At 36.9% G+C, this 72,089-nt stretch overlaps 2 protein-coding genes and 1 pseudogene across 4 annotated transcripts; 1 reads left to right on the top strand and 2 right to left on the bottom strand.

The window, feature by feature from the left end:
• Nucleotides 1–24,246: 24,246 nt before the first annotated feature.
• LOC120090204 (plastid-lipid-associated protein, chloroplastic-like) lies at nt 24,247–36,279 on the top strand (annotated as a pseudogene).
• Nucleotides 36,280–48,929: 12,650 nt separating this feature from the next.
• On the bottom strand, nt 48,930–50,831 carry LOC120092015 (small heat shock protein, chloroplastic-like). Of its 2 annotated transcripts, none has more exons than XM_039050205.2 (2): nt 50,395–50,831; nt 48,930–49,621 (listed from the first exon to the last, which is right to left on the bottom strand). In XM_039050205.2, the coding sequence occupies exons 1-2, from the start codon at nt 50,612–50,614 to the stop codon at nt 49,203–49,205; spliced, it is 639 nt and encodes a 212-aa protein (XP_038906133.1). In that variant the 5' UTR covers nt 50,615–50,831; the 3' UTR covers nt 48,930–49,202. The 2 variants fall into 2 exon arrangements, with proteins under 2 accessions (XP_038906133.1, XP_090163480.1); XM_090307354.1 differs by having other exon boundaries at nt 50,392–50,707.
• A 13,962-nt stretch (nt 50,832–64,793) lies between these two features.
• LOC120089894 (small heat shock protein, chloroplastic-like) lies at nt 64,794–66,434 on the bottom strand. Of its 2 annotated transcripts, none has more exons than XM_039047327.2 (2): nt 66,083–66,434; nt 64,794–65,436 (listed from the first exon to the last, which is right to left on the bottom strand). In XM_039047327.2, exons 1-2 carry the CDS (start codon nt 66,300–66,302, stop codon nt 65,018–65,020), a joined length of 639 nt encoding a protein of 212 aa, XP_038903255.1. In that variant the 5' UTR covers nt 66,303–66,434; the 3' UTR covers nt 64,794–65,017. The 2 variants fall into 2 exon arrangements, with proteins under 2 accessions (XP_038903255.1, XP_038903254.1); XM_039047326.2 differs by having other exon boundaries at nt 66,080–66,396.
• Nucleotides 66,435–72,089: the final 5,655 nt, after the last annotated feature.

The raw sequence follows: 72,089 nt of genomic DNA, 5'->3' as shown, positions 1-72,089 counted from the left end.
TCATATGTTTCCAACTCGAATAGTTGTCGCCAGTTAGTTTTTCAACTCTTAGCAATGCAATAGTGGTTGTAGCCATTTTTAAAACCGTTGGAAAACGAACAAACTTTTATAAGACTTTGAAAAACCACATTTTAACCAATTAGTTTTAGCAAAACAGTTACCAAGTACCCTAAGTGATTAAGACTTTTATTTTGCAATGATGCCGCAGTGAGACAGAACAAACATCATCGGTGGGGTGATAAGATATCCCTTTACTGGGATGAGACATTCTCAACCATTAGGCAGAACCAACTCTTGGAACTGAACCTAACAGCCACTATGTTTTCGGTCCAAAATTGTTAACCCGTAACAATTCCGCATAAGTGTAACCCCTCGTTTTCAGCCTCAGAGTCCCTCCCTAATGCGCCCATCATAGGGAAGAAGTAGATTAGGATAAGAGACTAAGTAACCTTATCCTATATAGGAGATCAAACAAAGAAACGTGCAAAACTGCCATCCTATAAGGGGAAACTCCCAGGGTGCCTCGAGGCGATGCGCATAAACTTTATTCAACCTAACGAGAGAGACCGTGGGATATGCTGTCACACTTCCCACTCCCACTTACTACGAAAATTCTCTCCATCCACCTTAATATTGACCTACCCAAACACCATCCTTTAGGAGGATACTCCCAGGGTGCCACGAGGCCGAGGATAGGTCTCACGGTGTGGACAATTAAAGGGAGAAACGCGAGAGGTTTAAATGAAGCATCAACCTAGACAATCTGGCTACTGATTTTAGTGTACGTCATTTTTTAATCCACTTTTGTCTTTGATATAAAACAAGTTCAAGTAGTCCCATTAAACTCTTTAATGAACTATCCTTAATCTTGCATGCATGCATCAAATCTATCTAATTCACCTTTCCAGATAGGTTCCTAGGTATGGGTGTTCCGTTTCTATCACCTTAAATACCCCAGCATAGACAGAACCCACCTTAGACAAAAGGTCCCTTATAGATATATTTGTTACACTTTAACCCTTTATTTTTCAATTTAATCCTATTAAACTGATTAAAAGATTAAAGCCTAAGGTTGTTAATCATATTAGAATCGTGATCTTAAGTCTATTTCATCCAAGTTTTAAAAAAAATTTAAAACCATGACACGAGAGTTTAAGGCATCATTCCCAACAACATAACCTTTACGTCGCCCTGGTCTGCAACACTTAGTGAATTTCTTTGATTCCTGCATTAAGATGCGTTATTGAAGCAAATTTTTAATAAAAGGATACTTTTGTATGAGTTAATTGCATGCATGGAATTTAATGCGTTTTTCTTCATAATGAATGTGTTTATATCACTAAAGATCCTAATTGTTCCAACTTTAAGATAACAATCTTGCATAGGATGCCCCCACTCGCATGTCTCCCCATGAACGATTCATGATCATATGGTTTGTATCAAATACAAAGTGGGACGCATTTATAGATTCCCCAGGTTAAGTTACCCAACCTTATCCCTATACTATAGACCGTTTTGCCTATAGACTCAAACTTGATCCACTTTTATGTCTCCACATATAGTCCAAGTATTCATGCTATAGCCAAGGGTTCTTTAGTTTATTGGATTTAGGATTAAAAATGTGCAACTCACATATTAAATAACATTGTTATTGAAGAACCTCAATAAGAACTTTATTGTAAAATAAAATATGTTTAATATTTACAAACCAAGAGTTTTAGAAAATACAACCCAACAAGGATTTAGGTTGTTACGATTTTGGAGGGATTTTGGAAGAGGGGGATTAAGAAGGCTTTGATGGTGTGGCTTTGAACGAATTTGAATGGACGCCAACTGTTTGGGTTTTGAGAGGGCTTTCTCGGTAGTGGTGGTGGTGGCTTTTCCTTTTAGCTTGCTCACAACGGTGGACTTGTTGGCTAGAGTTAATGGAGGAGATAAAGAAGGAGAAGAGGAATGGACAGATGAATAAGAGCTTAGAAGGATATCGTACGGAAGTTCATTGTTGCATTCTACGAATTTGAGGCATTCGGCATGATTTTCGACAAGGTTGATTTAGAATTGCGTGAAAGTGGATCACCGGAGCAAGAGTTTGCACAATCGAAGCTAGAGTTTTAAAACAAAAGAGGACTGACGCATGAGGAAAAGGGAGAGAGAGACGAGTATCAAATCACAGACGCCCCCAAGTCTATGAAATAAATGCATAGATGAAGGGACGAACATGGGACAACATACCACTCGAGTGGTTCATCCCCCCACACAATGGCTACAAATTGCTCCAACACATAGTCATGCGTTGTTTCGCAACGCTTTAGAGTTAGCCATAGTTAGGTTGTGTTATAGGTGCAAGCAAATATAAAATTCATTCTCAAAATTACAAAAAACAAATTAATCACAAAGTAATCAAAGGAGCGAATAAAAAGAAAAAAAAAAGAAAGCAAAATAAATAAAGTATGAGAAGCATCCCTATAATATGGTCTCATGTTTTTAACGTAGGGACGACACCGATGCAAGCATCAGATTGGCCCACATAAGTTAATGGACATTTTGTTGTTTTTAGTGTCTCCTTCATAGTAAGGCTTCAATCTCTGTCCATTAACATTGAAGGCGTTAGATCCATCTTCGCGAGTTAATTCCGCCACGCCATAAGGAAAGACTTATTTCACAATGAGGAGTCCAGACCATCGAGATTTTAATTTGCCTGGAAATAAATGCAAAAGAGAGTTAAAAAGCAAAACCTTTTGCCTAGAAAACAATACTTCTTATTGAGGCATTGATCATGCCAACACTTTTCATTATAACGACTGTTTACTATTAAAACTAAGTATTTCAAACTAAAATGACCTAGGATAATGCGGTCTTAATCTTAAGCTAACTATGAACTCTTGTTTATTTCGGGATTATCCTTTGATCTGCATAGGTGAGAGTAGTCCAATAACACTACTAAAAAAGCCTTCCATTTTGGGGATAAGACTAGATAGATAGCTGGGGAAATAGCTATGAAAGATGGAATTCACTCCTACCCGACTTAGGGTTAGCAGATAGATTGTTCTCTTAAGTACTGATGCCTAGTCTTGAACAACGGGGCCCCGCTCTCTCTTGGTAGAGAGGGATATGATTTATAAATGGTATTACAAATCAGTTGTTCAATAGAGGGTCAGTGGGAACTTGTATTTTCAAGGGTAAAATGGTAATTTTGACCCAGCTGTAAATACGAACGACCTGTGAAGGATCGACTTACTAATTAGGATCGAAATGGACAGAAATATGTCTATAGTGAGGAGAGTGCAACTATCGAGCTATAATGGTGTGCCTTGATAGTTAAGGAATAGTAATTAATTCGGTTTAAAGAGTTTAACTGATTAATTACAAATCGTTGGAGCTCATGATTTGTAAGTCCATTAGGTCCCTCTACTAGCTCATAAATTAGAATGAAAATTGAGTATTAATTGGATGAATTTTGAAATTAGGATTATGAATTTGAAATTTTCAAATTCAAGTATTAGAGTTTTCAATTTATTGTATTTGATACAATTAATTAAAATCATTTAATTTAGTTGAAATTAAACAAAATTGAAGAATCAATTCATATTTAAATTATGATTTAAATATGAAATTGAATCATATTGGTAGAATTAGTTTTTTATTAATTTAATATTAAGATACAAAATTAATATTATTTTAATTAAAAGGTTTAATTAAAATAAAATAAATTTTTTATATAAATAATTTTTTTTAATTAATTTGTAAAAATAATTTTAAATAAAATTGTTTTATTTAAAATAAAAATAAAAATCAAATTTTGAAATTGATTAAAAATAAAAGAGAAGTGGATTTTTCCAATCTTAGAAAAATCCACTATCTCTAAATGATATATCACCAAATTCTACCAAATTAACTTCAAAGAGGAGCTGCCCTCTATGCTGCCCTGTGTGTTTGCATGAAATCGGTCTATAAAATGCATCTTCATACATGGATTTGAAGAGAGACACTGAGATTTCTAAGTGTTATGTTGAAGAGTTGAAAACTCTTCTCAACCCACCTAAAGTTCATCATCTATTCAGCTTAGTTTGATTGTTTTCACCACATATTCCTTCTTGAGCCTTCTAGAGAAGATCTTAGTGGTGGTCTAGTTGAAGTTTCAAGTTCAATCTTGAAGTAATTCTGCTGAATTCGTGGATTAAGTCTACAAAGGTAATGTTTGCTTCAAACCCTCTTTGAATGTCACTTGAATAACATGTTTAAAACTCAAATTAAGTATAGTTAGAGTGCTTATTGATTATTATTTGTTTCGCTGCATGTTAGATTACTCCTTCACAAGAAACTTATACTAACTAGTAATACAAGCAGCAAGTTCTAGGTCGCACCACAGTGAAGCGTAGAAGATTAGTTCTTCAAAGCGCATTTTTAATTACAGTGGTAAAATTGGGGGGGAGGAGGGGGAATGGGGGTTTGTGTGGATTGTAATAGGAAATGCATAGAAAATAAAGTGTAAGTAAAGTAAAGGATGAGAAAAATGCAATTAAAGGAGACGTTCTAGCCTAGAGGACGAATATGAGGATGACTCAATGTAATCCTGTTCATCTAATTATTCGAATGCAATCTTGTGATTTTTAATTATGCCTAGTCCAATTGATTGGACATCTAATCAATGGTCCGTGGTAGATGAATCCATACTCAAAAGATTTACCTAACCGCATTACGCTCTAGAGCTTATGCTATGATGAATATTTAGTTTCCCCTAGTTCAATAGGAACAATACTATTCGTTATAGACAACAAAATACAAGTTATCAAATCTGTTACTTCCTAGAAACCAACTTATAATTTTATGTCACATATTACAAGCGAATCTCTTGAGCATTCAATCATAGAATCCCAAGTAGTTTGTCAAAAAATCAAGAGAAAATATGATTACAAAGAAATTCAATTAGAAAGGAAACTCATAATCAATATATAAAATTACATTTAATTAAAACTCCAAAGACTACATAGAGTTCAATCTAAAATCCTCTAAACTAGAGAAAACCCTAGAACTTACCTTCCCATGGATGAAGAAGACAAATCTGGGCTCCATCTCAACTAATTACATGAGAATAAGGAAGAAAATAGAGAAAATTACAAGTGCGAGAGGTGAAAAGATGAAGAAATTGACTTAGGAGCTTATTGGAGGTTGATAATTCTGTCCTAAATCAAAGAGAAGACTTATAAACTACCATTGTAGCATTGCAACACTGCGAGGCCTAGCGCGGGCTTCATTTAATAATTGAAGCATTGCAATACTGCCTTGTTTTTCAGCATCAAGTGGCATTACGCAATGCTCCATTCATGGTCATTTTCATCCTTTCACATCTTTTGAAGCCCAGTGGTCAAATTAGCTCCTAATTGCTCCAAATTAACCTTGAACATCTTGTAACGACTGATTCTACCTTTTAGATTCTTTATACCTATTAAAACATTAAATAAACACATTAAACGAAGTAATGACCTAGAATTAAGAAGAAGAAGATGGCATATTTTTTGTGTTATCATTGGTCTCCTCGCACTAGACAAGAATAACCTCTAAGTTTTCTAAGACAGGTTGAATAAAAGTCTCCAAAACTGAAAAGTCATCCATGAAGACCTTAATAGATTGCTCAAGGAATTAAGAAAATATGGCCATCATGCACCTTTTGAAAGTACCTGGTGCATTGCATAACTCAAAGGGCATGCATTGAAATACGAAGGTCCCAAAAAGGCATGTGAAGGTAGTTTTATCTTGGTCTTCAAGAAGGATCGGGTTGTAGCTAGAGTAGCCATCTAAAATACAGTAGAATTCTTTTCCTGTGAGTCGGTCTAACATCTTGTCGATAAAAAGGTAGTTGTAAATAATCCTTTTTAGTCACCGCCCTCAACTTCCTATAGTCCATATATGCATCATCTGGTGACTGTTCTAGACGGTATCAATTCATTATTTTTGTTAACGACAAAAATGGTACCCCAGTTTTTTAGGCACGCACTGGACTGGGCTAACCCAGCTGCTATCTGAGATGGGATAAATTACACCTTTGTAGAGCCATTTTATTATTTCTTTCTTCAGTACTTCTTTCATTAAGGGGTTGAGCCTACTTGGGGCTCAACAGAACCAGTCTTCTCTTCTTTAAGTCTTATTTTGTGCGTACAATATGACAACCTGATTCCTCGAATGTCAGCTAGTGTCCATCCAATAGCTCGAGTATGCTTTTTCAATACCTGCAATAAAAGCTCTTCATTAGTACTAGAATGTTTTGATGAAATAATTACATGTAAAGTACTATTATTTTCTAAGAAAAACATATGTCAAAATATCAGGAAGTGGCTGAAGTTCAAGCGTTGAAGGCTCCTCAAGAGAGGGTTGCGTTGGCTTTGTTTGTCGCTCGTTCAGGTGGAGCAGTTCAAACTTCTTTTTGCTTTCACTTAATGCATGGACCTCACATTCCTGGTCTTGATCTTCTTGTCTTTTTACTTCTTCAACTATTTCAACGGTTTCAATCAACTGTCACGTCTCTAACTCGTCAGGAAACTTTAATGCGTTGAAGACATTAAAATTTACTTTTTCATCACCCACACACATTTTTAACTCCCCTTGATGTACATCTATGAGACCTTTTCCCGTGGCCAAAAAGGGTCTCCCAGAGATAATGGGGATATCCCTATCTACTTCGTAATCCAAGATTATGAAGTCCGTCAGGAAGTTAAACTTGTCAACATTCACCAGTACATCTTTTGTTTTTTCTTCAAGGTAAGTGATGGATCGATCTGCTAGCTACAATGTTACCATGGTTGGTTTGGCTTCCCCAATCCCTAGATTCTTAAAGATTGATAAAGGCATTAGATTAATACTTGTCCTAAGTCATAGAGCACATGCTCTACATCGATTCCCTCAATTGAACAAGGGATGGTGAAGATACCAGGGTCTACTAGCGTTTCAGGGAGATCTTTATTGAACAACGCACTGCATTCCTAAGTTAGTGTCACAATTTAAAATTCCCCAATCCTACTTTTTTTGACAAATTATGTTTAAAAAACTTGACTTAACTTGGCATCTATTCCAATGCCTCAACCTTGATATTCAACTGTTTGAAAATGTTCAAGAAATTGGTGAATCTCAAAGGAAACGCAAACTGGTGAATCCCGAAGGAAACATAAACTGGTGAATTCCAAAGGAAACACAAACTGGTGAATCCCAAAGGAAACACAAAATCTAAAGGGGCATCTAACTAATTAGTAAGGACAGTCACACGATCTCAACATGAAAATCACCACCGTACGAATCTATGACATATATATAATCCTCGATATCATGGCTCTACCACATACACATATACCTCAACAACATGTTCTACAACATTCAAGTATACATTAACATCATAGTTCTACAACGTACATGTATGCCTCAACATCAACAACTTAGATACAATCATATGGAAACACATACTGTCTAATACTAACATTCAAGTATCTATGTGTATATTTAAATAATTCAAGTCTCGTGTCAGGACATACTTTGGTTTAGATCGTACTATCATTCATCATGCTAACATTTGCCATAACATACACTAAGCATGCTAGCATACAACTAAAGCCTGACCTGTGGGCAGTTTCAGTAGTAAGATTACTTACCTTAATCGAAATTCCACAGATAAACTCAGACAACCAAACGATGATCGCGGTTTGAAGTAACGACCCTAACATACGAATACAACCATTAAATTTCAGTCCAACAATAATTGCGAAATCTCATATTCAAAACCACAATACCTAAAGCTTACCCAAAGATCTTGATCAACAACCACTCCCAAGATTTCGACTCCAAAAATCTCCTGCTAACAGATTTTAACTCCCAATGGACGATGAGTTGGAACCTTAAAGATACAAGGGTTAAGTTAAACTTAATTCAGTAATCGAAGCTTGCCCACAAACCAACAATAAGGACCAAAACTCTTACCAACACTCTTACCGAACGATCTTGAATCCGTTGGACCGTCGCTGCTATGATTTCCCAAGTTCAAATCTGAAATTAAATAAGGCGAATAATTTTGAATAATTTTCATGCCAACACTTAAATTCTCGCACTTATACTTCAAATCCAAAATTCCAAACATGCCCTCCAACTAAGGACAATTATCGAATTTCTAACTAATAAAGTTACTGAAAAATTACATTATTATTAAATAAAAATGTGCGGGATGTTACATTCTTCCCCCCCCCCCCCCCAAAAAAAAAAAAAAAACTTTCATCCTCGAAAAAGCTCTGGGTACTAGGCCTTCATCTCATCCTCTCGCTCCCAGGTGGCTTCCCTGAACTGGTGGTTCTGCCATAAGACTTTCACAAAAGCAATTTCTCAGCGGTGCAATGTTTTTAACCTCTCTGAAGAGGATCTCTATGGGCTCCTCCTCGTAGCTCAAGTTGTCATTCAACTGTAAGGGCTCGTAATCAACAACATGGGATGGGTCTGTCACATACTTCCTTAGCATCGAAACATGGAAGATATTATGAACTGAAGATAATGGTGAGGGCAAAGCCAAACGGTAAACCACAAGGCCAACTCGTTCTAGGACTTCGAAAGGTTCAATGAATCTCGGACTCAACTTTCCCTTCCTGCTAAACCTCATAATACCTTTTATGGGTGCCACTTTTAAGAACACTTTCACACCAATCTCAAATTCTAGGTCCTTACGTCTTACATCGGCATAGCTCTTATGTCTTCTCTAGGCTGTTTGCATACGAGCCCTAATCTTCTGTATTGTCTCATTCGTGGTCTGCACCAATTCAGGTCCTAACAATCTTCTCTCTCCTACCTCATCCCAATACACAGGGGACCTGCAACTCTTCCCATATAGAGCCTTAAAGGGTGACATCCCAATAGTGGACTGGTAGAGGTTATTATAAGCAAACTTCATTAAGTGCAAGTGAGCATCCCAGCTTCCTAAAAACTCTATGGCACAGGCACGCAACATGTCTTCCAGTATCTAATTCAATCTCTCTATTTGCCCATCTGTCTGAGGGTGGAAAGCTGTACTGAAGTCTAACCGGGTCCCCAAAGCTGCCTGGAGACTTTTCTAGAAATTAGACGTGAAACGATGGTCTCTGTCCGACACAATGGACACGAGCACTTCATGCAATCTTACCACCTCCTTTATGTATATCTGTGCCCACTTATTCACTGAAAAGGTGGGCTTTCCAGGTATGAAATTTGCTAACTTCGTAAGTCTGTCTACAACGACCCATATCACAGTGAAATCTTTGACTGTCCGAGGCAACCCCACGATGAAGTCTATAGACACATGCTTCCACTTCCATTCTGGTACACTCAATGGTTGTAACAAGCTTGTTGGCTTCTGCCTCGGGGCTTTAACCTATTGGCACATCAAACACTTACTGACGAACTGTGCAACCTCTCTTTTCATATCATTCCACTAATAGTAACGTTTCAGGTTCTGATACATCTTGGTGCTGCCGGGGTGAATCGAAAATAAGGAACTATGAGCCTCTGACAACAACTCATTTTTAATGTCACTAACCGCTGGCACGCACAGACGCCCTTGATAAAGAAGGCCACCTTCAGCTGAAACTGAGAATTCGCTGTCTTGGCCTGACTCCACCCTACGAACTCTCTCTTCTAGATAAAGGTCGTCTCACTGCGCATCAATAATCTTCTGCCTTAGGCTTGGTCGCACCGACACCTGTGCTAACTGTGCCGTGAGATTTCTCACAACCACTGCAATCCCTGCCTTCTCGAGTTCCCTACAAAAGTGAGTCTGTCTGGTAATGAGAGCTGCTGAATGGGCCACCTTTCTGCTTAAAGCATCTGCCACTACATTTGCTTTTCCCGGGTGGTACAAAATTTCACAGTCATAATCCTTCACCAGTTCCAACCACCTTTTTGGCCTCATGTATTCGTTTGTGTTTCGATTGCACAGTTCAGACGGAGACGTTGTTGAGTATTTTAACTTTTTCTGAGTGAAAAAGTACTTCAAACTCTTGTGGTTAGTGAAGATCTGTATCTTCATTCCATATAAGTAATGTCTCCAGATCTTGAGAGCAAAAACCACTGCTGCTAACTCCAAGTCATGCGTGGGATAATTTTGTTCATTCTTCTTCAGCTGACCTGAAGCGTAAGCACCTACTCTACCTTGCTACATCAATACGCATCCCAACCCCTTCTTGGATGCTTCACTGTAAATGACGAAACCATTTGATCCATTCGGTACTGTAAGAACTGGTGTTGAAACCAGCCTATGCTTGAGGTCCTGGAAACTGTTTTCACAAGCTTCATTCCAAATAAATGCTGCTCTCTTCTAGGTCAACTGAGTTAATAGGGCGGCTATGCGAGAGAATTCCTTTACAAATCGTCTATAGTAGCTTGTTAACCCGAGGAAACTACGCACATCACTGACCGTGGTTGGACGAGCCCATCCCGTAACTGCCTCCACCTTTGAAGGATCCACAGAGGCACCTTCCTATGATACCACATGCTTTAGAAAGGACACCTGCCTCAATGAAAATTCACATTTAGAAAACTTAGCATATAGCTTATTGGCCTTCAACGTCTCCAGAACTTTCCTCAAATGCTCCTCTTGCTCGGCATCTGTTTTGGAATAAATTAAGATGTCATCAATAAAAACAATCACGAAAGTGTCAAGGAATTCCTTGGACACCTTATTCATCAGATCCATGAATACTATTGGTGCATTCGTAGACCGAGTGACATCACTATCAACTCATAATGTCCATACCTTGAACGAAAAACTGTCTTGGATATGTCACTATCCTTTATCCTCAGCTGGTGGTATCCTAACCAGAGATCAATCTTAGAAAATAACGTAGCTCCCTGTAACTAGTCAAACAAATCATCGATCCTGGGAAGGGGGTACTTGTTCTTGACGATCACCTTGTTTAGCTCTCTGTAATCAATGCACAGGCGTAACGATCCATCCTTCTCTTTCACAAAAAAAAAAAACAGGTGCACCCTATTGTGACACGCTGGGGCATATGAAACCCTTGTCCAACAACTCCTGCAATTAGACCTTCAGTTCCTTCAACTCTGTCGGGGCCATCCTATACTGAGCCCTCGAAATAAGTGTTGTGCCTGGCTCCAATTCAATGGCAAAATCTATCTCCCGCTGCTGGGGCAGTTCGGGAAGATCTTCTGGAAAAACGTCTGGAAAATCCCTCACTACTGGCTCTGAAGTCAAGGTGACTTCATTCTCTCTGATGTCCACCACACTGGCCATAAAGCCCAGGCTCCTTGGTCGAATATCCTACTGGCCTTCCATGTAGATATCACTTTGGGTAGGACTACGATCCCAACCCCTTTAAACTTAAAATTGGCTTCTGTAGGAAGGTTAAAAATGACCTCCTTGTGGGAGCAATCTATGCTGGCATGGTGTAAACCCCGAACTCTAGGTTATCTAGATAAACATGTTTAAAGTAGAAATTCATGTTTATTTATAGGGATTATGAAGGAAGGGAAGGAAGATATATTAAATGAAGAAACTCATTCATTAGTTTGGCTGGAGGCACTAAGTGTGGGGTGACATGGCAATCTACTCTTTGAACTTGGGAAGCGGCAGAAAGATTAAAAGGGAGGTGAAACTTCAAAGCATGGTTTCGTCAATTGACAAGAGCAGATTTAGTGAAATCAATACCATTCGAAAGCTGGGAGAATCTAGTTTTCAAGGTTGTCTTGCCGAAGAAAGATTGCAAGAGGAGAAGAACAAAAGTGGAGAATTTGTAGAAGAGGCAGAACCTCAGATTAATCAGGGCCCAAAGTGAAGATTGAAAGCTCCAGACCAAACTATAAAGAATTTTTAGCTGACGTTTTAAGGTAAGAAAGCTAACTAAATTCTAAACAAGTTTATAAAAGGAAGTTTCTTAAAAAGAGCTCTGGATTTTGAGTTATCAATTTTTGAAGTTATAATAAAGAATCGGTGCATAAGCAGATAGCTACTTAGGAAGAACAAGCAAACAGCTCACCGTGGAGAGTTATAGCGAGATATAGGAATGAAGATCTTTCTTATGAAGAAAATCTCACTGATTTTGTGATGAGGATGCCGCTCTAGAAGGAAATCTCGCTAGAAATTGGGCTGAGTATCACTGGTAAGGTGAGTATTGCTAGGATGAAAGTTTCCAGGAAAAAAAAAACGATCTCACTCGTGAGAATCTTGCTGCTCTCGATCATGAGGATCTCGCTCATGAGGAACTCGCCCGTAAAGCTGTCTTTGTTGATGAAAGTTCCTTTAGTAAATGAACTATTTGAGGTATTTTTCTCAGAATTCGAAGTAGTTTAATCGAAAATTATGTCCTTTCAGGCCAAGAGGAGCTAGGAGAGGTGTATAAACCGTTAAGAGCCTTGACGAGCGATGAATGACTAAGTGAATTAATGTCTCCAATACTTATGCATATAAGATCAAGTAAGTTACAATGACATTGATGATGAATTTATACTCCCTCAAGCAACAAATGGTTGGAGAATAAATTAACGCATGTTTCCCGGCTTGTATATGTGTAACACAGGCCAAGGTATGTCATGTAGTCATACAAAAGTTAAGTTTCTAATGTTGAAATATGCTCCTTAGAGGAAGGCTATGAGAGAATGAGTTCTTGTGTAGATGGTAGGCAATACAACTTAATTTGATGCCACAAAATACCCCGGAACCGAAGGACATTTGAGAAGGTACCTGACCAACTTGATACCGAAGGACATTTAAGAAGGTATCTTAGTAGCTCAATACTGAAGTAAAGGTTTGAGAAGGTATATGAGCGGAAGTACCTAAGGTATGATGGTACTTAGTATGGCCACATACACGTAGGCAGTTCTGAATGAGAGACCGAAGTATGAGTCTCTTCGCCGGTATTAAATGTTGGGAGCTAGAGCGTTAGGCTCATTTTTAACTAGGGAATAATGATGTTTGATGATGTCTAAGAATGGTTTAAAGCTACACTTAGAGACAATTGCTTGAGATATTCATTAGTATACTTACATGTTTATGGTGATGTAGTGCATGATGTTATACGATTTTATAGTCGCTCACTGGGCTTTTAGCTCACAGCATTTCTGTGTTTTCCCTTCTCAAGTAGCGGTCAGATTCCTCAGGGTTGATCCTACAACTGCTTGCAACTGAGAGACTCGGCTTATTAAGAATACTTAGGTTGATGATCTATTTATGTACACATGTTTTGAGAGGGACTAGGGTTTTGTTAAAGATGTTTGGGCCCATCTGTGAATGTTTCTCCGCTTAGATGTTATATCATGGTTGTATGCATGTGTTTATATAATTGTTTGTAGAACCTTAAGGAGGCATACCATATGTATACATTATTAATGTTTAACAGGTTGACATTTAGATTAGAGGGCTAAGGTGGTGGGTGCTTGCAGCAGGGCTAGCAACTACCGCGATCATATCCTCTTTTAGATTAAGAGAGTAATCTGGGAAAGGGTGTGAAAAGTTGATATCAGAGCATAAGATTTTAGGAATGAGAGGGGAAGTTCATGCATAGGCCTAAGTCCCTAAGTGCGAGTCCCTAACATGTGTACATTGTATTAGGGGAAATGTCGAGGCAACGTGGCAGACCGAGTAAGCAGACATGTGGCAGGAATACTGACCCTATCAATAGGGGCCCGGAGATTGGAGAATGATCCAGTGGGTCAGGAAACGATGTCTGAGGGAGAGTCTAATACTCCCCACGCAAGGGCATATTCTCAGCTAGAAGATGTAGTTTTTGATACAGGATAGTGCAAAGATTAGCAGCCAGTGTGGGCTGCGACATTTTAAGGTACAGCAGACCCAGCCGAAGCCGAGTTATGGCTGGCTGTAGGTGAAAAATGTTTCAATGTTATGAGTTGTCTAGAGGACAGGAAGGTAGGGCTAGCCACCTTCCTATTGCAAAAATGAGTAGATAAATGGCGAAAAGTGATATCTGCCAAACGAGCCAGTACAGATGCGATGTTATGGCTTGAGTTCAGGAAGGCCTTTGAAGACAAGTACTACCCTAACTCATTCTGAGATGCAAAAAGGGATGAGTTTCTCAAACTAACGTAGAGAACGATGTCGGTGGCAGAGTACGAGCAGAAATTTACAGAGTTATCAAAATACGCCCTACCAATTATTGCTGAGGAAAGAGATCAATGCAAGAATTTTGAACAGGGTTTAAGGAAAGAAATTAGAACTCTGGTGACGTCTACGGTTAATTGGCTAGATTTTAACCAGTTAGTAGAAACAACAACACGAGTCGAGCAGAGTTTGGCAGATGATGAGCAGTTGCCAAGAGGCAGTGAGGCAGTAGTAGGGCCTAGAGACAGGGGATCCCGACCTCCAGTTGCAACTCAGAGTAGTGGAAGCCAATTCAGGGGAACCAGTTGGCAGGGATCCAAGAAAAGAAAAACGAGACCCTCGGCCAGTACAGTTAGCCAATCAGAGATGCCACGAGCTGGTGAGTCGGTAGCCAGCACAGACAAGAGATCGTCGTGCCCTAGTTGTGGCAAGAGGTATTTCTAGGCATGCTATAGTGGCAAAGGTGTATGTTTTCAATGTGGACAAACAGGGCATTTCAAGAGGGACTGTCCCTAGTTAAATAGGGACGTCCCAACAACACAGCAGACAACCTCCCAGATAATTAACCAACACAAAGTGCTGGAAATTGAGGCGAAGGGTCAAGTGGTGCCAAGCAGAAGAATGTCGTAGGTCGACCCCAGCAGTAGAGGCAAATGTACGCCGTGACACACCAGGAGGCAGCAGACTCTCTAGATGTTGTGATCGGTAATGTTATATTATGTGGACAGTCTGCTTATGTTTTATTTGACCCTGGTGCCACACATTCATTTATATCTAGCATGCATGTATCTAGTAAAGAGTTATTTATCTCTACCCTTATGGGAGATGTGATAATAGTAGATAGATGTTATAATTATTGTGAGGTATTGATCAATGGACAGAACTTTTATGTTGATTTACTTCCCTTAGAACTGTTGGAGTTTGGTGCTATCTTGGGGATGGATTTTCTAAGTAAGTATCGTGCTTAAGTAGAATATTACAAGAAAGAGGTAATGCTCAGAAAATCAAATGGCCATGATGTAATGCTGACAGGAATCAAAAGATTAGTTGCGTGGAATCTGATATCGGCAGTGAAAGCTCGGAAGCTATTGAAAAAGGGATGTAAAGCCTATCTGGCTCATGTAGTGGTTGCTCAAAGGAAAGAGCTGAACCCAGAAAATGTCCCAGTGGTAAATGAGTTTCGGGATGTATTTCCTGAAGAATTATCGGGATTGCCACTCGACAGAGAGGTAGAGTTTACTATTGACTTAATTCCAGGAACAACTCCTATATCGCAAGCACCGTATAGAATGGCACCGACTGAGTTGAAAGAATTAAAGGTTCAGCTGCAAGAGTTAATTGACAAGGGATATATTCGACCTAATGTATCGCCTTGGGGAGCTCCGGTATTGTTTGTGAGGAAGAAAGACGGTACACTTAGATTGTGTATCAACTATAGGTAGCTGAATAATGTAACGATTAAGAACAAATATCTGTTACCACACATTGATGATTTTTTGATCAGCTAAAAGAAGCCACGGTGTTTTCAAAGATAGACCTGAGATCGGGTAATCATCAATTGAAAGTGAGGGAAGTTGACATTCCTAAAACGACATTTAGAAAAAGATGTGGACATTATGAATTTTTAGTAATGCCATTCGGACTGACAAATGCCCCTGCGGTATTCATGGATCTTATAAACAGGATATTTCATCCTTAATTGGACCAATTCGTAGTATTCATTGATGATATACTGGTGTATTCTAGTAGTAGGAAGGATCATATAACCCACCTGAGAATAGTATTGAAGACGTTGCGAGATAAGCAGTTGTATGCTAAATTCAGTAAATGTGATTTTTGGTTAGATCGGGTGGTATTTCTTGGGCATGTTTTTTCAACAGATGGCCTAGGTTTGGCAGGTTATTATCGAAGGTTTGTGGAACATTTCTCTAAGATAGCCCTTCCGTTGACGAACCTGACCAAGAAAGGCATAAGGTTTGAATGGTCGTGGGAGTGTGAGCATAGTTTTCAGAAGTTGAAACAGAGATTAGTATCAGCACTAGTACTTACCTTGCCCGTTCTAGGTAAGGAATTTGAGATTTATTGTGACGCATCCCGACAAGGATTAGGATGTGTGTTGATGCAGGATGGGAAGGTGATTGCATATGCCTCTTGTCAACTTAAGAAACATGAGAGCATTTACACTACGCATGATCTGGAGTTGGCAGCAGTGGTTTTGGCTTTGAAGTTGTGGAGACATTACCTATTTGGAGAGCGCTGCAGAATATTTACATATCACAAAAGCTTAAAATATATCTTTGATAAAAAAGAGTTGAATCTAAGACAACGAAGATGGATTGAATTGATTAAAGATTATGATTGTTCCATCGAGTACCACCTTGGTAAGGCTAATTTATAGCAGATGCACTAAGTAGGAAATCCTCGGGACCCAAGGCCATTATTGGTTCAATAAGAGGAATGCTATTGCAGGAGTTCATAAATTCTAGAACTGCCTTATCAGTGGAACCGTCAGAAGGCATGATAGCTACTTTCCAGATAAGGCCTACCTTAGTAGAAAACCTTGATCTTCGTAAGATTGTTGATGATGTAAGTAAGGGCATCAGGGTTGAATTTCAATTGGGAACAGACAATGTACTAGAAAAGGAGGGGAGAATGTGTGTGCCTAACAAGCTACAGCTTAAACAAGCCATTCTAGAGGAAGCACATAGTTCCGATTATGCTATTCATCTAGGAAGCACCAAGATGTATAGAACATTAAAGAAATCTTACTAGTGGCCTGGGATGAAGAGAGACAGAGCAAAATATGTGGATCGATGTATAATCTGTCAACAAGTAAAACCTAAGAGACAAAGACCAGCAGAATTACTCAATCCACTCCCAGTGCCTGAGTGGAAGTGGGAGCATGTGACAATAGACTTTCTATTTGGAATGCCTAAGACACCCTCAGGATTCGATGGCATTTAGGTAATAATCGATAGATTAACCAAGACGACTAAGTTTATACTAGTAAAAGTTACTTTTATACTAAACCGTCTAGCTAAGATTTATATGGATAGGATAATCAGTCAATATGGAGCTTTAGTGTTTGATAGTGTCAGACCGGGACTCAAGGTTCACTTCAAAATTTTGGCCTAGTTTACAGAAGGCTATGGGCACTAAATTGCATTTCAGTACGCCTTTTCATCCACAAACAGATGGACAGTTGGAAAGAACTATACAGACACTGAAAGATATGTTAAAAGCTTGTGTATTAAAATTCAAAGGAAGTTGGGATACACACTTACCGTTGATTGATTTTCCATACAACAATAGCTACCATTCTAGTATCAGAATGGCTCCCTATGAAGCGTTGTACGACCGACCTTGCAGAACCCCAATATGCTGGAACGAAGTCGGAGAACGACAATTACTGGGTTCATAATTAGTTCAACAAACAACAGAGAATGTGAAACTTATCAGGGATAATCTTAAGGCGGCTCGCGATAGACAGAAGAGCTATGCTGATAAGTGAAGAAGAGAACTAGAATTTAAAGTCGGAGATCGGGTATTTCTTCGGTTATCCCCATGGAAAGGAATTCTCCGGTTTGGGAAAAAGGGGAAGTTAAGTCTACGATACATCGAACCATATGAAATTGTGGAACGAGTTGGTCCAGCAGCATATAGGTTGTAGTTGCCGATGGAGCTAGCTCGTATTCACGACGTATTTCATGTGTCAATGTTAAGGAGATACGTGTCTAACCCTATGCACATACTAGCAGCACAACCAGTACATCTCAAAGAGGATTTATCTTACAAGGAAGAGGCCATCAAGATATTAGACAGAAAAGACCAAGTACTCAGAAATAAGACAATTTCTTTGGTGAAGGTATTATGGCGTAATCATGGAATCGAGGAAGCAACCTGGGAACCTGAAGAAAAAATGAGGAAGAGATATCCTCAACTTTTCAAATGACATATCAGGTAAATTTCGAGGACGAAATTTCTTTTAAGGGGGAGATGGTTGTAAACCCCGAACTCTAAGTTCCCTAGATAAGCATGTTTAGCCAAAGGAATGTTATATTACATATTTATTAATTAGAAATTCATGTTTATTTATAGGGATTATGAAGGAAGGGAAGGAAGATATATTAAATGAAGAAACTCATTCATTAGTTTGGCCTAAGTGTGGGGTGACGTGGCAATCTACTTTTTGAACTCGGGAAGTGGCAGAAAGATTAAAAAGGAAGTGAAACTTCAAAAGCATGGTTTCGGAAATTAACAAGAGCAAATTTAGTGAAATCAGTGCCATTTGAAAGATTGCAAAAGGAGAAGAACAAAAGTGGAGAATTTGCAGAAGAGGCAGAACCTCAGATTAGTCAGGGCATGAGATGAAGATTGGAAGCTCTAGGCCAAACTATAAGAAATTTTTAGCTAAAATTTTAAGGTAAGAATTTAAATAAATTCTAAACAAGTTTGTACAAGAAAGTTTCTTGAAAAGAGCTCTGGATTTTGAGTTATGAATTTTTGAAATTGTAACAGGGAATCGGTGCATAAGCAGATAGCTGCTTGGGAAGAACAAGCAAACAGCTCACCATGGAGAGTTATAGCGAGATATGGGAATGAGGATCTTTCTTATGAAGGAAATCTCGTTGATTTTGTGATGAGGATCTCGCTCCAGAAAGAAATCTCGCTAGAAATTGGGCTAAGTATTGTTGGAAAGGTGAGCATCGCTAGGATGAAAGTTTCCAGGAAAAAAAAAACTTGATCTCGCTCGTGAGAATCTCGCTAATCTCGCTAATCTCACTCATGAGAAGGAACTCGTAGATCTTGTCATGAGGAGGATCTCGCTCATAAGGATCTCGTTAGTAAAGATATCTTTGTTGATGAAAGTTCCTTTAGTAAATGAACTATTTGAGGTATTTTACTAAGAATTCTAAGTAGTTTAACTGGGAATTATGTCCTTTCAGGCCAAGAAGATCTAGGAGAGCTGTATAAACCGTTAAGAGCCATAACGAGTGGTGAGTGACTAAGTGAAATAATGTCTCCAATACTTATGCAGATAAGATCAAATAGATTACAGTGACATTAATGATGAATTTATACTCCCTCAAGCAACAAATGGTTAGAAAATAACTTAACGCATGTTTCCCGGCTTGTATATGTGTAACACAGGCCAAGGTATGTCATGTAGTCATTACAAAAGTTAAGTTTCTAATGTTGAAATATGCTCCCTAGAGGAAGGCTATGAGAGAATGAGTTCTTGTGTAGATGGTAGGCAATAGAACTTAATTTGATGCTACAAAATATCCCGATACTGAAGGACATTTGAGAAGGTACCTGACCAACTTAATACCGAAGGACATTTGAGAAGGTATCTTAGTAGCTCGATATTGAAGGACAGGTTTGAGAACGTATTTGAGTGGAAGTACCTAAGGTATGACGGTACTTAGTATAGCCACGTGCACGTAGGCAGTTCTGAATGAGAGACTGAAGTATGAGTCTCTTCGCTGGTATTAAACATTGGGAGCTAGAGCATTTAGGCTCGTTCTCAACTAGGGAATAATGATGTTTGATGATGTCTAAGAATCGTTTAAAGCTTCACTTAGAGACAATTGCTTGAGATATTCATTAGTAAACTTACATGTTCATAGTGATGTAGTGCATGATGTTATACGATTCTATAGTCGCTCACTAGGCTTTTAGCTCTTTTCCCTTCTCAAGTAGCGGTCAGATTCCTCAAGGTTGATCCTGCTGCTGCTTGCCACTAAGAGACTCAACTTATTAAGAAGACTTAGGTTGATGATCTATTTATGTACACATGTTTTGAGAGAGACTAGGGCTTTGTTAGAGATGTTTGGGCCCATCTGTGAATGTTTCTCCCCTTAGATGTTATATCATGGTTGTATGCATATGTTTATATAATTTTTTGTAGAACCTTAAGGAGGCATACCATATGCATACTTTATTAATATTTAACGGTTGGCATTTAGATTAGCGAGCTAAGGTGGTGGATGCTGGCAACAGGGCTAGTAACTACCATGGTCATATCTTCTTTTAGATTACAAGGGTAATCTGGGAGGGGGTGTGACACATGGTTAGAAGCTAACCAATCCATGCCCAATATAACATCGAAATCATGCATATCTAAAATTATCAAGGTTACATCTAATGTGCGATTGGCTACCTCTACCTGACATGCTTTTATCTTTTTTGTAGCTAACATGATCTCTCCTGATGGAGTGGAAATGGAAAATACAAATGACAAAGGTTCTGAGTCTAACATGGCATGCCTCACAAATATAGTAGATATAAACGAGGGTGAAGAGCCAAAGTCAAATAAAACAAGAGCATGATGTTTTAAAATGGGAAGTGTACCTGTTACTACGGTGCCTGACTTCTCAGCCTCATACTGAGTGGTAGAAAATACCCTTCCCTACTGTTGCTGACGACTTGGGCCTCCTTGGAATGAGCTTACAGGCTGGCCCCTGTGCTCAAGCGCATTCCTTCTCGGGCATCTATTTGACATATGCCCTATCCGGCCAAATCGAAAACCAATCCCAGAGCCAGCTAGACAACGTCCCCAGTGTTGCTTACCACAAGTGGTACATATCGGCCTGTCCTCCCTACCAGTTACAGCCTGGGAACCCTGTTGTCCCCACTGATGTGGAGCATTTACTGTGTTCTGGCTCCTCTACTTATGTTCAGAAGCTCTGTGTTTGGCCTTCCTTTTCTGCCATGCGAAGGTCCCCATCTCGAGCGACCTCCTGTATTCCTCTCCCACCTGGGAGTCAGCATCAATCCTCATGGCGGCCCGTAGTGTCGCAGCATATGTCTTGAGATCCAAGGAATGCACCATCCCCCAAAGTCCGCTCCTCAGGCCCTGGATAAATCTCTCAATCCTCGCTGCCTCGGTGGCTACTAGTTCAGAAGCAAAGTGAGACAACTTATTGAATTCTTGCTCGTATTCCTCCACCGACATAATCCCCTGCCTCAAGTTCAAGAATTCTGCCTGTTTATTGTATCGGGTGTTGGCCAAGAAGTACTTCTCATAAAAGCGTTCCTTGAACTACTTCAAGGTTGCAAGTTCACCACCAGTATCAATCATCTTTTCTGCTGAATGCCACCAGATTTTCACATTACTAGTCAGCATGAAGACCGCGCATCGAAGCTTGTGCTCTTCCGGGCACCTCATAAAATGGAATATTGTCTCAATAGATGACAGCCACATATCTGCATTGATGGGGTCCTCGAACGATCCATCAGAGGGGCGGGGGTCATACTTCTGGAAATCCCTCAAATGTTTGGCCTCAAGTGACAGGCCCTGCACGTCTCTTTCCTGCGATCGGGTCTGACGTAACGACTCGGGTGGCACCAAATCCTCCTGAGCCTGGGTCTAGGCAGGCTGCCCTGCCACGTTCTACGGATCAATTTCTACAGCTTTCCCATTAGGGCGGTTGCAACAGCTTCACTAATTCTGGCCTCTATCGCCTTTTCATCAACTTGGGTCACAGGCGGATTTAGAGCTGCCGAAGCAGTCTGGCTACTCTCAACTCTCTCAGCTTGCTTTTCTTCTCTAATTGTCCTTCTTGTTCTACGTTTTGGTGCAATGTCCTTTCATAAATTCGTACGTTAACTAACTATTCCTGGGTCTTTCTCAGACATCATGCATTTAAAACACTACATTACTGCTCTCATGTATGCATTGAAACTTTTGTTAGTAGAACGTACTTGGCGATGACGGGGAATCCATTACTGGGCCACAGGGACTATCTAGACTTACGTAGTAAGTCAGTCTACAGAAACCAAAATATGGGCTCTGATACCAACTGTAACGACCCAACCCCCTAGGACTTAAGTTAGGCCGTTACTAAAATACATGCATGTATGGCACTTAAAACGACACTTTTTTATGTTGAAATAAATGCTAAATAGATAAGGAAATTCAAAAGTTCTTTATTAAATGCAAACATCGAAAACAAGATTAGGGTACCCATAAATCATAAAGGTTAATAAATAAATATGATAAAAACAATTCTTACTAACAAGTTCGAAAATAAAAACTAACATTAAGGGAAATATGAAAAGAACATTAAATCTCTTTATGCGGAAGCGTAAAAACTAGTCCCAGTGGCTCGATCACAGATTCCGCTTATCTATCATTGGTGCATCTCTACCCTTACCTAAAATAACAGCATGAGAAAGAATGAGTATAAAATACTCGGTAAGTAACCCCATTACTGGGGTCAGGCTGGGCATCTATGTCCTCTAGATACCCACCTATGGCACATATACTCATGAAACAAGAAGGAGACTGAGTCCTATCCTACTGTAGTTAAGCATGCCCTCTACCTCTGGTGTATCTTAAAGGAAACATAAACTGGTGAATCCTAAAGGAAAAACAAACTGGTAAATCCCGAAGCAAACAATAACTAGTGAGTCCCGAAGGAAACAAAAACTGGTGAATCCCGAAGGAAACACAAACTGGTGAATCCCGAAGGAAACACAAACTGGTGAATCCCGAAGGAAACACAAACTGGTGAATCCGAAGGAAACACAACTGGTGAATCCCGAAGGAAACATAAACTGGTGAATCTCGAAGAAAACACAAACTAGTGAATCCCGAAGGAAACACAAAATCTAAAGAGGCATCTAACTAATCAGTAAGGATAGTCACACGATCTCAACATCAAAATCACCACTGTACGAATCGAAGACATACATTTAATCCTTGATGTCATGGCTCTACCACATACACACATACCTCAACAGCAAGTTCTACAACATTCAAGTATACATTAACATCATAGTTCTACAACGTACATGTATGCCTCAACATCAACATCTCAGATACAATCATATGGAAACACATACCATCTCATACTAATATTCAAGTATCTATGTGTATATTTAAACAATTCAGGTCTCGTGCCAGGACATACTTTAGTTCAGATCATACTATCATTCATCATTCTAACATTTGCCATAACATACACTCATCATGCTAGCATACAACTAAGGTCTGGCCCGTGGGCAGTTCCAGTAGTAAGATTACTTACCTTAATCGAAATTCCACAGATAAACTTAGACAACCAAACGATGACCGGGGTTTGAAGTAACAACCCTAACATACGAATACAACCAATAAAGTTCAGTCCAACAATAATTACGAAATCTCAGATTCAAAACCACAATACCCAAAACTTACCCAAAGAACTTGATCAACAACCACTCCCAAGATTTCGACTCCAAAAATCTCCTGCTAACAGATTTTAACTCCCAATGAACCTTAAAGATACAAGGGTTAAGTCAAACTTAATTCAGTAATCGAAGCATGCCCACAAACCAATAATAAGGATCAAAACTCTTACCAACACTCTTGTCGAACGATCTTGAATTTGCTGGACCATCGCTGCTGTGATTTCCCAAGTTCAAATCTGAAATTAAATAAGCGACTAATTTCATCCTTAATCCAACTTAGTGGTAATCTAAAGTCTTTCAAGAACCCAACCACCAAAAATAGATCTTACCAAAAAGCTAAAAGTCAAGCTGCTAGAAGACGACGTGGCAGGCGGTGGAGAAACCGGCTGGGCGAGCAACAGGGAGTTCGGATGTGGGCAGTAAAGGAAAGCGGCGCGGTGGCGTTCGGAATGGAAATGAGGGGAGGCAGCGCAGCAGTCGTTCAGAATGGGCAGTGAGGGGATGCAGCTCGTGAAGGCATGAAGAAAATTTTCTAGGGAAGAGGGGGACCCGTGCGTGAGGGAGATGGGGGGAGGGGGGGATTCTTCTTATTTAAAAATAATAATAATAATAATAATAACAAAAAAAGAAAATAGTATAATTATAATTAAATCATTTCCTTATTCCACTTTATACTATTTAATTCCTTTCCTTTTTCAAAGAAAATTAATTCATGCCATTAATTTTCAAAATTGAATAATTTTCACGCCAACACTTAAATTCTCGCACTTATACTTCAAATCAAAAATTCCAAACATGCTCTCCAACGAAGGATAATTACTGAATTTCCAACTAATAAAGTTACTAAAAATTACATTATTATTAAATAAAAATGTGTGGGATGTTAGAGTTCTTCAGCTCGTTTACAATCTATCCCATGTGCATCTTTGACGACCCCTGGCTTTTCAGCATCGCATCATTTTGGACGAAGTATTCCTTCAACAAAGCTTCAAGAGAATATGAAGAATTTGACATGTTGGTACCTTTGTTGTGAGATTGAAGTGGTTGTTGTTGTGCGTGCTGGTATCCAAGGAAGAGACCTTGCTTATGCTGCTGTTACATACCATATTGATCTGGTTTTTTTGTTGACCTCCCCAAGAGAAGTTAAGATGGTTTCTCCATCCTGGATTATATGTCTTTGAGAATGGGTTATTTCTCACAACCCACATAGCCAATCACGGGTTACCCCAACGCATCAATCTAGTGAACATTTTTTGTTTGAACTACGTTGTTCATTGCTAAATTCTTTAGCATATTTGTCATGGTAGCCATTTTCATTGATAGGTTAGTCACCACCTCAGTTTCGATCATCCAAGTTCATTGTCAGGTACCTATTCGAACCTACAAATAAGAGTTGGTGGTTGAAAGGATACCAGTAATAGGCCAGTTTCCTACAGTTGACCGATACTGGATTTCTCCATAAGATCAATAAGAGAGGATATTCCATGAAGCGGTATCGAAGAAGAATAACCATCCTGGATTATATGTCTTTAAGAATGGGTTATTTCTCACAACCCACATATCCAATCACGGGTTACCCCAACGCATCAATCTAGTGAACGTTTTTTGTTTAAACTACGTTGTTCATTGCTAAATTCTTTAGCATATTTGTCATGGTAGCCATTTTCATTGATAAGTTAGTCACCACCTCAGTTTCGATCATTACGGGCCTATGCCGCTTATCTTCTGATTGTGACTCATCTACACATTCCATATTGTGTTTGGTTATACAGTCTAGAATTTTCAAGGCTTCGTCATATATTTGTCCATGAACAACGAGGCCTTGCCTTCTCTTGGTAGAGAGGGATATGATTTATAAATGATATTACAAATCAGTTGTTCAATAGAGGGTCAGTGGGAGCTTAAGGGTAAAACAGTAATTTTGACATAGCTATAAATACAAACCACCTGTGAAGGATCGACTTACTGATTATGGTTGAAATAGACAGAAATATATCTATAGTGAGAAGACTGCAATTATTGAGCTATAGTGGTGTGTCTTGATAGTTAACGAATAGTAATTAATTCGGTTTAAAAAGTTTTAACTGATTAATTACAAATCGTTGGAGCTCATGATCTATAGGTCCATTAGATCCTTCTACTGGCTCATAAATTGGAATAGCAAATTGAGTATTAGTTGGATGAATTTTGGACTTGTGGTTATGAATATGAAATTTTTAAATTCAATTACTAGGGTTTTCAATTTATTATATTTGATACAATTAATTAAAATTGTTTAATTTAGTTGAAATTAAACAAATTTGGAGAATCAATTAATATTTAAATTATGATTTAAATATGAAATTTAATCATATTGGTGGAATTAGTGTTTTATTAACTTAATATTAAGATACTAAATTAATATTATTTTAATTAAAAGGTTTAATTAAAATAAAATAAAATTGTAAGAGTGTATTAACATGGAGCGGAAGCAACAAGGATCAATAAGTATTCAAATTCATTAATTTTGGCAGAAACTAAAGTATATCTAGTATGAGAGGGTTTGAAGTCATACCTTTGTAGAACTCTTCAAGATCTTGATCAACAGCAATTGTCTTCTCCAAAAACCACCATGGACCACCTCAAGATCTTCCCCACTATCCTCTTGAAGCTTTAGAACAAGTTGTGGGATTCAAGAATAGCTTGAATCGACGGAAAACAAGGGAAAGCTCATCGCACCAGTCTACTTGAAGAACTTTTTTTCAGCCCTAAATTTTCTCTAAAATTTCTTTTGAATGCATGTTCCAAATATACTCCAATCTTCTTTATTTGTTGCAGGTAAACATGCAAAAAAGATCACTGCATGAGTTACAGCTCATGCTTGGAGTAAATGTGAAGAAGGGAAGTGATGTTTGTGTGAACTAGTAGAAGATGGTAATAGAAAAATTTGTTTTTCCATTTTGTGCATGTTTACAATTTTATATATATGTATGTATATATATATATGTATGTATGTGTATATATATATATATATATGTATATATGTATATATATATGTATATATGTATATATATATGTATATATATATGTATGTATATCTATATATATATGTATATATATATGTATGTATATCTATATATATATGTATGTATACTTTTTATCAAAACCAATTTCAAAATCAATTTTGGTTTTAAAACTGAAAATCTTATTAATTTTATAAAATTCATTTCATAAATTAATTTTTAAATAATTCTAATTAATTTAATAGCAAATATTAAATTAATTTTTTTATATAAATTCATCTTCATATATTTAAATCATATTTAAATATAACTTTTCTTATTCCGTTTAATTCTAATTCGAACATTTCAAATTAACTTATCAAGCTACTCTAAAGCTTGTCCATTTACGAGCTAGTAGGGAAATCTCGCGGACCTACAAATCATGGGTTCCAACGATCCAAGATTAATCGGCTAAACTTATTATACCGAATTAACCCTCATTCATTAACTAATGGGTCACTCCATTATAGCCCATAGCTGAACTCCTCTTACTGTAGATATATTATGTCCACTTTATATAACCATAATCAGTAAGTCAATCATTCACAGGTTGTTTGTAATCATAGTTGGGTCAAGATAACCGTTTTACCCCTGTGAATATATCTTGTTCCTTAAGTTCCCACTGACCCTCTAATGAGCAATTTTGATTCATAATACCTATGAATCAAGTTCTTTCTCTATCATGAGAAGGTAGGTCCCTAATTGTTCAAGACCTTGTATCAGTACTTAAGAGAACAACCTATCTGCTAACCCTGCGAATTCCATCTTGTAGGGCTATGTCCCCAGCTATTCATCTGGTCTTATCCCAAAATGGGAGACTTATTAAGCAGTGCTGTTGGACTACTCTCACTGTTTTCATATCAAAGGATAATTCCGAACAAATAGAAGTTCGTAGCTAGCTCAGGATTAAGATCGAGTTAAACTAGGTTACTTAATAAATGAAATAATCAGTTTTAACGGTAAATGGTCGTTAGAAAGAAAAGTGATTATTTTTGTGGTCCAGTCTATATGCAAACTCATTGCATAGGATGCCCCCACTCACATGTCTCTACATGAACGATCTGTGGATCACATCGTTTGTAGCACCTTACAACTTCTTGTAACAACTACAAAGTGTGTCGCATCCAATAGTGTTAGCAGGATGAGATACCCCATTTCATCCATATACGTATTAGAACATTTAGGCTATATACTATTAATTTGATCATGTTTATGTCACTATATATAGTTAAAGTATTCAAACTATAGCCATGGATATGTTTATTGGATTTTTATAATAGAATGCGAAATCAACAATTTATTACTATCGATAAATAGAATGTTTAACATAAACTGTGAGTTTTAGGACATTCCCCAAAAAAATTAGTTTTATATAAATTAATTTGTAAAAATAATTTTAAATAAAATTGTTTCATTTAAAATAAAAATAAAAATCAATTTTTGAAAATGATTAAAAATCAAAGAGAAGTAGATTTTTCCAATCTAAAGAAACTAAAAGAACTATTCTATGGGGGAAGATGGGGCCTGCAGTTTTCATCTTCCTCCATCATCTAAAAAAAACAAAAGAAAGGTTCTTAAGCTTTTTCCTGTTTGTTTTTCCAGGCTCTTGTTCTCCTCCTCTAAAATTCTACTCTTCTTTTAAAAAAAAATCTCTCTCTTCCAAAATAGTAAGAGCCCACAAACTTCTGGTTCTCATCTAGAGAATACGAAGGTAGCCATCATGGTGGTGTTCGTCGGTTTGAAGGATTCAATTGAAGAACTGTTCTTCAAAGGTAAGGGTTTTTTTAACCCATTTTATTTTTCCTATATTTCGTTTCGAGTATGTTGTATTTTCTAAATTAATTGCATATCTTCTGTTCTTCTCTATAAGACTTTTATTTTATAATTTTTTGGGATTTAGATCTGATCCCCACTTCCGCTCAAGGACTTTTAATAGGGTTCCTTCAGTAGCCCTAATCACAGAGATTGAAGAAATGTGATGCAAAACTTGCATGCGTAGAACAACCATGCGAGGAAGATTCTAGTACGCAAAAAAACCATAAAGCGACAACATGGGCCAAATCCAATGAATCTGTGATATGATCAACCAACACAACAGGGCATGGAATTAAATGTACAAGTGTGAAATCTAAAGTAACTCGAAATAGAGAACCAGAGAGCAGAAGCAAATCGTTCCAAATTTCATTGAGAAAGAACACAAACAAATACCATCGACAAGAACATATTATACAAAAACAATAAATTACAAGCATGCTTCTTTAAATGAACAATGGATAGAGTACGCAAACCTTTAAAGCACTTTTTCTTCAAGTATCCCTCGATCAATCTCCAATGCGTCCAAAGAAGAACTCGAATGCAACGATCAGAACAGCCAACAACACAAACTGAAGAATCCTCGATCACTATCGAGTGCAACTCGATCCTCGACCCTCGAACAAGAACAAGAACACCACCACAAGAGTTACCTTGGTATTCTTAGTATGAGAATCTAGGAGTTGTGGGCTCTGTGTGACTTTGGATAGAGGAATAAAGGAGGTAAACGATCGATTAGATGATCGAGTAAGTGGGAGAAGGAAGAAGCCTATCGTATAAACTTGATATTCGATGATGTAGTAAGAAGAAGCCTATCGTATAGACTTGCTACTCGATCGTGTAGTAATGAGTAACTATCGTATAATAAACTCGCTACTTGATCGTTTAGGCTATGAGATGCTATCGTTTACTAAAACTATTTTACTCGATAGCCTTTTATTTCTAAAACGATACAATGAATCAACCACTCGGCTTAGAAAAAAATAATTTTTTTTTATCTCACAGTTACCATAAAACTTCCAATAACCTCCCACTCAAGTCGGTTATTGAAGAAAAAGATTAATTAATTATCACATAATTAATATATTGTAAATAATACAATAACCAACTTATCATATTATATTTATGATCTATAGTTTTAATATTTCTTCATACGAAACATATAAATTATAGTTCTTTTTCTATTTTATGGTATTTAATATAAATCATATTTATATTAATTCTTCCAATTAATAATGTATCAAATACATCATATCAATTATATCACATATAATTGAATCAATTTAATTATATCATATATAATCAAAATTTCTCTTGTTAATTTGGTTCTCAACTTGAACCCACTGAGCTACCAAGGAGACCTTATGGACCTGTAGCTTGAAACTCCAATGGTACGTGAATTACTGACTAAACTCTTTAATCACGAGATCCACCATCCGTTAACTATTGGTCACTCCACTAAATACCGACAGTTGCACTCTTCGCACTACAGATATATTTTCATGCTCATTTGGATATAATCAATCAATAGTGCGATGACCCTTCACAAATTGCTCGTAAGTACAGTTGAACCAATTTACCGTTTTTCCCCTGTAGTTACATCTAACTCCTTAAGTATCACTGATTCCTCTAATGAACAATAAGTCATAGTCCTACTATGACTGAGTTCCCTCTTCTCAAGAGAGGGTGTGGTCACTATGTTCAAGACCCAGAATCAGCCCTTAAAGGAGCAATTTATCTACTAACCCCTACTTCAAGAAATGAGTGAATTCCGTCTTGTATAGCTGAGTTCCCAGCTCCCCAATCAGATGAATCCCCAAAATGGCAGTTTTGTTGAGTTGGCAATCTGGCAATTCTCACCTATAAAAATCAAAAGACCACCCTCATGAGTAGAAGTTTTCAACTCATTCAAGATTAAGGCCATGCCACCTATGGTCATCTTAGGAAAACGTAAGTCTCAATTATGAACGGCGTTATATAAAAAGACTAATCATTTCATGGTTCGGTCTTATACAAACTCTTTGTATAAGATACCCCCGCTCGCATATCCCCACATGAATGCTCAGGATCAGACCATTTATAGTACTTTACAACACTTGTAACATCTACAAAGCGGGCCATATCCCTAGTGTCACCAGGATAAGGTATCTCTCCTATATCCTTATTCTACAAACCATTTAGGTTATTACTTAAGGCATGATCCATTTGTATATCTCCACATACATGCTTAAGTTACATAAAATAACCTCGGATCTTAGTTTATTGAACTTTATAAATGCTTATAAAATAACACTTATTTTATTAATAACAATATGTTTACATAGTGTTTACAAACTACGAGATTACCAAGGAATTAGGATACCAATCCCAACAAAATCATCATTAGAGAGATTTTTAGGATACACTTTCAATACCTATAAATAGTCTGTGGCAGCTCATACAATGGATACAAAGGCTCTACAAGAGATTGTGGAAGCTCTGCCAAAATACCTCCATTTTCGTCTCATAAGTCCCAAGTGAAGATTCTAAGTGGGAGCTTAGTCTCTTCTCTGGAAGTGAGGAAAAATTCAACCTTCATCTCGAAGAAATCACAAGTAGCAAGTAGCAAGCAGCATTGGAGCCAAAGGAAGTAAGAGATTACAACCTGAAGTTTGATATCTCTATCTATCATTTTTATTCTTTCCTTTTATTCATATTTTATATTAAGAATCACACCTGAGAATCATCTTATTTTTAATATGAATATGATTACCATACATTTCATCTCACTCATATTCTTCTTCTCTTTTTTCATGAGCAACAAAATTCCCAGTGGGGTTGAGAAGATAACCTAATATTTTCCAAAAGCATGCATATGTAAAAAAATTCATCTTGTTTAATTTGCATTTATTTCAATGTCTAATTCAGTTAGAATTTAATTAGGTATAAGTGGTCAACTAGTCGAGAGAACAAGCAACTTAGACTTCATTAAACAAGGAAAGAATTAGATTTAGAGATAAAGTTAGATCTTTCATGAAATAATCAACTCAGCATGCATTATAAAGATAGAACAAATGTGACTTTTGACACCAAGAGGTGGGATCATTAACAAAAGTCGATACATGAATGCTTACATATGCTATGCTTAAGGAGTTATTAGTGAATCTTCTTGACCCTACTTCATTCATCGCTTTTTAACCCCATTCTATCACCTGCTATTTTTTTGTAATTGCTCTTTCTCGCCTAGTCACCATTTCATATTCATCACATCATCACCACCATCACCATTGTAGTTATTAACATATTTAGTATAAACACATCACCATTGCTTATGATTTACACTTCACCGAAAGAGATCATTAAAACATTCAACAAGTCACATTACCAAATTCCTATGTTCGATCCTGGACTTACCAGGAAATCTTGTTTGGATTTTACTTGGGTTCAAACACGGAAACTTGTCCTACGTCATTGTATATATTACACATTTCATCTAGGCACAACTGAGTTAAATATACATACGTTTACGCATGAGTATGTTTAATTAAATCATTCAACTATATACAGTAACATTTATATTAAAATGATGCATGAAATAATGTTTATCCTATGGTGGGACTTTTATACTATATGGCATACACTATGCAATATAATAAATAAACTATACATCACATGTATAATAAAATTATACAAGCAATATTGGATCGAAATTGAAATCTTTAACATTAATTAAATTAATATAATACTCATATTAATTTAATTAGTGAAAATAAATAAAAATAATTAATTAATAATAATTAACAATCAATAAATACCAAAAAAAAAAATTAAACTACCTTTAGGTTGCTACAACCCACACTTGAAGCCATAATTAGCACGGTCTCATATGCACGCGGACATTCGGAGTGTTGCGATGCTCTAGCCGAGCGTCGCAACGCTGGCATTTATGCTGCCATAATGTGCCCTTACACTGTTCGTAACGTCACGACACTTCGTGCAGTGTTACAACACTGCGTCTAGAACACAGTCACACTGGGCTTTCTGACTTATGTGTAGAGCGAGCGTTGCTACGCTCTAGCCTTATGCTCTAAGGCAAAAGACTTCCTCTACTTCACCCATTCATCCGTTTTGCTTCGTTCTTGCTTCAAAATTCTCTAAAATGAAATTGAAAACTCACCACGAGTGACAGGACTATTACAAGCTCAATTTTAAGATCTAGAATGCCCAAAAATACACTAGGCCCTTATAGATCGACTGATTAAAGCAGTAAAAACTATGCCAATTTCGAAATATTCAAATGCAAACCAACAATATTCAAAATCCAATACACCCACCAAAAACTCTGAATTGATGTTCGAAAACGAAAATCAGAGACACAATTGGCTCTAATACCAATTGAAGGGTTCTGAATATCGCAAAGAAGAAGCAAATAAATGCAGTTGTGTCTTGTTTTCATTTTACGGAATATTCAAATTACAGAGGGACGTAAACTAAGGATAAACAAAGATAAACTAAGAATGCTCTCAACTAAGTTAACAGAAAGGAGAAGAGAATGAGAGAAACTCACCATTGAAAAACCTTTCTTCATGTATCCTCCCCAACAGCACCACCACAAGTCGATCTCCTCTTGATCTCCGGAACTCAGGACCAAAACCACAAACACATCAGTGAAGAAAGGGACACCACCATAAAGGAGTCATTGTTATTCTCAAAGATGAGAATCAATGCGGAGTTTTGTGGGCTCGATTAGAAGAATAGTTGTATAAGGGAATATTTTGTTTGAGAGAAGTTTTTGGCATAGAGAGCATTTTCACGCAGAGAAAATGGATGCAAGAAGAAGAGATGAAGATCCAGAATTGCTCCCTATTCTTCTGTGAAAATACGTATAAGAGAGAGGGAGTGGGTTAAGAAAGTCATCAAATAACTCCATCCCCTTTTTTAATTTAAAACAAATTCAAAATTTTTAATTTTTAATTTCTAATAAATATATATATGTATACATATATATATATATATACATATTTGTTCATATATGTATGCATATTTGTCCATATATATATATACACACACACACACACATATAACTGTATTATTATATCACATATAACATAACATATAGTTTATTACTCTCTCATATAACCTATAGTATTAATATGAATATAATTCATATTAATTTTAATCTATAGTTTTAATATGAATCATGTTTATATAATTAAAATCATATTCAAATATTTATTTCTCTCACTAAAACTTTATATTATAATGTATAACATACATTATATTAATTATATCTTATATAATTAATTCCCTTTAACTAATTTGAACAATTCAAATTAATCCAACATTAATTTGATTCTCATTAATCCTTATTGAGCTAATAAGGAAACCTTATGAGCCTATTGATTGAAGCTTCAACGATACTTGATTAATTAATTAAACTCTTTAATTAAATAATCAACCTTCGTTAACTGCTAGTCACTCGACTAAAGAACGACAACTGCACTCTTTGCACTATAGATATATATCTGTGCCTATTGGATATAACTAATCAACAGTACGTTGACTCTTCAATAACTTCCGTCAGTACAGCTGGATCAAAATTACTGTTTTACCCCTATAGTTACATCTAACTTCTTAAGTACCACTGATCCCTCTAATGAACAATTAGTTATAGTCCAACTATAAATGAATCCCTCTCGGGCCAGGAGAGGGTGTGGTGCCGCATTGTTCAAGTCCCGAAATCAGCACCTTAAAGGAGTAATGTATTTACTTATCCTAACAATAGAGAAGGAGTACATTCCTTCTTCTATAGTTGTGTTCCCAGCTCCTCAATCAGATGAATCCACAAAATGGTAGGCTTATTAAGTCGATGAATCTGACCATTCACATCCATATAAATCAAAAGACCATCCTCCTAGGTAGGAGTTCATAACTCACTTAGGATTTAAGTCAAGTCACTTTTGGTTGTTCTAGTGAAATGTAAGTCTCTTCTAGCAACGGTGTTATAAGTAGAGACTATTCATTTCGTGGTCCAGTCCTATATAAACTCTTTGTATAGGCACTACAAGAATTTTGGGCTTTAATGTCGGTTGGCAAAAGTGAAACCGGATGTATAATGTTGGTTTTATTTTTTTAAAAAAAAGTGGATCTTTAATGTCGGTTTTAAACTGACATTGTAGGTATACCTTTAATGTCGATTTAAAACTGAAATTAAAGATCCGTTTTTCTTTTTTTAAAAAACAAAAAAAAAAAACCCATTTCCCCCCATTTTTTTCATTTCCCGCTTCCTTTTCCCCCTTCCCCCCCTCCCCCCAATTTTCTTTTTCCTTTCATTCCCAGACTTCCCTATCTATCCCTTTCTAAACCCTATTTTCCCTATCATCGACTTCCGCCGCTCGACACGCACCGTCCCTTTTCATGCAACCCAGCGTCATGCAACCCATGCTGCCGCACCCAATCGCCTGCATCCATGTTGCAATTGTTGGTAGGAATAGAAAATACAATCTTGTTCTGACCCTCCCCTGTTTCAGTCATTCCTTACCCCTTTCAAAATGAGCCAAGCCATAGTTACAATGGTAGATTACGCAACTCAAAGCGAAAAATCCAACACCTGCTCCTACTGAGACCCTAACTCTGCTCAACGGCAAATGGATTCTCGCGTAAGTTCTCTTAATAATACCAAACTTGATACTAGTAACCTGGTTGGTTATTTTTCCAATAGTTGTTTTAATAACAACTTCCTCTTTGTACTATATGATTGAACTTCGTATTATGAATTGGGAAAAAGATCCTGAATCAACGAAACCTAGTAATTTTTTTCGGATGATTGAAAAGCTGGAACGAGTTTAATCGAATTTCATTTCTGCTGACTAATCACACATCTCCCTTGCAAAGCTTCACGAATTTTTAAATATTGGCGGTAATTTCTTGTACGTGTTGATCTTGAATATCATATTTGGACTTAGTATCGACCTACCATGTGGCGTTGTTAATTCAGCTACTTCCTATTGGGCGAGTCATATTGCTCTGTGTTAAACTAGAATGTATGGGCCATTTAGAAAGGGTTTGATTAAGTTTTGGTTTCTTTGATGGGATTCAGACTTGTGATTGAGATGACTGCAATTGTCCTTGCATCTGGTTTTGTATCAATTTCTTTGAATGTGGTCAGCTAGCCGAAGTTGCTAGCATTTATGTTTGCTTCACTAAACCTTAGAGGGAAATCAAGGGAGTCTTTACAATAGCTTTTTACACCTGACAAACCTGCCTTAATTTTATATGGCAAGAGTTTTAATGTCTAGAGGATGATCATAACCTGCTAAAACTTTTTTTGTCCCCTTTTTTTTTTGTCTTTTGTTGAAATCTATTTGCTGTCTATTACGTACTAGCATATGATTGGTTGCAACAATTCTACATTACAAAATTATGTCACCCAACGTTTCTTAATATGAATGTTTGGGGATGTAGGTACACATCATTCTCGGGTATGCACCCACTGTTGTCTAGGAGTACATTTCCATTGGTCAAAGTGGAAGAAATTTCACAAATAATTGATTCATAGAGTTTCACCGTCCAAAACTCCATCCAGTTTTCCGACCCTCTAGCCACCACTTCTATTAGTATTAATGCAAAGTTTGAATTTAAAAGTCCCCAGCGTGTACAGGTAAGCTAGAATCTTTCGGTGATCCGACAGTCTGAACGGTAAAAAAAAAATGGATTTTTTTGTCCGTAGGTGCAATCTCAACTCTTTTGACTTTGTAATATTTCGGTGATCCGACAGTCTGAACGGTAAAAAAAAAAATGGATTTTCTTGTCCGTAGGTGCAATCTCAACTCTTTTGACTTTGTAATAAGCTAATATTTATTTTCACACTCAACGATTTTTCCAGATAAAGTTTGAAGAAGGTGTCATGGGACTCCCCAGCTAACGGATTCATTAGTTATACCAGAAAATGTGGAGTTTCTCGGGCAAAAGATTGACCTTTCACCATTCAATGGTGTCATATCCTCCATTCAAGATATTACTTCAAATGTGGCCAAGATGATATCGAGCCAACCACCGATCAAGTTCTCAATCCCAAGTAGCAGTGCCGAGTCTTGGTTGCTAACTACTTATCTCGATGAAGATCTTCGAATTTCACAAGGAGATGGTGGTAGCATGTTTGTATTCATCAAGGAAGGCAGTGCTCTCTTATCTCCCTAAATATCTAGTTTAGGGAATTCATGGTTCTTTTTTATTCTTGTCTTTCTCAAAACCACAGTGGATTTATTTTGACATCAAATTACCTATAAAATGGACATCTCAGAATCTTGGAGTGGCCAAGCTTGCACCCCATTTTAGATGAACCAAGTGCACATAAATCTGTGAGGGATATGGACTTTAGGTGAGCCATGAAGTTGTCTATTGCTGATATATTCTCGACGTATGGAAACATGTCTGTTTGTTTATTTCCTCACACAGTATCTATACAAATATTGCTATTAGGGTATCTTTTCGTACAATAAAATTTGTGTGTTCATATTTAATGGGTTGCTTCGTGAACATAGTTCTTATCTTGATCTTTTGGAATTGTTATTAGGAAAGTGTTCACAACATCTTCAAATCTATGCATAAAGCATGATGGTATGGAATGTTTTGTAGACCATTTGACATTAACCTGTTGCTAGCAGAACTATATAAATAACCCATAAAACATCAATTAAATTTGTTATCTGTGACTCTGATTATGGTGGATGGAAATTTTGCAAGTATTTGTTGGCTTTTCTTCCCTCTCCTGGATTAATGATTTAGACGCTTAGTTTAATCTTGTTCTAGCCTAGACTCAGAGTTCTTGGCTTCTACTTCCAATGATGGATCAGTAAGAGTTTGGAAGACTGACGATGGAGTTCTTATAACCCGGAGTGCGGTATGGTAGATATTTTTACCTGTTATTTTGTGTTTATTGCATTTTCCTCATAATTAGTAACATGTTTATTTGGATTTCTAAGGATGGAACTAAACCATTTTTATTTTGTACCCGTCCAAACAGGTACGACTCTTTCAGAACTCATTATCAAGCTCTAATAAAAATGGTTTAGACATCAGTAATTGGAAAAGAATTGGGTATAAGAGGTTGCTGAGAAAGCCTGCTTGCATAATGTCCATCAGTCGAGATGGAAAATATTTGGCTTTGTAAGTGCATCTCATTGTCAAATTGATTATTACTGTTTGTTTTTAATCACAATTCTATAGTTTATGTTAGAACAATCGATAAATTACTGCTTGATACCTCAAGTACGATGATATCAGTGGTAACAAATTAATTAGCAAGATAATTTAAAACAACTCAATAGTCTTTCTGTTCTTTCTTTTCAGAATATATAGATAGGAATTTAGCTGCAAAAGCGGAAATTATCCATGGACATATCGTAAAAACTGGGACTCGTGAAGACTTATTTGTAATGACTTTTCTTGTTAACGTTTATGTGAAATGTGGAGTCATGGAAATTGCTCACAAAGTGTTTGATAATTTGCCTAGAAGAAATGTCATTACATGGACAACTCTAGTGACTGGTTATATTCAGAATTCATAGCCTTTAGTTTCTTTTCGAGTGTTTATAGAAATGTTGGGAGGTTACCTGAACGAGCAGTTTCAATTAATGGTTGGGGGCTTGCATTTAGAGCTTGTGGAGATAGACTTATTGTTATTGGTGGACCAAGGGCCATGGGGGAAGGTTATATAAAACTCAATTCATGGGTTCCAAGTGAAGGACCTCCAAGATTGGATTTGCTTGCAAGGAAACCATCTGCAAATTTTGTGTATAACTGTGTTGTGATGGGATGCTAAAACTTTAAAAAAAAAAAAAAATAATAAAAAAAAAGAGAAAAAACCAACATGTTTTGTTATGCTCTCCATTTGATGGTGTCTCCCACTTCAACTTGCAGATGAATTGCTCAAGATGGGTTTGTTTTCTTTCTTCTACACATGATTTTAGCTAATGAGTTATTTCTCATACTCTCTTCAGATATTTTCAACCACTGCGCAGGGAGGCGTGGGGAGGAGATCTTAAAAGGAAAAAAATTATATATATATATATATATATATATATCATTTATTCTCTCTCAAAGACTCATTTTTATTGCTTCTTCCATTGATATTGCATACCCCCCCCCCCCCAATTATTGGCTTGAGATATTACAAAGATTGATTACTTGTTAGGACAGTTATCATAATTCCCAATAATTCAGTACAATAGAAATTCAAGGTGCTCGAGTTTGTAGTTTAGATTTGATTCAAGGTGCTCGAGTTTGTAGGTCGCACTATGGTAGTTTGTAGGTTATTCATGCACTATGGTAGTCTTTGTGACAAATTTTGAGGTTTGAAGTATATTGTGAACTAAATTTGCTTATTGATGTATGTGTTCTTGAAAATTTTCCATCATCTTCGTATCTCATATCTAGGTAACTAAGCTTCTCTTCTTCGAGATCTTGAAAAAGAAGATTCTTTCATTTATTCAACTATTGAGTTTTCTTGTTTTGAAGATGCAACAAAGGAGTAAATATTTGGTATTGCAACCTCTTTATGCTTTTTCTTGGGGAACTTTAGATCCAACACATTCACTACAAGAATTTTGCCTTGAATGTACCATTTATGCATATTCCCAATAAACACTGTTAGTTGAATATGAATTCTTATCACATTTTCACTTTCAATTCTTTGTCTTAAACCTTTTTTGTTTGTGATCCTTTGAACAACAGCGGTCAGACAAAGATGCCTATAACCAGACACTGCTGAAGCTAGGGGGTTGGTTCAAGAAGAATTATGAAGGGATCCATACTTACCAAGTGGAGAGAGACAGTATGTTTATAAAATCATAATGTTTATATTACTTGTAACTTGTGTCTTCAAGGCCTGAATTATTGTACAGCCTTTTAAATTATAATTTTATAGCAGAATTTGTGGATTAAATGTAATAGATTTACAATCCATACATGAATAATATGTCATAGCCACAACGTTCAACGATGATGTGTCATGTTATACTTTTTGACCAAAAAAATGGATTCGACAATGAAATTTAAAAAAAAGGGACAGATTTGGGCTTCAATGTCGGTTAATAATTTTAAAAAAAAACAGAGACTGTAATGTCGGTTGCAACTGACATTAAAGACCTGTAATGTCGGTTGGAAATTTCACTGAAGGTCTTTAATGTCGGTTGCAACCAACATTGAAGGCTGTGTTATTGAAGCCCTTTAATGTTGGTTTAAAGGCAACCGACATTAAAGGACTTTAATAACACTATCTTTAATGTCGGTTTAAAATCGACATTAAAGCCCAAATTTCTTCTAGTAAGGATACTTCTGCTCACATGTCTCCACATAAATTATCATGATTACATCATTTGTAGCACTTTACAACAATTGTAACAGCTATAAAATGGATTATATCCGTACTGTCACCAAGATAAGGTACTCAATCTTATCTATCTACTACAAACCGTTCAGGTTATCACTTAAACATGATCCACTTGTATATCTTCACATACATGTTTTTGTTACATCAAATAACCTTGAATCTTAGTTTATTGATTTTTGGATCAATGCAACTAAATTTCAAATAAAAATACAATTTATTTTATTAGATAAATAATAAGTTTGATTAAATACAATTACAAACTACAAGATCACGAGATTTAAGGCATCATCCCCAACAATCCACACAACCAAAACATTTTAGGATAAATAAGTTAGAGGGTTTCCTGACTATACTTCTTCAGGAGTGCAAATCAGTAGTCGTACAATAACTTCTATTGATAGTAAAACAAGTTGTAGCTACTACCTCTGCCCAGAAAGACTGACACTTTTTCTTTTGAAATAATATATCTTATCTGCTCTAGGATAATTCTATTCTTTCTCTCAGCTACTCCATTTTGTTGTGGGGTATAAATTACTGCTATATGTCTAGTTATCTTATTTTCAGCACAAAAACTATTGAAGTCATTGCCCAAAAACTCTAGACCATTGTAATCCTCAATAATTTTACTCTCTTATTAGATTGATTTTGAACAAATGATTAAAAAAAAAAAAATTGGTCTTTAGATTTTAACAAAAAAACTCAAACTTTCCTTAAAAAATCATCTATTAAAGAGAGGAAATACCTTGAGCCACTCCAGGAAGATGTCCTTGTAGGTCCTCATAAGTCAACATGAATGTAGCTAAGGATTTTGGTAGTTAAATGGGTCCCTTCACAAACTTCTGCCTCTTTGACTTTCCATAGACACAAATTCACAAAACTAAGTCTCTTAGTACCTTTTGACTTAATCAGTCCTGTCTCTAAAACTCTTGTATGCATTTCTCACTTATGTGTGGGAATCTCCTATACCACAAATCAATTTGATATGTGTTAACCTTCTTTGTACACAAGATTAAGCTCGAAGAGTAATATTTTTTACAAAATATAGTCCATTTCTTTCCTTTCCCATGAGGATAGTCATCCCTTCCTTCTAATCTCGAGGCTTCCATTCTTCCCAACAAAAGAACAACCCCGATCATCAAGCATCCCCATAGAAATCAAATTCCTTCTATGTTGTGGAACAGATCTCACTTCCTTGAGAAGTATGTCTCTATTGTCTTAGAGTTTAAGCACCATTGAGCCTATTTCAATCACTTTACAGCCATAATTGTCTCCTATAAACACTGAACCACTAGCACATGATTTATAGGAAATAAACCATGTCTTTGATCATGCCACATGATAAGTGCAACCTGAGTTTAGCACCTAGTCCTCCTTAACTTCATGATCATTAGCTTTCTCCTCAACGGTCAAAAGAATTTTTATGAATTCAAATCCATCATCTCCAAATCTATCCTCTAAAATAGAGATATCTCCTCTCCCATATTCCTTTGGCTTCTTGTAGTCTTTTTTACGTGAGTCCTTTCTCTTAGGACAATTTCTTTTGAAATTCCTTCTTTGTGACGGAAAAAACACTTCAATGCTGATTTATCTCTTTGTGAACGATGACCCTTTTGAAAACTTGAAACGACTTTTCATTAGAGAAAAGTGATTCAACATCACCACTGCTTTTAAATTTAGCTTTAAGTTATATTCTTTACTTCTCAAAGTTGTGATTACATTATCAATAGAAATCGGATCCCTTCCATATTTCAATGTTGCCTTTACATCTTTATAGCTCTCATGAAGAGAGTTTATCAAGAAGGTTGCTTCATTATCCTCCTCTAGCTTGTCCCTTGTTTGAGCAAACTCAATGGTGAGTTTCTAGAACTCATCAAGATTGGCTTCAGGAATTTTGAAGAATTCATGTCGAAAAAAAATAACGTCTTCCTTACATTGAACTTGTTAGGCACATCTTTCTTCAAATAAAGCTTCTTCAACTTTTCCCATACCTCATAAGCTATATTTTCATTGATAACTTACCTTAGAACACTATCTGCGATGCTCAAGATCAATACCCCACAGGCTGTTTCTTCTATATTGTGTTTTTCAATATTAGTGAGTGTTAAAAAGAGAATATGGAAGAGAAAAACAACAGGATTATGTGGAAACCCCAGGGCAGGGAGAAAAACTACGATATAAAGTCTTTTTCTTATTTGTTTTAAAACTGATACATTAAATACACAAGGACTCATTGTATAAATAGACAGTAGGGAACCCTAGGAGTCTTACACAATTACATAAATGCCCCTAGGTTAAAATCCCTATTTCCAACACTCCCCCTCAAGTTGGTTCATAGATATCAACAAGCCCCAACTTGCTTACACAATAATTAAAATTTTGTCTCAATAACCCTTGTGTAAGTACATCAGCAACTTGTTGACTCGAAGGAATATAAGGAATTTCCACTGTCCAACCGCTCCTTAATATAGTGTCTGTCTATCTCCACATGTTTAGTTCTGTCATGTTGAACTAGGTTGTTTGTAATAATCATGGCAGCTTTATTATCACAAAATAATTTCATTGGAAGCTCATTATCTTGCTGGAGATCTGATAGTACTTTCTTCAACAAGATTTCTTCACAAATCCCTAGACTCATGGCCCGATACTCTGCATCAACACTACTTCTAGCAACAACTCCTTGTTTTTTACTTCTCCAGGTGACTAGATTTCCCTAGACAAACGTACAAAATCCAGACATAGATCTTCTATCAACAACAGACCCTACCCAGTCAGAATCAATGTAAGCTTCAACATATCGTTTATCGATTTTTCTGAACATTAGGCCTTTACCAGAAGTTCCTTTCAGATACCGAAGAATACGTTCAACTGCTATCATATGATTCTCACAAGGAGCTTGCATGAACTAACTCACAACACCTACTGCATAAGAAATATCTGGTCTTGTATGAGACAAGTATATCAACTTCCCAACTAACCGCTGACACCTTTCTTTATTAACAGGAATTCCATCATTCTTATCACCGATTTTTGCATTGTATTCTACTGCGAATCAACAGGTTTACACCTAGTCATACCTGTTTCCTTTAGCATGTCCAATGTATATTTTCATTGAGAAACTGATATACCCTCTTTTGAGCGAGTCACTTCCATTCCCAGAAAGTATCTTAGTTTCCCGAGGTTTTTAATTTCAAACTCTCTAACCATCTCTATTTTTAGTCTTGTGACTTCTATATCATCATCCCCAGATAAAACAATATCATCAACATAGACAATAAGAATAGTTATTTTCCCTGATGTTGATCCTCTTACAAAAAGAGTGTGATTGGAATGTCCTTGAACATATCCCTGTGCTTTCACAAACGTCGTGAACCTGTCAAACCAGGCCTTTGGAGACTATTTCAATCCCTATAGTGATTTCCTCAATATACACACTTTATTTTTAAATTGACTTTCAAACCTGGGAGGGGGGACTCATATAGACTTCCTCCTCAAGTTCCCCGTTCAAAAACGCATTTTTAACATCAAGCTAGTGTAAGGGCCAATATTTATTCACAACTACTGACAGAAGCACTCGGATCGTGTTAAGTTTAGCCACAAGTGAAAACGTCTCAGAATAATCCACTCCATATGTTTGGGTGGAACCTCTTGCAACAAGTCTAGCCTTGTATCGGTCAATTGTCCCATCTGACTTGTACTTTATAGTAAACACCCATTTACATCCTATTGTTTTGTGCCCTTCAGACAAAGTCACTGGTTCCCAGGTTTTATTCTTTTCCAGAGCTCTTATTTCTTCCATAACAGCAGACCGCCATTCTGGTTTTTTCATTGCAACACTTATGTTATCTAGAACCACCTCAGTGTCCAAGCTAGTAATAAAAGTCTTGAACTCGGATGTCAGATTACTATATGTCATGTAACTATGCATAGGATATTTAGTACATGAACGGGTACCTTTCCTCAGGACTATAGGAAGATCAAGTGACGCATCACGTTCTTTCACCTCTTCAGGCTTCTCACCATGATTTACTATTTGTGTATCAGAAACTTCAGTAGTATCTTCCACATCATCATTAACACAGATCATTTCATCCTTCGTATCACTACTTCCTTCCCCCTTGTCATACCTGCCTTCATCATTCTCCATATATAAATCAACATCATTAGGAATATACGTACCTAGATCTGATGGCAAGTCTGACTCCTGCACTGGAGCCGGCAATTCTGGTTCAACAGGTGACACTGCTTCTTTCCTAAGATTCTTCCTGTAGTACATTTTCCAAGGAACTTGATTGGTAGGAAGAACCAAATTATCATGATCAGGACTAGGTTTAGACAAGGTTTGAATGGACGCTGACTCTAAAGGAATAGCATAAGAGGACCGGTTAGTCTCTTCATTTATGTTCTCCCCCTGAAGATGACTAACAGGAAAGAATGATTGATCCTCGAGAAAGGTGACATCCATAGAGATATAGTACTTTCGAGATGACGGGTGATAGCACTTATATCCACGTTGATGGAGTGGATATCCAACAAAGACAACTTCTGAGCATGAGGAGAAAATTTCGTGCGGTTTGGACCATCGGAGTGAACAAAAGCAACACAACCAAAAACCCGAAGAGAAACATCAGAGATCAACCGAGTAGTAGGAAAAGACTCTTTAAACAATTCTAAAGGGGTATGAAGATTAAGAATACGAGAGGGCATCCGATTAATGAGGTGAGCAGCAGTAAGAACTGCATCTCCCCAGAGGTATGACGGAAGGGTGGCGGATAACATAAGAGATCGAACTACTTCAACCAGATGCTGATTTTTACGCTCAGCTACTCCATTTTGTTGCGGAGTGTAAGCACATGAGCTCTGGTGAACAATACCTTTAGAGTTGAGAAATTCTCTGAAAGAGATATTAAAGAATTCTCGCCCATTATCACTTCTTAAAATCTCAATCTTTGTTTTAAATTGAGTTTCGACAATTGTGTAAAACTGTTGGAAAATAGAAGACACTTCAGATTTATCAGTGAACAGAAAAACCCAGGTGAGAAGGGTGTGATCATCTATAAACGTGACAAACCACCGTTTTCCCATGGAAGTAGTAACCGGTGAGGGACCCCATACATACTATGAACAAGAGAAAAAGGACTCGAAGGTTTATAAGGCTGAGAATGGAAAGAAACACGATGTTTCTTGGCACGAATACAAACATCACAATTAAAAGAAGAAGTACTAGCATTACGAAATAAATGAGGAAATAAATATTTCATATATTGAAAATTCGGACATCCTAAGCGAAAATGCCATAACATAACATCATTTTTAGAAACAGAGAAATTTAAAGACATAAACCCCGATTGGTGATCATTCCTAGAGGAAGTAGAGTCCCCTATCATGTCGGGCAGTGCCAATCGTCATCCTCGATTTCAGATCCTGAAATAAAACTGAATCAGATGAGAAAATTGCCTTACACCTCAAATCTCTTGTTATTTTACTGACAGATAACAGATTATATGATTTTTAAGCACATGTAAGGTATCACATAAAATTAAACCATGAAACAGAGAGATATTGCCCTTTTCTGCAACAGGGGCAAAAAATCCATCTGCAATTCGAATGCTCTCATTACCAACACTCGGATTATAGGACATAAATAACTTTGAGAAACTCGTAAGATGATCAGTAGCCCTGAATCCACAATCCAATGTTTCTTACCATTCACACTAATTAGGCCGAAAGAAGGAAAATTACCTGACTGTGCAATTGCACTCACCCCAACTGTACTTGAGCTGTTTTTACCGTCACCAGGAGATTTCTTCTGAGTTTGGTCATCAACTGAATCACTTACCAGGGCACGATTAGATTTGTCATAAGACTGTCGTCGCCTACTATTTGGGGGCTTCCCGTATAATTTCCAACATTGATCCTTCGTATGCCAAAACTTTTTACAATGTTCACACATGGGAGGAGGTTTCTTATCACCATCAATATTGGACGGCTTGGCAACGAAAGTGACTACATCAGTAGTTGAGGTGGTATTATTCATGGCACACGACCGATCTTCTTCCAGCCGTATTTCAGAACAGACTTCTCGAAGTGAAGGAATCGGGCGCTGGCCCAAGATCCGACTACAAACCCCATCAAACTTTGGATTTAATCCAGCCAAAAACACAAAACACGATCTGCTTCCTCAATCTTCAAATATTGGGCCCCATCCTGTGGACAATTTCTCTACACAAGTCCATTTCCTGCCACCGCATCAACAGTTTGTTAAAATAAGAGGTAACATCCATAGACCCTTGTTTGGATTCATGAACCTGTTTATGGAGTGTGTATAACCAAGAAGCATTTTGTCATTTAGAATATAGATCTTGCGCCGCCTCCCAGATATCCTTTGTTATGGCAGCATATAATAGTGGTCTTCCTATCTAGGGTTCAATACTGTTCACCAAGACAGACCATAGCAATGAATCTTCTCCTTTCTAAATTCGTTCTTGTGGATCACTTGGGGTCGGCTTTGGAATTTTTCCTGTCAAATATCCAAACTTGTGACGCCCTTCCAAGGCCATCTGGATCGATTGAAACCAAGAAAAATAGTTTTGGCCATTTAATTTTTCTCCGACGATAAATCCTTTAGTATTACCAACCGAACCAGATAAGCAGGAAACGTTAGACACTATAGGTAATGAGTTTACCGGATTTTCTAAATAAACCGGTTGAGGATTTGCACCAAACATTGTATCCAAATCAAAAATTTGCTGTTACAAGGAAGCCAACCGCTATCTCACATCGTCTAGGTAACAAACTGAACCACAATTGAATGGAACAGGTGCTGATTGCTCGAGACCTCAGTTGTTGGATGTGAAAAAACGATCGGGTCGGCTGTTGAAGGAAACTGAATCACCGGGTCGGGCTAGATGGGCTGAAACTGGATCAGTTGGTGCAAAAAACTGGACATATGAGTTTTCGGGTCGGACGTGGGTCGAATCGGATCGGGTCAGACGTGGGTCGAAATTAAGGGCTGAGCTTTCAGGCCGGGTCAGGCGTGGGTCGGATCACGGGTCGGAATTGAGGGCTGCGTTCTTGTGTCGAGCCTAGCATGGATCGGATCGGATCGAAATTAAAATCAACATACCAGCTGGTCTACCCGGGTTCAACTCGAACCGGTTTGGTTTGCTCCAGATCGATACTAACCCTAATCAGATCACACTTCTGCTCTTCGCCCCCGATATTTCTCCTTCTGCCCTGATCGTGACCGTCGACGATCAACCCCTCCTCGCGGCCAGTTTGTGCTTCACGTCTGAGACCGTCAACGACTCTGCCATGATCGTGATAGCTCCGATCATGAATCGATGGTTCCTCGCGGCCAGCTCCAACTCAAATCGAATTCTGACTGGTTTCAGAATGGTGATACCCGGTTGGCTGAGGGCGATTTTCCAAGGATTGTACCTGAACGACAAATATTAATTCCAGTAGGGCATCCTGAAACATTCCTTTACCGCTACTCGTATTGTCGTTCTAATGTCAAAACTTGAAGACCCATCAACAGAGGAGGATTGAGATTGATTCTCTTCCATAACGGCTAGGTTTTTGTCACCGTGCTCTAATACCATATTAAAAAGAGAATAGGGAAGAGAAAAACAACAGGATTACGTGGAAACCCTAGTGCATAGAGAAAAACCACGATATAAAGTCTTTTTCTTATTTGTTTTAAAACTAATACACTAAATACACAAGGACTCATTGTATAAATAGACAGTAGGGAACCTTAGAGATCTTACACAATTACATAAATGTCCCTAGGTTAAAAACCCTATTTCTAACCGTGAGAATAGTGAGCAAGGTCGCAAGATCTTCAATTGCCCTCAATGCCTTTTGTGAAGCCAAAAAGACTTATATTCTCTTCTAGCTAGAAATCTCTATTTCCATTAAACTTGTCCACCTCATATCATGCAACTGCTATTGATAACTATCTGATTGTTCTTGATAGATTCTCGAAGAATTTTGTAACTTTCTTGGAGGTCCTTCTTTGCCTAAGCCGTAGCTCTTATACCAGTTGTAGGTGGACTTTTATTTTCAACTTCAATACAAGTTGAGGCCCAAAAGTAAGGTGATTTTGATCCAACAATTTTCAAGTAGCTGTCATGGACCAGATCACGTACCCATGATTATTGCATGTGGAAAAGACTTCCCTTCAATCTGTTTTAGATACTCATTTTGACAGAAATTTGCCGAAAGATAAACTTGAAACTCATTGATTTATCTCTCTTCCATTCTACCGTTTCCCTTGAGGTATATGGATAAAAATAAGGATTGAGAAGTAAAAGGTTATATATATATATATATATATATATATATATATATTTAAAAAAATAAAAAATAATAAAAAAAAAGACGCAAAGAAGATAAAAAAAGATCACGACATACGATGATTCCATTCACGATCTACATCTACTCTTCAAGATATGTGTATCTTTCTTTATTCTCAGGCTCCTTTTAGAAATTACAAGAATGACGAATTAAGCATTTCTCCGTCACTCTATCTTTCGTCTTTTAATTATCATACAACAGAGATTGTTATTTGGTCTTAAATAGAAACTAACTAATAATTCCCATTTACAAAACCAAAAGCCAAATATGGAGGATGTTATTACAACAGCTTCAGCTTCTTAATGGAAGTAATTTTAGCTCACATTTCTTTATATTGAATTAAGAATTATGCAAAAGATCTAAGATGATTTCTCTTTTATCCATATTCGTCGTTGAAACAATATTCTCACTCGACGTTGGAAGCACATGCTTCTTTTCTCCTTATCCAATGTAATTTGAGTCTTCATGAGATATTGGTTTGTTCTATGAACTAAAAAGAACCATCTGTCTCCAGTCTTCAAATTATTAGATCTTAAAAATCAATTTTTAAGTTCAAAGTGAATTTTTTTGGCCAATTGAACAAACCTGGTCAAATAATAAGAAAAGGCATGCATATAACTTCTCAATTTTCTTTTTTAGATAAAAGAATAAACGAAGACTAAATAATACCAATCCTTTTGGAAAAAATTTGGTCACAAACGAATATATGACAACCTTTTTCTAGTATATGTAGTGACTAAATTAAGAAGAAATTAACATGTAATAAAATAATAACTGATTCAAGAAGCCATATCAGTAAAGCATAGTTTTTATTACACAGGAAACCATATCAGAAAATGTATATGTTTAAACTAAGGCCTACTCAATGTAGGGCAACCTCCTCCACAAGTGCATGTCTAGACTACTACTTGTATTCTGACTAAAATTATTAGTAGCAAATGAATTAGCTATTTATGAATCAACAAAACCTATTTTGTAGCTCTACAATAGGTGTATTATATGATATTTAATCAGCAGCATAACAACGGAACTCCTCAAAGTTTTCATCACAAAATACTTCCTCAAACCTCCAACCTACTTCCATGAAATTATCAAAACATCTTTGAAATTCCTTGCATCTTATTCAACATGTCAAGAACCAGAAACACTAGAAGCCAAAGCCCCAGAACAAACACCTAGCAAAGCAAGAGAAAGAAGAAGGCTCTACATTCTAAAAGTATAAGAAAAAGAACAGAGGGAAAGCTATTCACCATTTTTCAGATTTGAGAGACCCAACTACTCAACAGTAACATGCCTTGCTCTACATTCTAAAAGTATAAGAAAAAGAACAGAGGGAAAGCTATTCACCATTTTTCAGATTTGAGAGACCCAACTACTCAACAGTAACATGCCTCACATCCTTCCTTTCTTCTTCCTTCACCTTTGGCACAGCCACTTTCAGAACTCCATTTTTCATCTCTGCTTTGATCGAATTCAGTTCGTACAGATTTGCAAGCAAATCAAGTCGGCTCGAGAATCGTCTACGATCCTCCTCGTCTTCGGATTCTTTCCCTGCCTCGCCTTTGATGATCAGTGTGTTCTGCTCCACACTCACCTTCACATCATCTTTGCTCAGTCCAGGCATGTCCATTCGTAGGTACAGACCATTTTCATCCTCCCTCACGTCCCAGCCCCTCCTTGATCCTGCTCCTACTCCTCGTGAAGCTGCCAGAAACGGATCCTCCATGAACTGATCCATCAGATTCAGCACCTGACTTAGGCTCCTAGTCGGAGAAAACGGATCGAACACATCTGTATATCAACAACCAATGAGCGTTTAGAACAACAAACAAGAAGCAGGATTTCTCCCTAGACCGCAACGATTTAGCCACTACATGGCAATTAGTCAATCAGCAGAGGGGATCAGAGCAAGGATTCACCGTGAAAGAGAGAATGAGACTTAGAATGCGAAGAAGGACCTACAATAAACAAATGAGCTAGGTTCCTCACTAAAATGATTCATATAGCACAGCTTTCAAACCCGTGGTTCCGACTTTGATAAATAAACAAGATCCTCACAAGAGCACAATGAAATACCATACGAGCTCATGCAAGAGATTCGTAAACCCGAGTGATCAGAGCAACAAACACGCAAGATTTCTCACTTGACCACTATCATTTCAGACGGCTCCATAGCTAAACGTCGAGAAGACCGATCGGTTCAATATGCACCAACAACAAGTGAGCAAAATTATTCACTAATCTACAATCAATCGCGAAAATCATGCCAAGACTCGTCACATAGAATAATCAGGACAGGATCGTCATGAACAAGCAATCAAGATTAGCTCAAAGGTGATATCATCGCGACATTCCTCAAGAAATAACGATATAATATAGCAAAATGCTTTTTTAAGTTCCACCAGATCCACAAACCATTTACGTAAATCAAAACGAATTACTCAAACAAACAACAGATCACTCACGAAGACCTAATTGAAAACTCCAGAACAATTCATAAACATCACAATCAATGAATGAACCAAGAAGTCCAAAACTCAAACACGGACGAAGATAACAACTACCTGCGAAACCAGGGAAGCGATCACGAGAACGAGAGAGAGAGCGGTCAGAGCGGCGATCCACATCGACGGAGCGGTCGTCATCAGCATAGTTGGTCATCTGAGCATTGGTGTTGAATGAACGACCGACAAAGGAGGGGAGAACAGAGGCGGAGCGAACAGAATTGAAAAGCTTAGCGGCGGAGGAAGCGGCAAGCCCTCGGAGAGCAATCGAAGAAGCCATTAATGGAGATTTTTGAAAAGCTTGAAATCCAGAGAGCTAACAGAGCGATTCGCTATTTGGAAGGATTGGGGTCTAACAAAGAGAATTTGAGGTTTTATAGAAGAAATGTCCGAAGGGGAAAGAAGGTTCTAGTAATGCATGTTCTCTTCCAGTGCATTGGCGGGGTTTCTAGAATGTCGCCGCTTCTTTTCGAGATACTTCTTCCTTTTTCTTTTCCTTTTTCTTTTTTTTTCTTTTTTTTTTTTTTTAATATGGATGTCATTAAAAGGTTGAATTTGAATTTCAAGGTTGTTTTCAACGATAAGGAAATGAACTAATTTAATTATAAATATATTAAAATATCATTGTAATAGGAATCGATAGTAGAGATGTCCATGGGCGGAACGGGATCGATGTCATTCCCCATCCTATCCCCGCTCTCCATTTTATTCTCTGTGGAATTCGCGGGGATCGAGTTCCCCACAGGGAATTATTAACTTAAATGACAATTTGAATTTAAAGATAAATTATTCAAATTTTGACCCAAAAAGGTTAATTAATTTTTTAGTAGAAAGAAATAAATATGAATCAAATTATTCATATGATCTAAATTTAAACATTCAATTTAAACATATTCATTATCTTTCCCAATAAATAATCAAATTTGAAATTTAAATGTAATATTTATATAATAATAATAACATAACATTAGATAAACATACTAAATAAATATGTAAAAGTTAATCAAGGGCGGGGACGGGAAATGCCCATTTAGCTCACGGTGAATTTTTTTCCCACTCCCTCCCCCATTTCTAGCCTAATTGGGAAGTCCCGCGGGCCCTATCCCATGGAAAAATTGGACATTGACATCTATCATTGTCGATAATAGTATATATTGATATTGTATTATATTTGAAAATATTTTCAACTATTTTGTCATTTAAAACAATTATCTTTAATTTTATAAAATTGTTAATAAAACAAATCCATGAATATTTTTGAAAAAAAAAATTAAAAGCAGAAAGTTCAAAAAAAAATGTTTAAATTAATAAATAAGCATTTTAAATAAATTTAATTTTTAAAAAAAAACCTCTGTTTTTACAAATAGTTTCTACGCAACCCACTTTTTGGTTTTTTTCTCTTTAAATCACCCTATTTTAACACAATCTTAGAACATGATGAGAATTTTGACCTTGAAATATCCATTTCTTATTCTTATCCAAACCAGCTATAAGGTTTATATGATCTCTTTGGTTTGCACATGAAGATTATATTAACATGACTTAATTTAAGCATAACTTAGATATTCACTTGCCGGAAACTACAAAATTTTCACATATCTTTCACAATCAAACAATCTTTTATTATTGTATTATTTAAATTTTTGTTTAATTTTTTTTAATACAATTGGAGATAGGAGATCCAAACGACAGATCTCGTGATTACTAACACACTCGTATGCCAATTGAACTATACTAGATTTTGCCTGTTCCATCCTCTTTTCTCGTTTTCCTTTATAAATATTACTAATTAGTTAATCCTATATTTTAAAATTAGTTCCCTTTTTTAACAATGAAATTTTATTCATAAATAATTCTTAGTTGTTTGAGATTTAGTATTGACTATATTTTTTAAGGTTGTTGTGGGAGCTATCCTTTTAGATATGTGTCATCCTGTCTCTTCCTTTGTCCTTTTGAATGTATCTATGATTGTTAATTATGTCCAATTATATTTTCCTTATCTTGGAAGTTTCAGGTAATTATTCCTCAGAGATTCTTTTCTTCTCAAAGCTCAACTGGTCGGTTTTGATTCATTTATCCTTTGATATCTTAGATATATATATATGGTGGCTATGAAGAGGTTTAGAGTTACACTTTTGAAAATCTTTTGAGACATCTTGTGAGGTTATTCGGAGAACTATTTTCCGTGTGTGTCAATCCTTATGATTATGAAACTTCCACTACTATTGATCTTGATGTGGTCTCTAGATCACATTGAAGCATTCTACTACATTTTGAGAAGATATTCTCACACTAGGGATGCAAGGGAAAATTGAAAAATCAAAAGAACTGCTTAAGTCGACCAAAATCACTCATTAGTTTGAGTTGAAATCAGAGGATTTTTCGGTTTCGAGTTGAAATTATATAAAATCAAACATTTTCGATTGGGTTGGGGTTAAGTAAAAAAAACAAGATAGAAAACCGAACTAGTCAATATTATTATAAAAAAACAACTATCGTTTCTAATAATGAATATGTTGTTGGTTGAGTCGATGATTGAGCATGTCTTAAAATTCCAAATCGCAAGTTCTAACCTTGGGGAAGAGAAGATTTTGTTTATTATAGTGTAAAAGAATTCGCGTTCGAAGTCATTGCCAAATATTCGCGTGCACTTGCAAACTCAGTGAACTGAAATATGAGTTGTGCCTGAGTAGTTCGGGTGGCACAGTTTCTATTATTTTCAGTTGGTTCCTTACACATTTTCCTCACCAATAAAATCAATTTTGTTCCAATTTTCTATAAAAACCAACCCAAACCGAATTTTTTACACCTTTATCTCACACTTAGAGGAAGTTCTTCAAGTAAAATGGTCAGCCTAAGTGCACTAATTTTTTATATTAAGGCTAAGAATCATGTGCAAGATCTGAGCAACGTCTCTAACGTCCAAAGCATTGGAATAACAAGCTTTTTCTCTTCTTTTTTCTCCTTACCCAATGTGGCTCGAGTCTTTTATTTATTCCTGTTAATGTATATATTCAGTCTTTATTGGTAGAGTTATTGTAGGACCTGTTAGAGTTTTTGTAGGATTAGTTTTTCTATAGCCTATTTTTGGTTCCTCGGTTCTGTATTTATACTTCACAATTCCTTGTATAAGTTGTATCAGAGAATTATATTTTTCTCATGGTATCAGAGCCCAAAATTAACGATTAAATCATTCCGTTTGAATCTCCGTCCCAGTCAAATCCTCCCTCCTGTCTGTGACTATTCCGCCTCTGTACATTGTTCCGTCTGGAACACCATTCGTCTGTCAGATCCGTCCAGTGAATCGTCCAATGTTCGTGCGGTCGTCTAGTAGGTGCACCATTCGTCTGAAACAAAAGCTCTGCCCTCCGTCTGTGAAGCATCCGCCCTCCGTCCATGGGTTCCAGTCCGTATCCGTCCGCGACTTTCCTCCATCCATATCAGCCTCCTAGATTTATCTCCATCCGTGGGTTCAAGTCGTCTCCAGTCTCTGTTCGTAGCTATTTCGTTCGAGAGTTCTCTCCGTCCAAATCTCCAGCCAAGACATCCCATATCTATCTCCGTCCATGGGTTCCTAGCCGAGTCATGTCAACTCTCTAGCCAAGCTAAGCCGAGCCATCTCCACTGAGTCGAGCCGAGCACCTCCCCTGAGTCGAGTCGAGCCACTAGCTGAGTTGAGCTGAGTTGAGTCGAGCACCTCCCCAGAGTCGAGCCGAGCACCTCCATTTGTCCAAGTTGAGCTGCTTCCATTACTTTTGAGCCACTGAACCTATTTTTCCTTTATAGAGAAAGATCATGTATTTCGCCTCATTTGTACTATTATTGATGGGACAAATTTTCTTACTTGGGCCCATCAAATGAAAAGTTTTCTAATTAGGCGTAAGTTATGGTGTATTGTCACCAGTAATATTCCTAAATCGGTTCGGTTATCCACCAAGGATGATAATAAATTTGTTGAGCGATTGGAAGATTGGGACAGTAAAAATCATCAGATCATCACTTGGCTCGGGAATACTTCTATACTTGTCATCCATGTTAATTTTGATGCATTTGATGATGCCAAGAGCGTGTAGGATTTTCTGTCTACACGGTTTTAGTCCGTTGGTTTGGCTCATTATTATCGACTACACAACACTCTTGTTGGTCTTACTCAGGAGACTGGTCAATCCATCAATGACTATTTAGCCACACTCCAACAAATTTGGATACAATTAGATCATGCTAAATCAGTGTCGGTCATCTATGTCTCATTAAGGTTCTTATGGGGCTTCATCCAAAGTACAAGTCTATCCGTTCTACCTTGTTGCACCGCAATCCCCTATCGTCACTGGACTCAATAATACAAGACATCCTGTTTGAAGAAAAACGTCTCAACATCGTTTCTTCCAAGCAATCTGAGATTGTTCTCGCCAGCATTCATTTTCCTTGTTCTTTTAGAGCTCTATTTTGTAAAAACTATAAATTCACTAGGCACAAGTTTGCTGACTGCCCGAAATTTGAGTGCCGATACTGCCATAAGCATGGTCATATCCTGGAAAATTGTCCCATCCGCCCACCTTGACCTCCGGGACATACTTCAAAATCCAAACATGTTAAACCTGGCTCGGCCACTACTGTGGCTACTGCCTCCCCTGCTAAACTCGAGCCTTCTCCTTCAACCTTTAAAATGAGTGACTTACAATATTTACTTAAACAGGTAATTTCATCCAATTCTTTTGCTCTTACGGTTTCTTCATGTAATCGGTGGCTCTTTGATTCTGCTTGATGTACTCAAATGACTTCTGACTTTTTTCTTCTAACAACACCCTCCTCTATCAAATCTCTTCCTCCTATATATGTCGCTGATGGTAATTCTAAGACCATATCTCATGTTGGCTCTGTTGACACTCCCACATTACAACTTTCCAATACTTATTGTGTCCCAAACCTGACCTTTAATCTTGCCTCGGTTGAAAATTTGTGTGATATTGGCTTAACGATTTCTTTTTCTTCTACTGCGTGTCAGGTTTAGGATCCACAAACGGGACAGGTGGTTGGTGCGGGTCGCAAAGTGATAAGATTGTTTGAACCACTTTAATTGCCTACTTGTTCTCTTTCTGTTCTTGTCACTGACTCTGCTATATATTAGTGGCATCTTCGTCTGGGTCATGCTTCTTCTGACAAACTTTGATTTCTATTAAAAACTTGAATAATATTCCCAAGTTTATTCCATTTGATTGTGTGTACTGCAAACTTGCTAAACAGCCTGCCTTATCATTTTCCCAGCCCAGGTCTATATGTGATCAGTGTTTGAATATAAAGAACACATGCACAGTAGAAGCAAGAATCAATAATATTCTATTTACATAAAAACAAGAATAAGCATGCATAAGGATTAGAAATTACAACATTTGTAGAATCCACCGCAATATTCTTCTCTCGAGCTCGATCGACACCACCAACGACAAATCCTCACTATTCTCTGGTTACAGAACACGGTGCTAGGATTGTTTGTTAGTGAAGACAAGGGAAAATCACTTTAGTAGAAGGAAAGTAAAGAGATTTAGGTGGAAAAGTTTTGGTCAAAAATCAAAGAAGCATTAGATTTTACAAAATTTAAAAACCAAACTATTTATAGAAAAAAATACATGCAAAATCCCATCTTGCATGTCTTCCACCACAAACTCCACTAGCATGTAAATTTTAGGTGTCAAGCTTGGGAAGTGTCACTTCAAAGTCCACTTAGTTTGTGGGAATATCCAACAATTTGATTTTTTTCATTAACTAAATTTTTATTAAAAAAAATGAAATACAATTTTCAACGTTTAGAAATTATTTAATTAAAACCATTTCAAGTAAATAAAATAAATAAATTTAATATCACATATAAATTGTCTTTGACACCTAGGTTTGATTAATCACAATAATCAAGTTTAAAAAACACTTTCATGCTAATGATCAAGTATACTCTAAAAAATAATCAATCAACTAATTAATTATTTAATTATAAATTATATCTCATATAAAATACAATTTTTTTTAAAACCCGAATTTGAACATTTCAAATTCTTACTTCACCTAGTTCTTCAATTTTGTCCGTAGTGAGCTAGCAAGGAGACCCGATGGACCCACAGATCATGGGCTCCAACGATCCGAGACTAACACGTCAAACTCTTTAACCTAGTTAATCAGCATTCGTTAACTAACAGGACTGTCCACTATAGCCTGTAGTAACTCCCCTTACTGTAGATATATTATATGTCCATTTGATATAACCGTCATCAATAAATTGATCCTTCACAGATTGTTCGTAACCTCAGCTAGGTCAAATATGGAAATACCCTGAGTTATATATTTTCTCCTTAAGTACCATTGTCCCTTTAATGAACCATTGATTTAGGATCATAATCACTAAATCCATTCCCTCTCAGGCCAAAGAGAGGATGGGGCCCCTTGTTCAAGACCCGGATCAATCCTTAAGTTAACAACCTTTCTACTATCCCTAAAATGGGTAGAAGTGAATTCTATCTTACAAATTCTATATCCCCAACCATCTACTCAGTCTTATCCCTGAAATAGGAGGCATATTGAGCAGTGATGTTGAGATTACCTTTACCTATGAAAATCAAAGGACAATCGCGAATAAACAGAAGTTCATAGATAGCTCAGAACTCAGATCAAGTTATCTAGGTCATGAATAAGTGAAATTAATTAATGTTAACAGTAAGCAGTGTTAATATGTAATAGTGATTATTTCGTGGTTTGTCTTACACAATCTCATCATGTAGAACACCCCGCTCACATGTCTTTACACACAAATTGATCACATCATGTATGACACTACAATATTTGTACCAATCATAAAGCGGGTCGTATTCAATAGTATCCCCAGAAATAGGTATTCAACCTAATCCAAGTAATATAGACGGTTAAGACTATTTTACTCGAACTTGATCAAGTTTATGTCTCCACATAAAGTTCAAGTATTCATGACAATAGCCAAGGGTTCGTAGTTTATTGGATTTAGAGTTATCAAACAATTGACAACACATGTCTGAATAAACTTCATATATGTTTATTGTTTACATAACTACGAGTTTTAGGACATACAACCCAACAATTAACCTTTTAATTTAATTCACTCCGACATTTGGGGCCCTGCTCCTGCCCCTACTGTCACTGGATATCGTTACTTTGTTCTGTTTATTGATTATTACTCTCAATTTACCTGGATATATTTTCTTAAACATCATTCTGCCTTGTCTCAAATATATATTGATTTTGCTAATATGGTTCATACTCGGTTCTCTCGTACAATCGAAACGCTTCGTATAGATAACGCCTTGGAATATAAGGACTCCAGTCTTCTTTCTTTTCTCACTCAGTAAGACACTCTTGTTCAACGCTCTTGTCCTCATACCTCTCAATAGAATGGGCGAGCGAAACGTAAGCATCACCATATTCTAGATTCTGTCTGGGCTCATCTCTTGTTTGCCTCTTGTCCTACAAAATTTTGGAGAGAGGCTACTCTTACCTCCATCTACCCAATCAATTGTCTTCCTTCATCTATCCATCACAATATGTCTCCGTTTGAACGATTATATGGTACTCCTCTTGCTTATTCTAATCTCAAAGTCTTTGGTTGTGCATGTTTTGATCTCCTCCATCCACATGAACATACAAAATTAGAACCGCGAGCGCGCCTCTATTGCTTCCTTAGCTATGGAACTGAGCATGAAGAGTTTCGTTGTTGGGATCCTCTCTCTAACAGATTGTGTATTTCTCACCATGTTACTTTCTAGGAGCATACAACGTTTTCTAGTCTCTCAGCCTTTCATACTTCTCTTTCAAGTCCTTCTCTCTTTCCTCTTGATAGCCCCGTTGATCCCTTTCGTTCGTGTGTCTCTTCTTATGATACTAAGCTTGAACAATCTACATTCATCTATGTTGATCCTGAGCCGGTACCTATCGCAACTATGGAATCTGAACCTTCTCTTGACCCTGCTCTTTTTGTTCGACACTCCACTCGAGTAAGGGCACCTCCTACTCATCTTCGTGATTTTCACTATTTTTCCACTATTAGTTCCCTGGTTGAACCTACCTCATATGCTTGAGCTTGACAAATGGAGAACTCAAGCATATGAGAATGCCAAAATCTACAAGGAGCGCACAAAACGTTGGCATGACAAACAACTATGCGAGAAGAATCTCCAAGTCGGACAAAAGGTCTTGTTGTACAATTCTCGGCTACGACTTTTTCCCAGTAAGTTAAAATCACGATGATTTGGTCCTTTTGATAATCAAAAAGGTATTCTCGCATGGAGCGGTTGAGTTATCCAATGAGGACGAGACCAACGCATTCAAAGCCAATGGGCAAAGAGTCAAAATATATCACGGAGAAGACTTGCATCGCGAAAAAACCTCCGTGGACCTGAGGAATTCCGACTAAAGAAGAAGTGGACAGTCCATGCGCAATCATACGATTCAAACTCATCAAGGACGCAATCTTTTTGAAGTATCCTTTGAAATTTTTAGTTCATAAACTCAATCTACCTTTTTATATCCTTTATCATTTTTATATCCTTTTTACTTCACTTTCTCTAAAAAAAAAGAAAAATTACTCAGTCCTTTATATTTTTTACCCTCTCGATATTTTTTGCAACAATCGTGGTGCACGATTGCAGTGGAGCTACACAGTAATTGAAAAACGCAACTAGCTTGTTCCGCCACCACAATCGAAGAAATTGGCTCACCGCAAAGACGAATATGATCACAAATGATGCGGGCAACAGAGCAAATTTGGGGGTTGTATCTTTCTTTGACTTTGTTTATTCCAAATTTTGCACTTACGCCTCTCATTCTTAACTTTGATAATTTTATCATCGCATCCTCTTTAGTTGACACAATCATTAAATATTGATTACTTTAGTTAGTCACCGCATTATTTTTCTATGCCAATTATGATTTCAATGATGAAACGCATGCCTCTACTTTTCATCGCATATACTAGAATCAACTTAATTTTAGAACTGTCAATTCATGAAATATTTCTAGAAGTTAGTGGTCCACTAGCTTTCTTTCAAACTGACTTTTACGAAACTTCCTAGGAGCATCACATGAATTCTTTCAGTCTATCAGCAATGAGGACATTGCTGCGTTTAAATTTGGGGGTGCTGGTATTTATTTTCAACCTTGCTACTTTTAGACATTGCAAAAAAAAAATCATTAACGTTGAGATCGAATCCTACTCGTAGTTGGATGTCTGCATGACACCCGTGGGGCAAGCCAAAACAAAGGTAGGAATCGTGATCAACGCATAAATAAAGTGATCGCAACTCCACTACCATATGGGTATGAGTATAGACTGAGAAAAAGCACCTTGCTCGTAGTTGGATGCTCGCATGACACCCGTGGGAGAAAGCCAAAACGAAGATTAAGCACTTGGATCAGTGCAGGGTCATAGAAAGAATATCTAAACTACGCAAGGATAAAAATCATTTGGAAACACCTCAGTTGAAAAAGTTTTTTGAAATAAATCATGCGATGTCCTGGAAACGAGTAAAGTCTTTTTAAAGGTTAAAACTGCGGTCCCTAAGTCTTAGAAATATTTTAAGAAGAGACCTGGATAGAAATTAAGAAGATTTTGGTTCATAAGATTTGAATAAGACACCTCGAGAAATCTAGGTAAGGAAAAGGTAGCTGACTCTATGAGGAAAATCTTTAGTTTATGCTTGAGGACAAGCATTGTTTTAAATTTGGAGGTGTGAACGGGCAGAAATGCACGATATTACAACGCAAAAATATAAAACAATGTGGGAATGCGACGGTAAAATTATGCAAAATCGTGTCCAAAAGCATTAAGTTGAGAATATTACGATCGCATGCGCCCATCGCATTACAACAGCTAATTTTCTTATTTTGTGCAGGAAAATGCATTGGCGCAAAACAGAAATGCGATCCAAGGAATTCAGCGCCCAAGCGCATTAGAAGATTGCGACTGCAAAGCTATGTGATCGTATGCATTCGCGAAGATCTGCTCAAAAAGGTGATCACATAAAGACAGTGCATCAAGGTGAAAGCTTAATAAATCATGATGGGACAGAAAACTGATGATGGTCGAATCCGAATTTACTTGACAAGCCGTTAACGACACACTATAGCAAGTACACTCAACTTTTCATTGTCCATTAATCGACACATCAGACAGAGATTTAATGACATCTCACCAGTGCAATCATTTGAGAGAAAAGCTTTTCACCCTGAAGCTTTATAAATACCGAAGGCCACCTTCGTTAAAGGAGTTCATAATTTTTGGAGTTCCCATTCGCCATATACATAGAAGATAGATCATAGATAGCCATAATCTGTAATTCATAACTCAAAAGGCGGAGGCGAGCGAAGAGAGAAGACGCCGAGAGAGCATTCCAGATTAGCTCGAGAGACTGTCGGGAACCATTGAGAACGGAGAGAGGGTCAACTCTTGCGAAAGCAAGAACATTCTTTTGGGCAGAGTAGAGAAAAATACAGTGTAAAAGCCTCGGGAAGCAAGACATTACTACTGGGCTCTCTATCCCTACTTTCCATTGTCATTCTGTATTCTGATTTTAATTATAAAATGGAATTTTCACCTCTACATCTATTCAATCTCTTCACCATGCGCATGAGTAACTAAACTTTCGAATGGGTTGAGAAGCACTTAGCTAGCATGACCTAAGATCTTCATTTTATGCGATCATCTTGTCTTATGTATACGTTCATCACCCTTTAGAGATACTTGAGAGAGTAGTCTAAAGAAAGAACCTAGACTTGAGAGAGTCAGATTAGAATCCAGGCTTGAGAAAGTCAGATTAGAACCGCATAAGCACAAGATAGAAACTTAGAGATAAGTTCTGTTTGTTATCATGCATCACATGCACCCTAGAAATAGGATATGATAGTATGCGGTCGCCTTGTGTATGTGTGTGTCATTCATCATCACATAGACAAGAATAGAGGTTTAGACATAAGTCCTATAGACATTATCGTATACATCGCATGCATCCTAAAATTAGGAACTATGGCATTTGCATTAGGAGATGACATGTTGTTATGTGTGTGTAGCATGGTTGCATAACTTGAACGCAATCTTAGGAAATGTTAGCTAAATCCCTTCTCAACCCGTTCCCCGCATACTCATTGTAACTTCGCTGTCATTAACTCTTTACTTAACTCCGCCGCATAGGATTTATACTTTACACAACATACCAACCAACTTATTATTTTTGTCACCGCAAAGGAATCGAAATTTACAGTCGCATAGTCTCAGTAGTCCTTGTGTTCGACCCTGGACTTACCAGGAAACCTAGTAAGATTTATACTTGAATTTTACTAGGAAAACTTGCATGTGCAACGCATACACCCCCACGACAATATACATCATTATTTCATCATATTCACAACGCATCAGATGCCTATTCCGCTGGACGATAGGTGGCGGGTTAGCAAGTGCCTTCCCTTTTCCCTTACCACCTTTCTTCTTCTTCCACTTTCCAGTGTTAGAAGTAGAAGGTGCAGATTTCGTTCCTAAAGTCGAACATCGATGGAACGTCTTAGAAGACGAGGAAACATTTGCCTCAGCTCCCCTCTTCTCCTTACTTTTCAGTAAACACTGATAAGTCAGCAACTCGTTGAGAAGAGTTGTAAGGGTATATTTCACTTTGTTAAGAATCGTATTGCTAACGAAGGAAGCTTTCCAGTAATAAATGCAGGATTATGCTAACCTGACTGCCCTTATCGATGCTAGACCCATTCGTCTCCGCCACATTGAAATGGACCATCATGTTAAGCACGTATTCACGAACAGAGGTGTCTTCCTCTATTTTGGAGTTGAAGATGTATTTAAAAGTCTCATGCTTGAGCTGTCCAGACAGTTGTCCGAACATCCCCGTAGGGACTCCATGATCTCACGTGCTGAGACCATAGGCTCATGCTTCTCAGCCAACATGTCACTAAGACTGGCCAAGATATAGGCTCGGGCCTTCTCGTTCACCCATGTCCAACGCTCATACGTCTCCCAACCATTTCGAACGGCGTTTGAAGCTGGAATAGGAGGACAATCCTCCGTAAGGGCGAATATAATATCCTCGATGATGAGTATTGTCGTGATCATATGTTTTTAACTAGCGTAATTGTCGTCAGTTAATTTTTTGGCGCTTAGCAAAGCAATAGTGATTGTAGCCATTTTAAAACTGTTGCTGAAAAACAAACAAACATGTATAAGTCTTTGCTTACACCATATTTTAGCACTAATTAGTTTTAGCAAAACAGTTTCCAAGTACCCTAAGTGATAAGACTTCTAGTTTACAATGATGCCCCAGCAAGGTAGGACAACCGTCACCGGTGGGGTGATTAGATGCCCCTTCACTAGGATGAGACATTCTCAACCATTAGGCAGAACCAACTCTTGGAAGTGAATCTAACAGCCACCATTTGTTCGGTCCAGAACTATTAACCCTTAACAATTTTGCATAAGTGTAACCCTTCGTTTTCGATCCCAGAATCCCGCCCTAATGCGTCCACCATAGGGAAAAAGCATATTAGGACAAGAGACTAAGTAACTTTATCCTATACAGGAGATCAAATAAAGAAACGCGCAAAACCCTCGTTCATCTACCAAAATGCCTCTCAACTGTAACTTCCAATTTCTATCAATAAGGTGTGCAATAAGAATCATATAATTAATATTTTGAATCGAAATCCAAGTATTAGCCGAAAGTGAGAGTGCATATCCTTCATCTACCAAAATGCCTCTCAACTATTCTTTCAAGTTAATATATATTCCTAGAATATCCCTAACAATTGTAGTTCGAAAAGGAGTAACAGATTTTGATCCTACCAATTTAAATCTCTTCCATAGACCTCCTAAATTCTTTGTTCTCCCATAAACCTCCTAAACCCTCGTTCTCCACAAATTTAAATAACAACTCATCAAACATTCTGAATAGTAAACATCTTCTAATTCACTGTTGTTGTACTAATATTACCACCTCATCACCCTCTTTATTCTTAAATACCAACTTAGTCTAAATTGTATTTAACCTACTATTTTTCATCAAGTAAGAATTTCTTCAATAATAGTATTCAAGATAATGTCTTCATATTTAAATTTCTATTACTTGTCCTATGACATACATAGGTTATATCGCAATAATTATATTTAACACATAGATCATTATCACTATATTTAAAGCATTTAATAAAGTAATCTCATACCATGAACGTATTGTCCGTCTTTTTTCGAACTTGCGGATGCAGCGTCGGTGAAAGTATCTCAACATCATCACTTTCATACAGACTAAGATGGTTGTTATTCTAGGTATTAGTATTACTTTTACTATTTGTCAACATCAAGTTACCTAAAACAGTATACACAACTAAATAAAGTCATGAAACTTCAAAGACCAATTATTATAGTTCTGATAAAAATCAAAGGTGCCAGACGGTAATGGATAGATTGAGAATCGAGTGAGAGAACTGATGAACAACAACGAATGAGGCGGTTAAACCCACTGGAATGTCGACCGTCGAAAGAGACATATAATTGACAAAAGGAGATTGAGAGAGACACATAGAAAGACCGTTTTACTCAAGGAAACGAGAGTGAGGTGAGAGAAAGGCCGATCGGAGACGGTGGAGCCTCTATGTCCCAAACGAGCAACAAGAGGAAAGCTAAAAAGGAGAATTGAAAAAGAGAAGACAAAGTGGAGGATGACGACGATAACTTCTTAGCCCTAAAATTAATAAATTAATAAATGAGAAATTATATATGTAAATAGAAACTAAGTAATTCATTACGATTTTACCTTCGATTTCAAGGTAAATTTTATTTTAGCAAATTGGGTAAAGTTGGTGGAATTATAAGAAGGGCCCATGTATATAATTTCTCGATTTTCCTTTTTAAAAAAACAGAAAAACGTAGAGTCAACACAGTACCAATCTTTTTGGAAAAAGTTAGTCACAAACGAATATATGACAACCTTTTTCTGGTATATAGAGTGACTAAATTAAAAAGAAATTAGCATGTAAAAAAAATATAATTGATTCAAAGCTCCAATTATTTATCTCGTAACACCCGCCAAACTCCATATTTTCATCACAGTAAAGGATGAATTTTCTTAAACAAAACGGTCGGAAAATATATATATTTGAACTGAGACCATATAGGGCAACCTCTTCCACAAATTTAGTATTGTGCATTTCTACGTGCTTCTTGTATAATTAGAAATTTCTCAGTTGTTCATTCAATCATATCTGTTAAAATGATTTAAATCTATAAACTGACAAGTCCTTTTTTGTGTTCATAGTTATGCGAGCACCTCTACCATAGATGTATTGTACGATTTTTTTCTCTAATAAGATCTAATCATCAGCTAATACATCACATTATGAGTGAACCACTAGAAGTAATAGCGGAACTCCTTAAGTTTCTCATCACAAAATACTTTCTCAAACCTCCAACCAACTTCCATGAAATTATCAAAACAGCTTTGAAATTCCTTACACATCTAATTCAACTTATCAAGAACCAGAAACGCTAGAAGCCAAAGCAGAACAATCACATCCATGAAAGTAAGCAAAGAGAAAGAAGAAGGCTCTACATTCTAAAAGTGTAAGAATAAGAACAAAGGGAAAGCTATTCACCATTTTTCAGATTTGAGAGACCCAACTACTCAACAGTAACATGCCTCACATCCTTCCTTTCTTCTTCCTTCACCTTTGGCACAGCCACTTTCAGAACTCCATTTTTCATCTCTGCTTTGATCGAATTCAGTTCGTACAGATTTGCAGGCAAATCAAGTCGGCTCGAGAATCGTCTACGATCCTCCTCGTCTTCGGATTCTTTCCCTGCCTCGCCTTTGATGATCAGTGTGTTCTGCTCCACACTCACCTTCACATCATCTTTGCTCAGTCCAGGCATGTCCATTCGTAGGTACAGACCATTTTCATCCTCCCTCACGTCCCAGCCCCTCCTTGATCCTGCTCCTACTCCTCGTGAAGCTGCCAGAAATGGATCCTCCATGAATTGATCCATCAGATTCAGCACCTGACTTAGGCTCCTAGTCGGAGAAAACGGATCGAACACATCTGTAAATCAACAACCAATGAGCGTTTAGAACAACAAACAACAAGCAGGATTTCTCCCTAGACCGCAACGATTTAGCCACTACATGGCAATTAGTCAATCAGCAGAGGGGATCAGAGCAAGGATTCACCGTGAAAGAGAGAATGAGACTTAGAATGCGAAGAAGGACCTACAATAAACAAATGAGCTAGGTTCCTCACTAAAATGATTCATATAGCACAGCTTTCAAACCCGTGGTTCCGACTTTGATAAATAAACAAGATCCTCACAAAGGGCACAACGAAATACCATATGAATTTATGCCAGAGATTCGTAAAGTAGAATGATCAGAGCCAACAACAAGTGAGCGAAATTTTTCGCTAATCTACAACCAATTATACAGAGCAACCAGAAAAGGGTCGATTAACAAGCAACAAAAAGGTTATATCATCGAGACATTCCTCAAGAACTCACGATATAATTTAGCCATATGCTTTCGAAACATTCAAACATTCAATCGCGTCCGAGGATTCACACAATCATTTCCACAAATCAAAACGAAATCACTAACGAAAGCCTAGATGGAAACACCAGAACAACTCAGACACATAACAATCAATGAAGAAACCACAAGATCAAAACTCAAGCACGGAGGAAGATAACAACTACCTGCGAAACCAGGGAAGCGATCACGAGAACGAGAGAGAGAGCGGTCGGAGCGGCGGTCCACATCAACGGAGCAGTCGTCGTCAGCGTAGTTGGTCATATGAGCATTGGTGTTGAATGAACGACCGAGAGAGGAGGGGAGAACAGAGGCGGAGCGAACAGGATTGAAAAGCTTAGCGGCGGAGGAAGCGGCAAGCCTTCGAAGAGCTATGGAAGAAGCCATTGATTGAGATTTTCGGAAAGCTTGAAGAAGAAGTTCAGTGAGCCTGAGAGCGATTTGAATTGGGGTTGAAGAGAGAGAAGGCTGGGGTTTTATAGAAGAAGAGAAGCGTGGGGAAGGGGAGAGAAGGTTCTAGTAATGATCGTTCTTGACTTGCGACGAGGCTTCTAGAATGTTGCCGCTCATTTTCGTGACACTTTTTTTTTTTTTTTTTGGTTCTGGAAATAAAACACAATAATTATCTAAAAGAAACGAATTAAAAAGAGAAATCCCCAATTCAAAAACCTTGTCGTCGTTGATGCTAATTCACCAACGAGATGGGAAGGATGGACGTACGGAGGGTAAATTTATAGTGAGAAGGGCTTGAAATGTTAAATGACCTCTTTTTTTAAAAAAAAAATATCAAATGACTTTTTATTGACGTTATCGTTAAACCAGATTATGAAATTGTCCTTTTTTTTTTGTCTTCCATATTAAAATTTCTTTCTTCAAACATAACGATATTCTTGTATTGTCAAAAAATCGTCCATTTACTGCCAACATTCGAAGCTCTTGGTTAGGTGAATTTTTCCTTTGTCGTGCATGTTGTGTCTGTTTAGGTTTTGGGTTAGAATCAACCGACCATTTCTGTGGGTTTTGAGGTTTAGTAATCAGTTGCATCTATTTGTTTTTTGGATTCCAATATGACGTCATTGAGGACGAAGACGAACTATAGTTAGAGCCAAATATGGTGAGGGATATTGAGGGACATGGTTCAATTAAGGTATAGTTTATTTAATAAATCATTTAATATATAAAAATATATGATAACTACCTTATCATATAATATACACATTAAATTAGATGTTTTATCAAATATAACATATAACCTATAGTTTATATATTATATCGTATAAAATATAATCTATAGTTTTTATTCTCTCACTAATGATATTTATATAAACCTCATTTGTATAAATATAATTATATGAATCCAATTCATATAATTAATATTTGAATCATATTCAAATATTTATTTCCTCTCAAATAAATTTTATATTATGATGTATCAAATACATTATAGTAATTATATCATATATAATTAGAATTAATTATATCATATATAATTAGAATTAATTATATCACATATAATTAACTAATTTTTCAATTAATTTGAACAATTAGGGGTTTTTGTAGGTTAGGTTGGGTTGGGTTAAAAGACTTTTTGGACCCAACTCAATTGTTCAGATTCTTAATTTCTTCAACCCAAATAACCCTTCTTAAAAGATAAACCCAACCATAAAACATTTGGATTGGGTTGGTTTGGGTTGATCGGGTTATTTTTGTTCTAAAAGAAAGTAAGTTGTTAATATATAAAAATTTGATTTAATTATTTTCATATATTGAATTAAGATTAACAACTCAATTTCAATTTATATAATGAATATTTTCTTTCCAAAGTGCTAAAAAACTATTTTTAGGAGTTGTTGGAAAATAAATTATCCAAAAAAGATGATAAAACTTAAATAGATATATGTATATATGATTGTATCATAAGTAAAAATATACATTGTAAAGTTAATAATGAGTTCGGGTTGGTTCGGGTCATTTTAGGTGAACCCATGAACCAACCAAACTCACAAAAATTTCATTTATTTGAACTCAACCCAACCCAAATGAGTTGATAACTCAATCCAACCCAAATGAGTTGATAACCCAACCCAAACCGCATGGATTGGGTTGGGTTGATTGGTTTTTTCGGGTCATCGGATTTTTTGAACACCCCTATGAACAATTCAAATTAATTCAACAAGTGATTCTCATTAATTCTCGTTGAGCTACCGAGGGGACCTCATGGACCTGTAGCTTGAAGCTCCAATGGTACATGAATAATTACTTAAATTCTTTAATAAAATTATTCACTATCCGTTAACTGACGGACACTCTACTAAAGACTGTCAACTACACTCCTCGTACTACAAATATATTTCTGTGTCCATGGGATAAAACTAGTCAACAGTACGATAACCCTACATCTATCTCCTTAAGTACCACAGATCCCTCTAATGAACAATAAATCATAGTTCAACTATGATTAAAATCCTCTTGGGCCAGAAGATGGTGTGCACCACGTTGTTCAAGCCCCGGAATTAGTCCTTAAGAGAGCAACTTATTTACTTACCCCGACATTGGGGAAGAAGTGAATTCCTTCTTGTTTAGCTGTGTTTCCAACTCCCCAATCAGACGAATCCCCAAAATGGTTGGCTTGTTGAGTCGACGATCTGGTCACTCTCAACCATACAAATCAAGGGACCACCTTCATAGACAGGAGTTCACAACCCACTCAGGATTCAGGTCATGTTACCTATGGTCATTCTAGTAAAATGTAAGTTTGTATTATGAAAAATGTTATATAATGAGACTAAACATTTCCTGGTCCGATCTTATACAAACTCCTTTGTATAGAATATCCTCGCTCATATGTCTCCACATGAATTATCAGGATCAGATCATTTGTAGCACTTTACGACAATTGTAACATCTACAAAGCTGGTCATACTCGTAATGTCACCAGGATGAGGTATCCAGCCTTATTCATCTATTACAGACCATTTAGGTTATCACTTAAACATGATCCACTCGTATGTCTCTACATATATGTTTATGCTACAAGATAACCTTGGATCTTAGTTTATTGGTTTATGGTTAATGCAACTCAAAATGAAATAAATATCACATATTTCATTGCATAAATAAAATATTTGTACATAACAATTACAAACTATAGGACCTTACGAGATTTAGAGCATCAATCTCAACACTCACAAGAACTTGTAACGAAGTACTTTGGTAATCTATTGACTTTGTGCTCATTCCACATCAATTTACTAAAAGAAGAATACAAGAAATTGGAGTTCGAAAACGATGATGATCCTATTAAGATCACTTTACTATACAAAGGTTAAACCACTGGGTTGCAGTTAAGAACATCCTCAAGTATCTTAGGAGAATGAAGGACTACAAGCTGGTGTATAGAGATAATGATTTTATCCTTATAGGATACACTGACTCTAATTTCCAAACTAACAAGGATTCTAGAAAATCCACGTCAGGATCAGTGTTTACCCTAACTAGGGAGCTGTAGTATGGCGTAGTATTAAAAAATGATGTATTACAGATTTTACTATGGAGGTTGAATATGTAGTTGGTTGTGAAGTAGAAAAGGAAGCAGTGTGGCTTAGGAAAGTCCTAAGCGATGTGGAAGTGGTCCCAAATATGGACTTGCCCATCACCTTATACTGTGACAACAGTGGGCAGTAGCTAACTCTAAAGAACTTCACAATCACAAACAAGGAAAGCATATTGAGAGGAATTATCACCTGATACAGGAGATTGTGGAACGAGGAGATGTGATCGTCACAAAGATTGCCTCGAAGCAAACATTGCTAATCCATTTATGAAAACTCTCTCGGCTAAAGTGTTCGAGGGTCATCTAGAGAATCTAGGTCCATGAGACATGTACATTGTATAATTTAGGACAAATGGAAGATCTGTAATAGGTATATGAATGCCCTAGTTTATTGTATTTATTTACCATATTCCCACTGTTTTGGATTCTGATATTATGTACAACTCACTGACTAGAGTTTTAGTTTTAGTTCAAGTGGAAGTTTGCTGAAATTTTATGCCCTAAAGCTTGTAGATAGTAAATATTATCAATTGACCGTCATCAATAAAGAGTTATCAATGTTAATTCAACAAATGTTATTGATTGTGTTGTATTCTATTTTGTTTTAATAACCTTAAATCCAATAAACTAATATCCAAGGCTGCCTTATAAGTCTTGAACTATATGTGGAGACATATAGGGATCAATGCTCAAGAAACAACCTAAAGGGTCTATAGTATAGGGATAAGACCGGATACCTTATCTTGGTGACACTATGGATACTTTATCCTGGTGATACTATGGATACGACTCACTTTATATTTAATACAAACACAATGATCCAACGTGTTCATGTATGTAGCACGTGAGTGGGGGTATCCTATGCAATGAGTTTGCATAAGACCAGACCAGAGTGATTCCTATCACTTTAGTTGACCAAGAGTTCAAGTCATGGAGTCTCTTCTTTTCAAAGTGATTCCTATCGAGCCATTGTGAAAAGGTAGGCCAAGCATATTGGACGGTATTGGTATTAACCAATTTACCTTGAGAGTCTTAAACTCACATTGACATATTCGATCAAGGAAGGATGTACAATCGTCAATTATTATTTGTTTATCTTTTATTCATGAGATCTCCTCAACTGATATCAACACCACATCATAATTGATTAGTAATTTCAAATGACGATTTTTAATTGGGATTTTCATACTCTAATCTAAATCGGTTTCTTTCTTCATGAATGCAATTATTTAGATAAAGTTTTTATCGATCCAAGTCTCACTCTCTAAACTGATATTTTGGATCTAGAACAAGAAAAAAAAAATTGTTACAGAATTTTGGGTAAGCTCAAAAGCGATTTAGAGTTTGGTTAATCTTCAATTGTAGTGTATTTATTTTTAAGTTTAGTGTATTTGTTGGATGTAATTTGGAGACTAATTATGGTATATTTGTAGGTCGGGTAAATATCTCATCAAAAGTATAGCCAAAAACTTTCAAAAGACCTTTTATGACTACAAAACCCTCAAATTTTGTATAGCTAATCTTTTTCCTTTGGACTTTTTTTTTTATCATACATCTTTATTTTAAATCAACAAATCTATTGTTATTTTTTTTTTCAAATATCAAAACTAAACCAATTTTTTCAATATAATCTTATTTATTTGTTTTGATTTTTCCTAATATTTATTCAGCTTATTTTATGTTTTTGCATTTTGATTTTTTAATTAGTTTGAAAAATTTATACAATCAAATATCAGATTTTTTAATTAGTTTGAAAAATTTAGAGCGAATAGTGAAAACAAACCAATCATATTTAAAGTAATAGTGAAAACAGACCAATCATATTTACGACAATACCATTGTTAGGAGTTGAGGTCGACGATGAAAGTTGTATTGGAGGAGTTAAGATAGGATAAGATGGAACTGGAGTGATCACTAACACCTTCGCAATAAATAAAGTCAGTGGAGAAGGAGCCGAAATCGAAGTTGATGGTAAAGTATTGGTTAAAGGAGAAGAAGCCAAGTCCGACAAAGCAAGGGATGAAGATAGATTCAAGTTGGAGATATTGTCATTGTTGATGGAAGAACCAATTTCGGAGAGAAAAATAATGACAACTTAATTGAGAAAGAAGTCGATGGAGTATTTAGAGCATGGCTAACCAACAATGTAATTACGAATATTTATTACAATCTCAGTAATTTAGACTTTTATGAATTCGTTTATCTTTTATTTTTAATACATTTTGTCATCTTCACAAATGAAACGTTTAAAATCTGTCATTCTTTTTGTTGATTCTTTTTTTTCAAGTGAAAATGGAAAATGGCCTAAAATCACCCAGCCTCCCAAAAAAAAAATAAAAAAAGATCGAGAACATTGAATTTCTTAGTTGGTAATTATTTTTAGTATAAGAACTTGGTGACTGGAATTTTCTTTCTAACTTCTGATAAAAAAATATATGATTCAACCCACTGAGTTGAAGTCACAAATTTTGACAATAAAATTTTGAAGAAAATCGATACATCAGAAATCATTTATTAGGTAATAATTTGTTAATTCTTAGTCGCACAGCTCCAAACATAAGTGGTATTGCATCGAACAGTATAGCCAAATTGTGTGTTATCTCTTAATATTCAATATTGAC

Source organism: Benincasa hispida, chromosome 11 (genome assembly GCF_027475165.1).
Source record: "Benincasa hispida cultivar pf3 chromosome 11, pf3_genome.v1.1, whole genome shotgun sequence".
Taxonomy (NCBI): domain Eukaryota; kingdom Viridiplantae; phylum Streptophyta; class Magnoliopsida; order Cucurbitales; family Cucurbitaceae; genus Benincasa; species Benincasa hispida.
The sequence above is the reverse complement of the archived record's forward strand: the minus strand, read 5'-3'. Positions and strand labels throughout refer to the sequence as shown.

Bases quoted from the DNA above. Each gene is read 5' to 3' on its own strand.
- LOC120092015 (XM_090307354.1), bottom strand. From the start codon at position 50,614: ATGGCTTCTTCGATTGCTCTCCGAGGGCTTGCCGCTTCCTCCGCCGCT. The intron at 49,622-50,391 runs GTTGTTATCTTC...GTTGATATACAG, and splicing joins CTTCCCTGGTTTCGCAGGTA to ATGTGTTCGATCCGTTTTCT.
- LOC120089894 (XM_039047326.2), bottom strand. From the start codon at position 66,302: ATGGCTTCTTCCATAGCTCTTCGAAGGCTTGCCGCTTCCTCCGCCGCT. The intron at 65,437-66,079 runs GTTGTTATCTTC...GTTGATTTACAG, and splicing joins CTTCCCTGGTTTCGCAGGTA to ATGTGTTCGATCCGTTTTCT.